The following is a 72,089-nucleotide window of genomic DNA, read 5'->3' as shown; positions in this document are numbered from 1 at the left end:
GATTCTTCTTTTAGGCTACCATTTTGCTAAATATTATGTAGCAGCAAAAGAAGTTGCTGAAGAAGAAATGGAGAAATAAGAAATTGGGGTTTGAAGATTTTTAACTATGGATTTTGTAGTTAATCAACCGAAATGGGGGTTTGAGAAGTTCACTTCAGGGGATATATAATGAATGGGTCAATTTGAGCTAAAGTAATGGGTTGTTTTAGGCTACCTTGGATAAATGGGTTAAGTTGGGCTTAGCCCAAACTTAGCCCATCATCATTGTATATCATGCCCAAGCCCATGAAAATTGGGGCGGGTTGGCCGAGTTAGTTGGGCCTGGGCCGAAATTTCCACCCCTATGATTTAACCATTCTCTTAGATTAAACAGATGAGTAAGAATAAAAAGCTAACATTTAAAGGTAAGAGAGTATCACAGTCAATACCAGCTAATTGATCAACCTTTTGGAGAATTTAGTTTAATTAAGCATATCTTAGCCCAAAAGGGAAAACTCTTACAGCTTAAGCAATTTCATCATGGAGTATTAAACAATTAGAAAATTCAACACTAAAGTTAAAAGGCTTAGCTAAAAGTGGCTTTTCTCTATTAAAAAATGGGTAGTCAAACAGATTAGTATAAAGTTTAAGCATGCATGGGGCGGTTAATGTAAATCATGTGAGGTCTAGTTAAGGTCTATATATAAAGCTTCATAATTCCTAGTTTTGATTAAGTATTAAGCAAACCTATCTTTGACCTTTTACCCTTTCAAGATGGAACATTCCATAATGATGGGGCTTGGTCAAAGAGATTAATAAGCCTATGCTGGGGCTTCTAACGGAAAACATTTTGTCTAATTCATATTTCCGTTCATTTTTATTTTTATTTTTTTTCCATAGCTGCATATGTTCATAAATCAAGAAAGTTTGTTATCAGAAAAACTTATTTTGCCAAGTTGTGGAAAATAACAGCAGTTTGAATACATATTTGTCGTATTGAAGTTTTATAAATTGAATAATGTCAAAATGTGGACGTTGTAACTCAAATTAAAATGAAAACTACACTAAAACAAGAGAGGAAATGCTTAGTGCAATTTTGCTGTACAAGTTCTCTGACCAGGAAATTCTCAAGGACCTACAATTAGACAAATTACTTATAAGCATAGTGAGGGATGCAGGAAAAACCAAAAGTGATATAACATCAAAGAGCTAGGATTTCTTTTAACTGAAAATTTCCATAATAATAAGGAGACACTAAGTAAAGATAAGGATTCATTTCATGGGATTTTATAAGTATTAGCGTGAACTAGCACAGAACATTACTTGTAAAAAGGAAACAACATCTGATTATAGCTTCTTGATAAAAATTACCCAAAACTAGAAAATCCACAAAGAAAGTGCAACAAGTAATGGAGGGGATCATCTTTAAGGATGGATAAAATAAGCATTGGAATCTTCAAATGGCACACGTGGAAAGAAAAATAGTGACGTACGTAGATTTTTTTTTTAAATAAAATGATACAAATATTTGAAGTCACTATAATGACAGGCGATATCATTTTTTATATTTATACCCCATACTTTTATTTTTATCTTATTTATATATACATATCTAATAATTTTTTTCGATGAAAAGATATCCGGTGACACCCACTTGAAGAAAGGAGGAAATAAGATCTTTTGGCCTTTTACAATTTGAATAATGAAAAATGACTTTTTCAGATCTTTTATGTGTTTTTTTTTAGATCTCTTATGTGTAAAAAATAAAAATTTCTTGTAAAAAAGTCATAAATTTTTTTTTTTTTTTTTGCAAAGAGCCAAATAACCATTTCTCAAGGACCGAAGAAAGGTATATTGCTATAGCCTTTACATAAAATTAAAAGGCATAAAACAAAGAGGAAGATGCTTTAATTTAGGGATAAAACATTACTATGGGTACAAATATACTGGTTTAAAATATTCATCTGCTTGTAGAAATGAGGCAAAAAGATTAGTAATCTTTATGTCACATGGTTTTATAGATATACTTAGGAGCTTGGAAATTTACTGTCTTTAGTGTAACCAAATGCTTTCACATAAATATAAAAAGTTGAACATTTTCTGGTTCAGACACTTTTAGTTAAAATTACAGTTGATAGTTATGTGGTCTCGCACTATTTACTCCCCCCCCCCCCCCAACAAAACCCCCCAACTTTTTTTTTACTTTAAATGGAAAAAAACACTGAGTCAAAACTCTCTTGTCAGTGAACCACTTCTTAGTAGAATATTCCCCCAACAAAATTGTAAATTTAAACAATATTCAGAAAATCTTTAATTAGTCATTTCACGCACTCCATCACAAGTATAATAGACAGACAAAACCTTGAGTTTGATATTTTTATCTTATATATTCTTTCTGGTTCTTCTTATTTATCACTTTAGTTAAATAAATTTACTTTAAGATAATTGTCATTTTAAAAAACTAAGTATAACTTTTCATTTTTTTTTTTCAAATCTGTCCAGCTAAATAATTCACGCCGTCAGAGGCGGATGGAGCACTATAACTTGGAGTTCAATTGAACCCCAAACTTTCGATGCGGGGTATAAATATATGTGTAAAAATTTACTAAAATTACAATAAATAATAGGTATGAACGCGTTACTTTATAAATATGATGGTTCAATGCTAAAAAATTTAAAACGTTGAATTTTTAAAGATTAAATCTTAAATCTGCCTCTCCACGCCGTACCGCAAGACGTCTTAAGTCAGAAAGCATTTGAGGAGAGATAATGATTAATGCTACAAATAATTTTCTTAGTGTTGCAGAAACGACAAATAAAAGGATCAAGATCACATTCCGCCCTGAATAGATGGGGAGAAAAGGTAAATAACCACTTTTTAAACACTTTAGGCAGCATTTTAAAACTTATCAAATTTCGCCATTTTTCAATATAAAAATGTTATTCGGGTGATAAATTTGAAGATATGCCGTGCAACTTGAAATACATAAATTATAGGAAATTCTTTGGAGTCAGAATTAACACGGTTCAAACTCTAGAAATATTTTATGGAGTTTGAGTTCATTTTTATAAGATCAAAATCCATGATTTTTATTAAGATGCCAAGACGGCAGTTCGAGTTATGACAATTCAAATTGAAGTACACCAATTCAAACCCTCATGATTTCTTTTACAGTTCGACTGCACATTTGAAACAGTAGAAATTATCCAAATTCCAGCATATGTGATCAGAGTTTCATTTATCAAAACTTCAAACTTTTTCCGTATTTTGTCTTAATTTTATTTTTACCTTACAAAGGAATTATTTTTAATTATATTTTAAATAGTGACTAAATATTAACAAAACAATTCAACAATGGTCAACAACAATAACGTACCTAGTGTAATTCCATAAGCGGGGTCTGAGCATGGGCGGAGCCACCTTCGGCCAAGGGTGGTCAGGTGCACACCCTTCGTCGGAAAATTACGCAGTGTACATAGGTTAAATGTTAGTTACTATGAGTATATATTTAATTTTGCACAACCTTAACACAAGTGAGAAGAAAATTTGCACACTCTTCGCCAAATTCCTGGCTCCGCCACTGGGTTTGAGGAAGGTAAAATATATGCGAACCTTATCTTTACATTTGTGGGATAGAGAAGTCGTTTCTGATAAAACCTCAGTTCAAAAGAAGTGAAACAAAAGCATATTTGAAAGGAAAAGGAAAATAACGATAACAAAATAGCATGATAATTTTACAAATTAATAGCTATCTTTATGTAAGCAGCACTCACACACATACACATAAAGATTTCTAGACAGCCAACGGCCAATAGCTAGGCATTACTTAAGAGAAAAATTAGAGCCGTCTGTCGAGGGATTGTGTGCTGGCTGTCTCCTAACAAGAAAAAAACAAGAGGGAAAAAAAAAAAAAGGCCACCACTTTGGAAAAAGATATATATATCTACAATTACATGGCATTGAAATGAAAGATGAGAGAAAAGTAACTTGACTTGATTCTATCTCCAGCTTCCAGGGGGAGTGAGAGAGATGGAACTATGTGTAAAGTTAGAAAGTGTATTATTTGTGACCATCAAGAATGATCTTCTTATGCACTTTGGAATCTATGGAGAAGCATGTGCATACTATCATGTTGATTCTCAAAGTGGCGGTCCTTGAGAGAGAGAAAGAAGATGTTAAAAGTTATGTAAATTAATAATGTAATAAATATAATACACATAATAGAGTTTATCGGCAAATTCAGAGTCAGAATTTGAAATTTATGAGTATTGAATCTATCATTAAATTCACAATTCATTTTAATTACGTTTTTGGATTCAAATACAAATTTTCTACCTGTTTAATGAAAGTTTTAATACAAGTATTGAATCTAAGCAAAAACTACTATATTCATTCAAATCCATACCTAATATTGTAGTTTTCGTACCTGTTCATCTGATCATTGTAAATTAGTTACCAACTTTATCCAGTCATTAATTAATGTTTATTAATATATTTACTTGTGAGTGATAATATTAATATTTGTCTACGACTTAAAACTCTTCTTTTGTCTTATATTGTTTTTTCACTTTGGAGGACATTAATCTTGAGTGCTCTGGTACTCACTAAAAATCTTTCCTTTTCAAATTTTTATTTCCCCGTGCCAAAATGGTACTGAAGAAAAGTCATTCTCATTCATGCAATTGCATGCATTTTACTTTTGCTCTTTATATGCATGCATAAAAACCTCATCCTCCACTCCCCTCTCCCAAAGATAAAGTGGAAAAATATCGGGTATAAAGTAAATAACTCTAATAGCTGTGCATTTTTGTGTACGTCCACTTGCCAAGGGATTTTTTTGTATTTTTTTCTCTTTTAGTTACTTGTTAACTACACTTCAGTGGAGATAGGGTCTTAATAAAAGAGTAATGCGAACTTGACCCTATCGGCCTATGAATTAAGATTTTGCATCACAGTATATATACATAAAATACTAAAACTAATGAGAGAAGGGAAAAATGGACCATTTGATTTGGGTATGATGATATCTATTAGGTGGGGGTGTGGTGGGGAAGTAAACGGATTTTCAGTTCATATGATGGCAATTGATCACGCCCAAGATGTTAAAGTGAAAGGTAATTTTCATATGGAGATTAAATCATTATTAGAAAATTCAGATTTAGGAGTTAAGATTAGGAGAAATTTTTAAAACATACCGCCCAACACAACACTTTGCATCCACGTAGCCATATTTTTCAGTTTATATCCGTATAACCAATTATATTTCATTTAACAATGTTTGTGCATGACCCTTATACAATATATATACACTAACAAAATAATTGTATTTATCTTGTATAAAAATGTATAACACGTCGCTAGCTATAGCAGCGAACATCTTCTGGGATTTTCAGTTGCAATTCTTGTTCAAAACCTATCTAAATTGTCACTAAAGGACATTAAATTTTGTATTGCTTAAAATATTTTCAACTAGTTTAAATAACACGCAGTACTCAAAAATTTCTCACAATAATAAGATTCAAAATTCAAAATCACTTCTTGAAGTTTGTTACGTTCAACAATGGTAGGTTATCTTTCTAATTCTACGTTAAGTTGTTATGCCCTACTGTTTGATTTTGAATTGTGTAAGTGTACTCTGCAGGATTAACAGGAAAATGTATGCCACGGAGAATATTTGTTGAGTTTAAGGCCTCATTTGTTTTCATTAATATTAAGACGTCTGAATCTGAATGCACATCTGAATGATTAAGATGTTGTCTCTAGATCTGAACATTGAATGATTTAGACTGTTTGTTTTCTCAACATCTGAATGTGCATAATAATATATTTATTTAAACACAATAAATATACAATTCAAATAAAATTGAAACTAAACATTATATAATAAATACAAATTTAATAAAATGAAATATTATTTGATAAAAATGTTTGTAGTGATGGTGGTTTTTTTTTTTGGGGGGGGGGGGGGAGGGGCTGGTAGGTGGGGGTACGGTGGTGGTGGTGGGGTGGGTCTGGGGTTAGGGTGGGTGGTGTTTAGGGGGTGGTTGGGGGTAAGGTAGGTGGGTGGTGAATGTGGTGGGGTGGTGGGGGTGGGTGGGTTTGTGCAGTGGGGGTGGAGGTTGGGGTGGTGTTGGTGGTGAGTAGGGGGTAGGGTTAGGGTATGGGTCCGGTAGTGGAGGGTTGGGGTGGGTGGGTGGGTTGTGGGGTGGGTTATGGTGGGGATGGGTAGGTGGGGTGGTAGTGGTGGTGGGTAAGTAGGGGGTGGGCGGTGGGAGTAGGGGATGGGGGGAGATGGAGCCAGTGGTAAAAATTATCCATACAAAATACCTCTTAATGATATTAAGATTTTGCTCAAAATCTTAATGATTAAGACCTATTCAGACCAATTAAGTGCTTAGATCTTAATGTAAATAAATACACTTAATGGTTTAAAGTCTGAACCATTCAGATACAGACCTCCATTAAGTGCAAACAAATGAGGCCTAAGTGTTATTACCAACCCGAGACATAAGTGTTACGATGATATTGTGTTGACTGATAGCAAGAGCACGCTAGTTTGAGAAATGAAAGTAAGGGTAAAGTGTGGTTTTGATTGAGGATAAGCAAAGATTCAAGTATGAACCAGTGATATTCGGCTAGAAATGTATGTTTTAAACTACATTTCACCTCCAGATTTGATATTTCAATTTTGATGCTTAATGTTTGTATTTTATTGTGTAGGATATGAATTTGTGCAAAAGAAACAAATTGGAGCTAAAACAATGAATTGAGGCTTCAAAGTTTGAGAAGTCCAAGAAATCAACTAAGGTCGAGTTCGGGGCTTGAGGACCAAGTGCACATAAGAAGAGTTGGAGAAAATGAAAATCAATCCTAAAATACCATATCACGCCGTGTGGGACGACGTGGAGAGCAGGTGTTAGTTCAAGTTCAAGGCTGAAATGAGCAGCACAAGCTCTTTGAAAACTAGGCTATGCACGGCGTGACGCGCCTTGCATCTTGGTGGTGCTTTTCCGAGCTGACTGAGAAAACGAAGCATTCTGAAAAAGTCTATTGGCTCGACATGCCATGCAGCGTGGCAAGGCAGGTACTTAGGCCTAGGCCAACCCAATTTTGGTTCTTTAAGAGTATTTGGTCCAAGTTCGTTTATAAACATTACAAATACATAGAAAAAATGATTTTGAATGGACTTTTGACCAACAGAGATTGATAAGACAACTAGAGCATGTTTGGAGAGAGGATTCACCAAGTTCTTTCTTACTTTCATCATTTTGTTTTTGTAATATATGATTGGTACATCCCATATTTTTGTACGTTAAGTTGCATCATAAGTCAATCGACATAAGATTGGAAAACGATGTTGTTCCTAAGGTTATAAGTGTTTAAGACTATGATTAGTATGTGTTGAAAGTATTAGAGGGTAATCAAATCGATATGAACGAATTTCTGCGAAGTTTCCAACATATGGAGCAACATACGGACCATACTTTAGAGGTATGGGTTGCATGCCCCCCATCTGATCAAGGTGAGGAGATTCAGAGAGATTGAGCAACTTACGACCCCACATACGGTGGATATACGTGATAGACTATGAAATAGTCAACGTAAATATTGGCATGTTTCTTTTCATAATTAGCAAATGTATATTAGGCGTGATCTCTTCCTTATGTATAGCTAATTAGGTCCTATAATTTAGCCTAGCATTATGCTGACAGTTACATACCTACTTTGTATATATTGACTATGATACATCAATACAAATCACGGATTGATTTCCTACATGATATCAAGTTAGGTTTCCTTCCTCACCTCCTAAACCTAGCCGTCGTCTTCTTCTTCCCTCACCTCTCTTTAATGGCTGACAAAAATTTCCATTCTGCTTTGACTGTCACGAATGTGAAATCCTTAATACCAATCACCCTTGACATGGAAACCGGCCATTATCACGAATGGGCGACACTCTTCAAGGTTCTAGCCCGCGTCCACTCCGTACTTGGGCACATTATACCACCAACTGACACCACTGAACTTACCGGGTACAACGCAGCGAAGGCGGCTGATCTTCCGCTTTGGAAATGGCTCGATGCGGTGGTTCTCCAATAGATATACGCCACCGTATCCCATGATATTCTTACCTCTGTTCTCGTGGCGGATGATGTTGCGGAGAAGGTTTGGAAACGAGTTGCTTAGAGTTTCCAGGATAACAAGAACTCAAGGGCGGCGTACCTTGAAACAGAATTCACCACAACAAAAATGGCCGACTTCGGATTGGTTATGGCTTATTATAATAAACTGAAGTCCCTCGCCGATCAGCTTGCCAACGTGGGGTCGCCAGTGTCCGACCAACGTATGGTTTTGCGCCTCCTTGCGGGCTTGCCGGAGGCATATGCACACTTTGTCACAACCATCCAGCAGAAGGACGTGCTGCCCTCTTTCTCTGAAGTGTGCTCTAGACTCAAGCTCGAAGACGCCGCTGCCAAGGAACGAGCTTGCGATTCTGGTCCCGCGGCCCTCATTGTTGATAATGATGCTCCCCCACCGCCACCGCCACCTGGTGGTAACAATAATTCAAATAACCGTAATTATCATAATCGTGGCAGGAATTACAACAAGAACAGGGGAAAGGGAAATAACAACACCAACAACCGCGGGAAATCTGGTCGCAGCGGCGGCGGACAGACCAGCCACCACCAGTCGCCGGCGGCCAAGCCACCAGCAGGGGGCTACTACTGGCCTGCCTGGCCACCACAGCAATGGGTACTGCCCCCTGTCCATATCCAACAGGGGCATGGCAGCAGCGTCCCCCGACGCCAAGGCCCAATGGCATTCTTGGTGCAGGCCCACGCCCATCTCACCAGGCCTATTCCATGCATGGTCCATCCTATTCTGGGTATACTCCAACAGACGTAGAGGCCGCCATGCACACTTTGTCCATGCATCAACCGGATGATAATTGGTACATGGACACCGGAACGACTTCCCACATGACTGCCAACACAGATACTCTCACGTCTTATTTTAATTTGAGCAAAAATACTGGAATTGTTGTTGGTAATGGTAGCACTATTCCAATTCGTGGCCATGGTCATACATCCCTAACCCCACCTAATCCCCTATTACATCTCCAAAATGTCTTACATGCTCTAAAACTCATCAAAAACCTTATTTCCGTAAGCAAATTCACTAAGGACAATAATGTTTCTGTTGAGTTTGATCCTCTTGGGTTTTCTGTGAAGGATTTACAGACGGGGAACCTTCTAATAAGATGTGAGAGCACCGGGGAATTGTATCCTATTACTGCCACAAAAAGGACCATTCCACCATCAACCTTCATTGCCGCATCACCTAGCTTATGGCATTCTCGACTCGGGCATCCGGGAAATGCTATCCTTAGTTATCTTCGTAGTAATGCTTTAATTCAATGTAATAAAGCCCGGACTTCTTTTTGTACCTCTTGTCCTTTGGGGAAACACATTAAATTGACATTTCATGATTCATTGTCATTTACTACTATGCCATTTGATATCATTCACAATGATTTATGGACATCTCCCGTTTTGAGTTCTAATGGGCACCGCTATTATGTTTTCTTTCTTGATGATTATAGTAATTTTCTTTGGACTTTTCCGATCTCTAAAAAGTCCCAAGTTTATTCTATTTTCCTATCCTGTAAGGCATTAATACGAACTCAATTCGAAAGAGACATCAAAAACATTCAATGTGATAATGGGCGGGAGTTCGATAATGGGCCTTTTCAATCTTTTTGCACCTCTAATGGGTTGAATTTCAGATTTTCTTGCCCCCATACCTCCCCTCAAAATGATAAGGCGGAAAGAAAAAATAAATCCATTAACAACATAGTGCGCACTCTTTTTGCCCACTCCTCTATGCCCCCTTCTTTTTGGCATCATGCTCTCCAAATGGCCACATATCTCCTTAATGTACTTCCCACCAAGGTCCTTGGGTATAAATCACCAACGCAAATTCTCTATCAACGAACCCCCTCCTATTCTCATCTCCGGGTTTTTGGGTGTCTATGCTATCCTCTTTTCCCATCTACAACTATTAATAAGTTGCAAGCAAGGTCCACCCCGTGTGTATTTTTGGGATATCCGTTGAACCATAGGAGATATAAATGTTATGATTTATCAAGCAAGAAAATCATAATATCAAGGCATGTCATTTTTGAGGAAAATCAATTTCCCTTCTCAAAATTACACAAACTAACCCTAACTTCTTATGGTTTTTTGGACCATGAGATTTCTCCATACACTTTGCACTTTCTGTCACAGCCCAATCCACCAGTTGAGCCCACGGCCCAACCGACAGAATCCCCAACCCACCCGTCCAGTAGCAAGCCAGCTATGGACCAATCACCCCTAGCTCATTCCCCTGCGGTCCAGCCCAACTGGCCAACTCCAGCACCCACTCCAGTGCCTTTGTCCATGCCAAGTCCAGCGTCCCTTCCCCCAGTGCTGGCCCAATGCCATCAGGCCCAATCCCTGCACCTGTTCCCAATGCACAGCAGCCCACCCGCATGGCTACTAGAAGCCAACATGGGATTTATAAGCCCAAACGACCATTTAATTTAAACACTTCCACCACTACTTCCATTTCTCCCATCCCGCGAAATCCGGTGAGTGCTTTAAATGACCCCAATTGGAAAGCTGCCATGGTTGATGAATATGATGCTCTAATTAAAAATAAGACGTGGGAGTTGGTACCCCGTCCCATTGATGTGAATCTTATTCGTTCTATGTGAATTTTTCGTCATAAAAAGATATCTGATAGTTCTTTTGAGAGGCACAAAGCCTGTCTTGTAGGTGATGGCAGGTCTCAACAGGTTGGAGTTGACTGCGACGAGACTTTCAGTCCGGTTGTCAAACCGGCTACTATTCGTGCTGTATTGAGCATTGCACTTGCACACTCTTGGCCCATTCATCAGTTGGATGTCAAGAATGCTTTTCTACACGTTAATCTTAATGAGACTGTTTATATGCATCAGCCTGTTGGATTTAAGGATCCAAAACATCCTCATCATGTTTGTCTCTTGAAGAAATCATTATATGGGCTTAAGCAAGCTCCCCGTGCATGGTACCAACATTTTGCAGACTATGTCTCCACTATTGGCTTTTCACATAGCCGATCTAATCACTCTCTCTTTATTTATTGTCAAGGTTCTGACATTTCTTACATTCTGCTATATGTTGATGATATTATTCTCACAGCTTCTTCAGATGCTCTCAGAAAATCCATCATGTCTCTGCTTAGTGCCGAATTCGCTATGAAGGATTTGGGCCCTTTAAGCTATTTTCTGGGTATTGCTGTTACCCGTACTTCACATGGCATGTTTATTTCTCAGAAAATTTATGTAGCAGATATTATAGAGCGTGCAGGCATGACTGCCTGTAAGCCAAGTCAAACACCGGTCGACACCAAAGCCAAACTTGGCCCCATTGCCGGACCTTCTTGTGATGATCCAACTCAATATCGTAAGTTGGCCGGCGCATTGCAGTACCTTACGTTCACAAGACCAGACATCTCTTATGCAGTTCAACAAATATGCCTTCACATGCACGATCCAAAAGTTGAACATATGAATGCTCTTAAACGCATTGTACGATACATTCAAGGTACTATTGAGTTTGGTCTCCATCTGTATAAATCCTCCATTGCCTCTCTTGTTTCTTATACAGATGCAGATTGGGGTGGATGTCCAGATACTCGCCTATCCACGTCCAGTTACTATGTTTTCCTTGGCGATAATCTACTCTTATGGTCATCCAAATGGCAACCTACTATGTCTACGTCGAGTGCCGAGGCCGAATAGCGTGGTGTGGCTAATGTCGCTTATGAGTCTTGTTGGTTTCGAAACCTTCTTTTGGAGCTCCGTTGTCCCATCCGGAAAGCTACATTGGTTTATTGTGATAATGTCAGTGCCATATACCTATCAGGTAACCCAGTTCAGCACCAACGCATTAAACATATTGAGATGGACATATATTTCGTACGTGAAAAAGTTGCCCGTGGAGAAGTTCGTGTTCTTCACGTCCCGTCCCGTTACCAGATTGCAGATATTTTCACTAAAGGTCTGCCGCGCATACTTTTTGATGATTTCAGGGACAGTCTAAGCGTACGACAACCTCCCGCTTTGACTGCGGGGGTGTGATAGACTATGAAATAGTCAACGTAAATATTGGCATGTTTCTTTTCATAATTAGCAAATGTATATTAGGCGCGATCTCTTCCTTATGTATAGCTAATTAGGTCCTATAATTTAGCCTAGCATTATGCTGACAGTTACATACCTACTTTGTATATATTGACTATGATACATCAATACAAATCACGAATTGATTTCCTACGATACGGACCACATGTTGCCACATATGGACGCAAGTCCACTGTAAGTCGGAGGCGGTGGGAATTTTAAAGCTTTTTATTTAAAGCGGTGACACCTCTTATTTTTCACTCCAAAACAAATCCTAAACACTCCCAAACACTCTCTAAAGGTTCCCTCACTGATTAGACTAGAATATATGAGATTATAACGTGATATCACCCTTGGGAAGTTCATAATGATTGTATAGCTCATCTCTTTCACTTGGTTGCTTATTTGGAAGTTGTATCAAGTTAAAGCAAGCTTGGGTTAAGTGTTGTTCTTGTTTTTTGAGGTATGGTTCCCTTTTTCTATGTGTATTTGATTTTCTCTAAGTCGTGACTAAGTTTTTTGAGTGAGAACTTACGAATCACGATCGAAAGTCAAATATAGATTGTTGTAACTAGGTGGACTGTTTAATTTGATGTTGTTGCTATGATGTCTTAAAGCAGGAAATTGATGGAAAGATTTGGTTATGTTGTTATTATTGTTGTTGTGTGTTTTGAAGGGAGAAAGGGCATATAGAAGATTTGTTTGTTAACTATAAGACGAGCTTGTCGCTTGACGTATCATATTCTAGTTTTCTCTTAGTTTAACGTTAGTTCTACTGTCGTTTTTGTAGATCAAAGTTCTATAAGGACTGAGTACGTCGTTGTTGTCGAATAAGTCAACGAAAGGTATGTAAACGCTATTCCCTATCTCTTGTTGGCATTGAATCTATGTCTAAAATGATATCCGAAAGAAATGCTCAAACGCAAAGTTGTTCATAGCATATCCTAATCATTGCTGTCTACCTTATTTGTATCGTAGTTGCCCCTCAACAGGAGTCCATTTTCAGTTTTGTATTTTTCCCATGTTAGTTGAGTTAGTAGAGAGCATATGTATACAGTTGTACATCATTACTACTACACAATTAGATAGGCCACTGTTGAGCATTAACACCGCGCTTGATATGGCTGGGTAGATGTACACACGAAGCTTTGTTTAGCCGGGTAGATATACACCGTGTCTTGTGTGGTTGGGTAGTTACACTCCGAGCCCTATATATGGTCGGGTAGACTATTATCGTATTACTTATATGGAAAGAATCAGAAGCAAGTAAGTATGCTCTCGGATTATCTTGACTCTCAGTTGTATTTAGTTTTTATATATATCAGTTTAGCTTCAGTTTACAGTTCTTCAGTTGTCTTACATACTCGGTACATTATTTTGTACTGACGTCCCTTTTGTCGGAGGACGCTGCATTCCATGCCAGCAGGTCCTAACAGATAAACCTCATCAGTAAATGTTATCGAGTTCAGCTTAATTGGTAAGCTCCGTGTCATCCAGAGTTTCCGGATCTAGAATTTGAGAGCTTATGCTATATGTCTATATATATATAGACATGATGGGTAAGTCAGGGCCCTGTCCCAGCCACAGTATAGTTGTGTATCTTTCAAGGCTTGTTGAATTGTCTTGTATGTTCAGTTCTTCAGCATGGTAACCTTCTCGACCCTTGGATATGTTTCTTTTGGACTTGCTGGTTGTTGACACTCATGATGGCCTTGTCAGCTGTATACATGTACATATCATTTGGGATGATCTCAGTTTAGTTGATATAGTTGTCATTTATAGATTATCCTGAGTATGGCCTTATCGGCCTAAGATGTTACTGAATGTGATACAGATTGGCCTTGTCGGCCTAGTTGTCTTGCATGTGTCAATATTTCGTAAGTTTCAGGTTGGTACACTCGGTCAAGTGAGGCACTGGGTTCCCGTATTGCCTCCCAGGATTTGAGGCGTGACAATGATCTTGACAACTTGTGATATTATCACTAATAGCATGCGTGACTAATTTTTCTATTTCTAAGGTTACGAGATATTAATGATTTTTGTAGTTGAAGGTTGAATTGATGTTTTTAATTATTATATTAATTAATTTATTTAATTTTTCTACTTAATTATTTGCTTGTCTGATCACCGATTACATACTATCTACGAATTTACAATTGAACTTGGGAAAGAAAATTTTAGATTGCAATAGATTGAACATGACAAGTTCTTGAACTCTCTGGCCTCGAGGAATAGATTCGCATTTAGGATAGGAAAAGACCTACCCTTGATTGGTCATCTTTTTGCGCGGATTGTCCTTCAAACGTACCGGTCTTTAATTTTCGCCCCTCATATTTGTGATCGTTTATTTTTATCTCTGCTACTTATTTAATGAAAATATACAGACTTGTTTCGCAAGACATAATTTCTGCAATATTTTAATCTTCGGAAACTGAACTTTTTCCTCACTTGGCATAAATTATGTAGGAATTAAGTTATGCAACATACGTTTTGTGGTATTTTTCAGATTATGTTGCGTGTTGAAAGTTTTGCCTTGTCCGACATAATTTGTGTGGATGTTATGATGCATATGCCGAAATTAACCATAAACTATGCTGAGCGAAATAAAAAATTATATATGTTGTTTTTCAGATTATGTTGAGTGTTGAAAGTTTTGTCTTGTTCGACATAATTCGTGTGTATGTTATGATATATATGCCAAAGTTAAATGTCAATGCCTTGCGAAATCTAAATTATGTTGCACCAAAAATGCTAAAGGGAAAAATAAAATAAAATTAAAGATCAGAAATTTTAGGTGAAAAAATTATAGATCACCCCGAAATAGGGGCATTTGTGCGAATGACCCTTGATTAGTCACTATATATTCAAGAATTACACATGCATTCTTGACTTCTTGTTATCTCTAATTACATATGAATATACAAAAGCATTAGGTTAACCTGAATATGCTCGTAGGAACTTAGAACATTCGTATGTGCAAAATTAACCTTGTGACTAATAGCAGAAAAATCGGAAGTCAATTTAAGTGAATACTTTACAGGATTGATAATCCACCGGTAACACAAGAATCTCTCATTTCATTGAATTAGTCAGAAGTTGCAAACGTTTTCTTGTGATCTTGAGTCCGGATGCTTAGTTTATAAATTCTACAGTAGTTGCAATAAAAAACTAAAACTTTTGGAAAAACTGTTTGAACTTTGAATAGATAGTTTATAATAGTTCGATCTAAACAATGGCTGATAGCAAATTTTCATGAAAATGATATTCTACTTATCACTTTATTACATGTCGATCGTGTATATTTGTCTACGTATTTAAACCTAACATTTCACCACTAGATCTGCTTAGAATTTAACCGAAAGGCATTCTCATTCTATACCTAGACAAGTTTAACCAGATTAGCTTAAGGCAAAAGATAAGATATATTGATTAGTCCAAGGGGAAATCCTAGTTGTATGTTGGTTGTAATTATTAGCCCAAAATGGAGGATTTGAAGTGGCCCCTCTAGAGATCTAAATAGGTCACAATCCCACAAAGCTCTTGACAAATAAAAGCTAGGATCTTGACATTTTTATCACCCTCTTAACTTTTTCTTGCCTAGTCTTTGTTTAGTAAGTAAATATTACTACTTTAATTTGAAATCAAAAACGTTTTTGTGTTCACATTAATTGGGTTGTTGTCGGTGTACAATTGTTACTCTAACGAGTTTAGTTCTAGTCATTCATTGGCCATTGCTACTACTTTTCCGAGAGACAAATCTAAATGCATATAAGTATTATCCAGTGTTTTAAAAGGCGTTTTTGAGGCGAGCCTCGGGGCGAGCCCCGGGGCGGGGCGTACCAAAAATGCCTCGGGGCGATGGGTCGGGGCGCAAGTCCCCAAAGGCGTACGCCCAGCAATTTGGGGCGTACGCCCAGGCGTTTGGGGCGAGTTTTTTTTTTGTTGGGGCGTAAGCCTAGGCGTTGGGGGCGAGTTTTTTTTTGTTGGGGCGTAAGTCCAGAAAACTTCTTCAAACTAAAACGAAATTTGTTAAATAAGTCCTTAGTATAATGCCCAAATTTTCAAAAGTCAACATGTAATTACTCAAATATTTTAAAAAGGAACTGAAACATTAAATTTAAAAGTCAAGACCTTTTTTTATTGCTAGAATGCCTAATATATGTTCTTTTCCAATTATTTATCTTGTCTTCTACTATCTCAAAAAAGTAACGAGCAGTCACTTATACTTGTAAGTACGTATAATAGATTGTTCTAATTAGTTTTTTTGTGGGGGTGGAGTATGTATATGTGTGTGTGTATATATATATATATATATATATATATATATATATATATATATATATATATATATATATATATATATATATATATATATATATCACTTATTTATTGTTTTCTTCAATTTTTTACGTTATTTAACCAATTTAAAAGTATTTATTATAATTATATCATTTTATAAAATACTAAAAATTAAAGTCCCATGAGGCTTACGCCTCGTGCCTCGGGGCTTACGCCTCGTGCCTCGGGGCTTACGCCTCGCTGAGGCAGACATAAAACGCCTCGCCTTACGCCCCCGCCTTTTAAAACACTGGTATTATCCCATGAGCTAATTGATCCAATTTGAGGCAAATCATTTAAAATGCTTATTTAGTAAATAATGAATATCCAGAGATTTAATTTTAGAGAAGACAAGTTAAAAATATGATATTCTAAACATAAATTAGCATCGGTTTCCTATAAAAACAACACACCACTTTAAAAGAAGGAAGTTGGAATGAAATTAAATTGTATGATATGGAAAATCTTTCCAAAAAGAAAGGAATATAAATCGGAAAAGGCCACGAAGAGTTGTTTTTCAGAAAATAGTAACTTGAATCGGCATGGTAGCTCGTGTGAAAGCAAATTTTGGATAATCCGTATACTTTGGAATAATCCCTCGATGATATTTGAGCGGCTTAAGGGAAGGAACAAATAAAAGAAAGGTACAATTAGATGAAGGAAAACAATCCTACCAAGAAATGTCTTTGTTCCCAATTCTGCATGCAACCCCAGTTTGCTATAATCGGTTTTACAATTTTCTTCTATATAACTTAACTCATTTATCAAATATTTTTCAAATTGGAATTGACTGCAAATCTGGTGAGTTAGTCAAAATAAAATTTTGTTTGCAATTTGTATTCTATAATAACTTGAACAGAATCTGGAAAATAAATGTAAAACATATAATTCGAGCCCATTAAATTCATAAGGAAAATCTGAAAGAATGACCAGATATTTATAGCAAACTGTTTGGGTTTAAACAAAGTGTTGCAACTCTTCCAAGTACCTTTTCGCGAAAAAATGGTTGTTTATGAAAAATGGCTATTTATGCAAAATTTAAAATCGGAAAAATAAAATCAGAGGAAAAATATTATATCGCTTAACGGTCATAAGACATTACGAAAATATTAATATTAACAAAGGAATTTGGTTCAAAAATCTTATCAATTAATTAGAATATATGACCAAATCAAGCCGAGCCAAGCGATGACGACGACAACGCAAGTAGGGAGTCTCTTCTCAAATCTTATGAGATAGAAGAAGCGCTTCTATATATAAGCACATTAATTTTGTTTTTCCCCACCAATGAGGGATAGAGTTCTTTTGTAAAAATAACTTTTCGATTCCCTCCATTTTAAATTCACCTTAACACTTAAACCCAACAAATTTTGAGCTCCATTTCTTTATCCCAACTTAGAACCATAGTTTTTATTCTTCTTGACTTCTGGTCTTCGTAGTTATTTTAGGGTTTTGTGGCGATTTCTATGAACAAATACCACCATAATTAGTTCTCCTAAGTATTGTAGTAGAAAGTGGGTTACAGAGTTTACATTGATTGCTAAAACCTAGCTTTGAAGAGGAGACCTTATTCTTGCGTTCTTGTTGATGATCTAGTAATTTCAAGATGAAATCTTATTATTATATATGTTGTCGAGTAATAATTCAACTTGAATCATGTAAAAATTCACCTTTCAAAACGTCTCCACAAAATCCTAGGTTTAGGTCTTGAAGAACTTCCTGAATCTTTAGTGAAAGAACTAGTATTATTGAATTGATGGATATTAATGGTGTTAATCCAATGTTTTAAACATAAATTAACTATGATGGATTTTATCTTGGGTGGATTGGTGAAACCCTATGTCGTTCTCCCCTTATATCTCTCCAAAAATATAGCCCAATATTGAAAATGACACAAAATCGTGTTTAAGGGGTACATATAGAACCGGGCCAACTGTGGTTAACGATTGAGCAAGTGTGACCCACAGTTGGTCCATTCCCTTTATCCCACAACTAGAATTAGCCATGGTTCAACCGTTGGCCATGGTTAGTGATGTTGGGAATTTTGTATATTTTGTGTGAATTTCCCGATGCTTTTACCGCTCTTTATGAGTAAATTGTGAATTAAAAATGCCTAATGTTGGTACTGGCACATGTATGTTTTGATTATTGACAAAGTGAATGAACAAGGTCTATGGACACATTCCATCTCAATAACAAATGCAAGACAAAGTGAATGAACCAGGTCCATGAACATGTTCCAGCTTAGAGTCCTGCTACGAGTAGAACTTTTGAATTAAGAGGAAAGGATTTGGTGGACAAGTTATAGGATTTCTTGCCATAATTATCCGGGATACAATTCAAACTCCTAAGGGGGGTATTGAAGCTGCATGACATGCAAAAAGCTTAAGCCAACTCAAACCCTAATTCTCCTATTGGTCCTCATTGTGTAGAGTTTGTGTTCACCCGACACACTGCACACTAAAAGCTATATATATCCAAGTCCTTTATTGAAAAATTGCATGCAAGAATTCGAGAGAATAGAGTCAAAACAATATTTGTGAGTTTTGATTCTGAAGTGCGGCCTGATACAAAGAACAAGATTGATCGAAGAACCTTTTTCATTGTGTAATGTTTTATGGTTTTCAAGTCTAGAATCTTGTATTAGGAGTTTTTTATCGAGTTGTACCGTCCCAGCTTTCATAGAAGCAATTGCCGGAGGCATAAACACTTGTAAAATTCAGCTTCAAGTTGAGGGAAACTTGAAGTGGGCTCAATAGTCTAGGGAGATAGTTGAGATAGGAATTAAAGCTAGTTCCTAGGTTACATAGTTTGTAATCTAAATTTATAAAAGTTCACAGTTGTATTCAAGTTTTGGGAAAAATACTGCAGAGGTGTAGGTCGTGGTTTTTTTCACCCTAGTAAGCTGGGTGGTTTCCACATAAAAATATTGTGTCCTTTCTTTTCTGTTCTTTATTATTCCGCAAATGTTAGCTTGGAACAAGTAGAGTAACTTGGTCTATCCTATAGGTGAAAATTTGGTATAACTTAGGATAGAAACTTGGTCGTGCAAACTATCACCTGGCTTAACTAATATGGTGATATTGTGCGAACGGGTGAATTTGATTATTCACAACATATTAGAGCGACAACGAGAACAATAATTCATCAAGTAAAAGAGTGAAGCATTTCAGCGTGTAAGGACTAAATTGTGAAAGAAAATGGGCAGTGACATGTCATATGCATGTTAGGTGCCAAGCTAGCACCTACTGATAGGTGAGCTGAAATTGAAGTGAGGCTGTGAGGCTATGTGCAGGCTTCGCGCCAAAATGACGGGACTACCAATCCCAGAGTGAATTAACCTAGCTCTCACTGCCTAAAGTTGGAAATCATTGACACCATACACACGCCTCGCGCAGGGACAACGCGTCAACGCCAATACTTGGAAATTTTGGGGCGGTTGCACATCAGGAGAGCGCAAAACGCCATTCAGGTCGTCAATAACTAAAGCTACGATATTTATATGCTTTATATAAGCTACATACCAATTTTTGGAGGGGCTTGTGCCTGTTTTAGGCAAGGAACCCACGTGGAGCAAAGGCTATTGAATTCAACGAAGAGTTTTACTTTCTTCCATTCTTTTGTTAGTTTTTTTTTTTTTTTTTTTGAGTTGAACGCTATGTGTATCTAATTTCATTAGTCATAGGGATGTGAAAAATCATGAATATTGATGTTTGTCGATTATTTCTATATTAATAGTATGAATTATCGAGTTTGAATGTTCTTTTAATGTTGTGCATAGTTAATTATTGGGTCCACAGTTAGGTTCTATTTACTATAGAAAAATGTTCTTAGATTAGAGAAGAATTAAAGAGGACTGATCTATACTCTAAAGTTAGGGCGATTATTTGTGGCTAGTAAAGGGATATACCCACTTACCTTGTTCAATTACATAACATAAACTTGGTGCATTCATAATAAATTAATTCCATAGGAATATATGCAGCAATCTATTCTGAATAAGTGAATAGTAATTCGGGAGAATACTACGAGTAATTCTAATCTGGCTAATTAGCAATCATAGTTAATTCGTATTAGGGAGGCCATCCGTTTGGCCACAAATGGAACTGTTTCCACGGTCGGCTCGGGGTCTGACTGCTCTGCCACCCTTCAATAAAAATGTCACAACTTCCTGTGGGGATGTCAAAATGATAAACAGTTTGAATTGTTGGATAATACACTTGAATAGATTTCATTTAATATAGAACTCATAGCTTAGTTCATTATAAACTGGGAGATATGGTCGTTTCAAGAGAGGAAATATGTGGTTAAAGTCCTTTTCATCCCTTAAACAATTCCCATTTATTCCAAACTCCTTAATTCCTTTGCTAAATTTTTGTACTGCCTCTTAAACATAATATTTAGGTGCTATATGCCTTTATAACCTTTCAAATACCCTTGTGGCCATCTTAGAGCTTGAACGAGAACTTAATACTTAACAAAGCTTTTTAGGGCTTTACGCAATCGGACTGGGATCAACTGATACACTTATCATATGTTAACATACTCAGAATCAGTATAAGTTAGAGTCAAATGATATTCTCCAGAAAAGACAAGAAATATGTTTTAGTAAATTCACATGTATTGTTTTGAGCAAAAATGAAAACATTTACCTGTTTGAGTTTTACATATTGTTTTAGAAAAGAAAGAAATAAATATTTTTAGAAGGTTATAAGAATTGTTCTAGCTCAGAGCTTTATTGACTTAAATGCATATGCGTTAAATATACTTTTATAGTATCATATCTTGCATTCTTGTTTCCTTTTAAGTCTCATTTTAGTTATAGTGAGGGAATCTTTGAGACTCATTGAGTACCATTATCAGTGTACTGACATTCTCTTCACGGAACCTACATTTGTTTTTCGATGAAAACGGATAATCAGTTAGAGATTTGTTTTCAAAGGTTAAAAGATAAGTGGGTCATATCCAATCCCAGAAACTCTTCTTTTGGGGTTAATGTTGTGATTACAAGAGTCAGATTGAAAGAGTCGAGCTTAATAAATGATAAAATCAAGCGAGATAAATATGTGTTCCAAGATAATCAGTGTGCCCGAATGTATATTTCTTGAGAGAAAAAAATAAGGGATAGCTTACAAGAGATGAGATGAAGGTGTCTTAGCTTACATGAAAAGATATCTATATAGAAACCAAAATAAGACTTTTAAACCCCAACAGACGACTGATGTACCCCGACGGTACCCCCACGTGCTCCTCTGCCATAGCACACTGATCGAGATTCACTGATACGACTCAAGTAGGTGGAAGTGGGTGCCAGTTGTGGAGGCCTTTTTGGCCTCTTCGAGCTGTCGATTGTAGAAACTGGCCTGGACACGTATTTTACCCAATATAGATAGTCCCCCACTTTCTGGGGGTTACCCTAATTGTGAACCCAGAAAGTAGAAGAGCCCATTGCTTCTAACCTTCATGTAGGGAAATCCTCAAATCGTTGCGGCTTATCTTGTCAGGATTTTGAATTTAATATGCCTCTTCTCCCATTCAGTGGCGTCATTTCCCCTTGCACATGTTCTTTTCCTATCAGATGCTATTGGCCACATGTTCCATTCTCAGACGAGCCTATTCATGGGAGATCACGCATTCACAATGATGACAGAACCCTTCCTTAGAGATATGACTTAACAAGCCCTAAAAAGCATCCCCTACTGCGGGTCGCACCACTTACTCTTTTAACTTTATAAATACCTGCAACTGTACCCCAAAGAATCATTTTCTCTCGAACTTATGTTTTTTCAGAGAAACCTCTTGCAATCTTTCTTCTAGGCTATCATCAGTAAACCTTAATCATCTTTTTGCCCTTCTTTACCATGTTTTCCAATTCATCTATTGTTGGTGGCACCACCACCCGATCTCGAGTGGCCAAAAACAACGATTCTGAGGTCTCCATTCAACAAGTTCCAATTGACAGTCCTCCAGCACATAAGGCACCAAAGAGAAAGGCCTTGGCCTCGAGCACAGCCCCCCAACAAGGAAAAAAGTTTATTCCCGAAAAATGGTCGATCGATAAAGATCAATTTGTGCGCGGTACTTCTACTGCCCCGCATCATGAAAAAGACTAAACGATGTATGTATATCGCACCTCCGTTAGCAGTAATAGCCTCAGTCAGGTCAAGAGGGACTGCGACTGGAAAGATATCGAGGTGCTCCTCCCGACCAAAGAGGAGAACATTACTTCCCATCGACTCGTCCATTATTTCGTTTATACTTAACATTTCTCCTTAAGGATCAGAGACCACATTGATCCCGTGATTTTTGAGTTTTACCAAAAATACCAAGTGTGTTTGGCTCAGGTCGGTCGGTGATCTGGAAGACAGTGGCATGCCTCAAGTACCTTTCTATGCAAGTTCAGGAGGATTTTACTCTCTCTCACCTGATCTATTTTTAATTTTTGAAGATCTTCAGGGCTGGGGTTCTCCTACTAGCTCGGTATGGTCAGAATGCGACAATTATGAGCATTGAAGATGATTTTGATCGGGGATGGATAGAGAGATATGGCATCATTGTTACCGCGAATTTAGTCAAACCCCCGGAGGCTCCCATAGCTGAATAATGGAACCATAAATTTAAGTGCTTTTTAACCCCCTTTATCCTCTCCAATCTACATCTTCATGTTCGATTATTGATTTTATGCTTCTGAATTCTTGCAACCGCCAAGTTGACGCCAAGTCTGATATCGAATCTACCGAGGCTTCTCCTTTCCTAATATTAGGGTATGGAAAGAAATTTCAAACAAGAATAACTGGAGGGGGAAGAACCATGGGCTGCTCAAGGGGTCTGTCGTACATCTTTTGGCCGACGTGTCTGAGGACCCAGCCGTAGTCGTCCAACAAATGCTACAAGTTGCTTCTGCATCTTTCCAAGGGCGAAGGAATGACCTCGTGACCCAAGTGAAGATGGCATATTTGGTTTCCACGTTTTTCTCAAAGAGAAGTAAGCAACTTGATGACAGCCAGGACGGCCTGAGTTCAACTTTGGGGACCCCTGCGACCCTCTAAGTGGCAATAGACTTGGAAGCTAATGCCAGCAAAAAGAAGGAGGACCCGACTGCGAAACTCATCCATAGAAGAAATGCCTCTCAAGAAGTCACCACTGAGGCTCTTTTCGAGGAGATGGAATTAGCTCTGATGGTAGGCTCTGTCTGTCGTCCCCCTTTGTTCCCTTGAATGCCAGAAGTGGAGCCTTGGGCTCAACCCCTGCCTCTTCTTTTCCTTCATCTTCCTAAGGGCCTCCCCTGTCAGTCCCCAGTAGGTCGAATCTTCGACCCCAAGGCTCAACCCGTAAGAGGAGCTCCGACGATACTCGAAGAGCCTCAGAAGGAGGTTTGGGGAATACCTTTCTGACCCTGGTATGCAACCCTTCAGTCTTTCGCCAAGTCACTGTGTCTGTTCCCCAAGAGTGCGACTTGCTTTCCCTACCAGTGGGAGTTGTAAGCTATATGAGGCCTTTTGCCACGCAGAAGGACAAGAGGAAGATGGACGGCATGTCAGCTGACTGCCTTCTGAACACTGGTGCCCATGCGGCCGCCTAGGCATGTAGTGACTTCTCTATTTCCTTCTTTAAAACTTTATTCAGCTTTTAACTCCACCTCATGACTTTAAGTGTGCCATTTTTATTTTTAGGCTAGCCTTTTGATGATAGAAAGCCTTTAGCAAAAACTGATCGAGGAGAAAGGAAGGTTGGGAAGATCCAGAGGCTGCATGAGTGTATTCCCAATTTAGAGGTCAAGTTAGTATCGATCAAGGAGTTAGAGACAAGGATGGCTCGGTTGGAGCAGGAGATAAAAATTCATAGTGAGGACGCCGCTAAGTTTCACCCTAATAACCTGAAGAAGAAATGGGTTGACCACCAGGATCACTTCACGAGCCTTGTTCATAGGGAATCCAGGCTGACGGAGAAAGTTTGGAACCTGAAAGCTGAGTTAAAGAGGAGGGCCTAAGAGAAGGTCAAGGCTGAAAGGACCATAGCCTATCTGGAAGGGAGTTGGAGGCTACAGAGGCCTTTCTCTGTCCAATGCCAATTTACTTGGAACCATTGAAAGACAGCGGTTGAGCCTTGATACGCTCAAATTACACCTCTTAATGGTGTAATGCGGACGTTGTCAAATATAGTAACCCAACAAGGTTGGGGTCGAATCCCACAGGGAATATGGTGTGAAAAGATTACTAAAGTCGTAGATGCTAAGTTCTGGGTCTAATGTCTTAATCCGATAATGTTGGTAAAAGTTGATCTTTTCTATAACTAATTTCTAACTATTTCTTTGGTGGAAATTTATGGTAAAAGAAACTAAGGTTGTGTCCCCGTTAGATAGGGTGTATGCTCATGGGTATTGATCTTGATATACTTCTAATGGATCATTCTATGAATGCACTTAATCACTATGTGAATCTCTACTATTTCCCAATAAATAAAGATTATGTCTTTCTATGATTTTTCCAAATATAAGAAAGTAACTATGAAGAACGATTAATCATGCCAAGTAAATTCATCTTATTCCTGAGTGAATTTATTAAACAAAGGTTAAAGCTTTGAGTTCTTGTTAATTATTCTTACCAACCCTAATTATTTTTCCAAATAAATTTAGGGTTTATGGCTTTAACTAATGTTTGCAACCATTAATTATGAATGAAGAATGAAGAATAACTAAACCCTAAAAATCCATTATGTGTATATCATTCACAATACCCAATTTACAAAACACCCATCATTAGGTTCACAACCCTAGTAAGGGAATTTAGCTACTCATAACAAAGAGCAAGAAATACGAAATTGGAGAATTCATAATAGCTTACTTTGAAATGAAAAAGGATTGAGAATACTTGAATTGATGTTTTAATCTTCACAAGCTAGAGAGTATGTAATGTTCTATCTCAAGAAACATAAAAATACTCAATCCTAGTTAGAAACCCTAAAAAGACTATTTATAAGGTTTGGGAAATACACAAGTTACAGATTTTACACTTTAGTCCCATCATGATAAAATACGGTCCGTAAATCACTTTACGGACCGTAAAAAATGGTTTACGCCCAAGTTGGCTGCTCAGCTGTGCAACTTCCCCTTTTTAAATACGGACCGTAAACTGGTTTACGGTCCGTAAACTGCATGGTCGTATTTCAACATCCTCTGCTTCCACTTTCTGCCAGATGCTCAGCTGGTTAAATACGTGATGGAATACGGACCGTAAACTGAAATACGGTCCGTAAACCTAGCTCGTAAACCACCATCTTCTCAGTTTGACTTTCTGGTTCTGTTATCCTTAAACACGGCCATGGAATACGGCCCGTATTGTGGAATACGGTCCGTAAACTTCAATTTACGACCATGATCTGCACTTCAACTGTGATCTTGCCAAATCTGTTCCTTTTCCTGAAAACACTAAAAACCACGTAAAATCACATAGGCTTGCTTAAAAACAAGTAAAACTTAGAGTTAAAAAGCATCAATTGTGGCGTAAAATCACGCCACTTCAAGCCTTACTAAGAAAGATGCCCAGACGCAGGATCTGAGGACAGCGGTCCGCGCTCACAGGCTTACACTTGAAGAGGTTTGGGACGGGTCGATGACATTATGACTAAAATTGTTGCTGCCTTGTCTGTCGAAGAGATTGCAGTCGGTGCATTGCCTGCTCAACCTGCAGCCGATAATGCAGATCAAGCATCTGGTGGTGAGGGGTGGTCTTCAAATGATTGGGATAAGGAAGAGGCACCAGAAGAAGCTGGAGAGCAGACCCCAGGAGATCTTGCATAAGCTAGCCCGAAGGGACCCAAGGATGTTCCTATAGTTGAAGGCCCTTCTACTCCTAATAGTACTTCTTCCGATCCCGCACCCTCTGCTCCCAAGGATTCTGTCAAGGCAGGCCCTTAGTCTGACGCCAATAAGCTCTAATCCGGTTGCTTCCCCCCTGCTAGGCCATGTTTGTTATGTTTTCTTTTGAATTTTCTTTGTAAATACTTACCGATGTTTGGATGATGAACGTATTTATTCCATTCCTTTTTTGCCTTATGTCATCTATCCTTGCTTGTGTTCCAATCTTTAAATTATCTCTGTCGGATCGGGCATTGTTGCATTTAAATTTGCTTGAATTCATTTTTATTGGTATTAATTGTGGTCCGGATGTCACGTTTATCCATCCCTTTGAAGGGGAGCATCTCCATTGTAAGGATCCATCCGTCATGAGATCCTTCTATTGGAAACATGATCTATTGTTATTTCGAACGCATGTGTTTAGGAGTTTTAATTGCTTTATTTTATGGGTTGGTATTTGCGTGCAATTTCTTTTCCTAATCCGGGAATGCTACCTCCGGGTGTTATGATTGGGTGTTATTCGTCTGATTCATAATAAAAGGAAGGGCCTCTATTATTTTTGACACCGATGAGGCAAATGCCTCGACCTCATCTTTTTGGCACAAGGTTTATGATTCCTTCACACTCGGAGACCGCAGGCCGTGTCGTGTGTTCGTGGGGAATGTATTTGAATCCAGGGAGATTCGTTTGTACTAACAAATTCAAAGCGTGACCGCATTGGTTTAAATTTCTTTCATTCATAAAAATGAGGTGCGTGGCCAGTTTGCATTTACATTGTTGATCAAAGGAAAGAGTTAAAGGCTTCACGCCATACGGACCAAACTCTTGTCATGACAAAAGGAAAATCTCAATTGTGTTAGGGGCCAGGGCGTTCTATCGCTGACCATAGTCCACGACTTCGACTAAGGTGGAAGGAGCTTCTGGGTTGTGATCTCTGAAGCTCGTCCATGTCTTCAAGAGTAATACGCTTTCGGTTGTTGTCTCATTAAAAACCTTGTCGGTAAAAAACCCTACTGGGAAAAACTCGATCAAGGAAAATAGTGCAACACGTATTTTCTGATTCCTATGTATTTTGACCGGGGTCGATCTCTATTTAGATCAGTCCCAGTCCTGTAAAAATAAGATTAAAAGGAAAAGAAATAAGGAGGGTGTAGATTAAGGGTTCATACCTGGGGTCATTTGGGCAGTACGTCCGTGATGAAATCATTTTCGAATCAAAAAAGGGCCAAAATTACCCCAGAACTTTGAGAAATAGTTTATACATACCCTTCGTGATACTATTGGGCCAATTATGCCCTAACAGTTATACGATGGTCCAAATTTATCCCTAATCTAAACGGACGGCCACGTGTCCTAATCCTAGACGCCCAACCCATTTCCCCTTATAATTTCATTGGGATCAAATTATTATCCGATCATACCCGTTAAATTAATTCACCCAACCCAATTTTGCTTAATTCAAACCCCAATAGTACATTTCAACCCTACATTTTCTCTCTCTCTCTCTCTCTCTACACTAATTGCGTCAAATTAATCTCTCCACATTTCAACCGGTCATTTGTTTCCAATACCTGAATGAAGTGCTTGTGCATTGACATTAGCAGTAATAAATTAGCACTGGGCTAAGACAGGTACATTAATATAGTGAAGATGGTCCTTGTAAAAGAAAGTCCCACTTCTATTGCTTAGTCCACCATTTTCAAAGGCCATTGATAGGTGCGACAGAAGTTTAGCAGGAATAGTGCCTGCATAAAATGTGACCATGTGATACTCCATGAATAATAACAGTAAAAGTGAAATAGTGTTTTTTCTTATTTACTTTTTCGGTGGAGAGTGTTAGGCAGTTTGGAGGATGCAAAATTTTAATCTATTGAAGCTTTAAGATAGATGTTAGGTATGCAAAGTATCATGTCAGCAATCGACCACAACTGCCTGGAACTGAAACATATTTGTTGCATTCATGAAGCTTATTGTATCACATAAACTATTCTTGGCAAAAATGTGGGATTTGAAATTAATGGAATTAAGTAAAAGCAAGGAGATAGAACAAGTATTGGCTAAGGACAATACTTTGGTGTAGAGAGAGAGAGAGAGTAGGGTTGAGATGTATTATTTGGGTTTCAAATAAGAAAAACCGGGTTAGGTGAATTAATTTGACTTGTCGGATCCGGAGAATAATTTGATCCAGATGAAATTATAAGGGGAAATGGGTCGGGCGTCTAGGATTATGACACCTGGCAGTCTATTTAGATTAGGGGTAAATTTGGACCATAGTATAACGGTAAGGGCATAATTGGCCCAATAGTATAATGAAGGGTATGGATAAACTATTTCTTAAAGTCTAGGGGTAATTTTGGCCTTTTTTCATTTTAAAATTTGGATAATCTTTGCGTGCTCATGGTCGAGCGAGATTGATATGCCAAGTTGTATTCACTTATTTCCACTGGCCACTTAGATAGTTGACTTGTGAGATTTTCACTTTATAAGGTGGCCTGCAGCAGGGCTGTGGTAATTTCTGTAACTGGATGACATTGAAAGTATGGGCACAACTTTCGAAGGGCCGTAACCAGTGCCAAGATCAACTTCTCGGAGGCCGAATACCAAGATTCCGCCCCCGTCAAAGTTTTGTTGGCGTAATAGATAGGGAGCTGGCTTTCCCCATCTCTTTGTACCACCGCCATACTAATCGAGACTGATGAAACCGCCAAATACACGAACAAGCGCTCCCCTTTTTTCGGCTTAGCCATTATGTGGGAGCTGGATAGATATTCTGTGAGATCTTTCAAGCTTTGGATGCACTTCAAAGTCCACTCAAATCCATAGCCCTTCTTCATTATATTGAAAAACTTATAGCACTGATCCGAGGATCGGGAGATGAATCTCCCCAGCACTGCGACCTTCCCGATCAATCCCTGTACAGCTTTGACGTTTCCCAATTCCTCCAGCATTTCCTGAATGGCCTTGACCTTATCTGGGTTCATGTTGATACCCGAGCCGAAAACCAAATAGCCTAAGAATTTCCCCGACCTACCCCGAAGGCTCACTTCTCTGGGTTTAGCTTCATGACGTACTTACGAAGTATGTCGAAGGTCTCCTATAAGGCTGACAGATGAGTGCCCGCCATTTCGGACCTGACCAGCATGTCATCGATGTAAACTTCCATAGTCTTGCAGATATGTTCTTCAAATATTTTTTTCACCAGCCTTTGATACGTTGCTGTTACACCTCGAAAAATTTCCCGTTGGTACGCAAGTAATGAACTAATGATGTGTGCGAGGAGTGAGAGTGTATAATGTTTCATGGGAAATGTATGAAAAGGGATGTGGATGATTAGAATGAAAAGTCGAGAAATGAGAAAAATTAAAAGTTGGCAAAACTGCCCAGTGGTCGTATATTGCAAAATACGGACCGTAAAGTGCAATACGGTCCGTAAACTGGCAGTCGTAAACTGCCATGCAAAAGCTTCAGCTTTCTGCCAGTGGTCGTAAAGTACAAATACGGACCGTAAACTGGTATACGGTCTGTAAACTGGCATGCCAAACTTCAACTTTCTGCCAGCCGAGGAAATGGGTAAATACGACCTGGTGGACGGACCGTAAAGTGATTTACGGCCCGTAAACCATGGTCGTAAACCACCATGAAGGCAGCCCAGCTTCTGGTTCTTGAAATGGCTAAATACGCCCATGGAGGACGAGCCGTATAGTGGAATACTGTCCGTAAACCTCCATGGACGACCACTGTTCACCCGGCACAGATTTTCCAATTCATTAAATATGAGGATCAAGACTTATTTTATTTCATTACAACATTACACCACTTCTCTCTAGAACTTCTCTCTACATTTATTATATGAGTTTTCAAGGATTATAAGCCATCAATAACATTAAGACAAGTGAATCAAGGATAGAGGAATCATCAAGGATCATCCAAGTCAAGAAATCCAAATGGAGAAAAACTAGGGTTTTGCTCAAAGAAGAGTATTATCCACCAAAGCTTGTTCCTACAACTTCTAAGGTAAGATTCATGATTTTTACAAGATGTTTAAGGTATTGGAGAATTAAAATACATGGATTGTAGAAAATGTGGTCAACTAGGTCATGAATGATGAATAGTGACATTTTGAGAAATAGTTTGAATTGAGTTATGAATGTTGTTGTGTTGTGATATGAATGTGTTATAAATGGTATTAAGATCATGAACTAAACACTTTAGACGAATGGACGAAGATGGGTGTCATAATCATGAATGTGGGTGAATTAGAGGCAAGTTGAGGAATCTAGATAATGTGGATAATGTGAATGACTAATGGCCATTGTTATGATATTAATGAAGGTATAAACGCTAGCATTGGAAGAGAACGTGCAAGTGTAGAATAGTTCGACGGAAAGGTATGTAAGGCTAACCCTTCTTTCATAAGGCATGGTTCTTGGCCAAATTCCTAATTCCTCCATATGAGTATGTTGTCTTCACATGGTTGACATTCCGAGCTCATAAGCTCACGACCCTTGATATGTACTATGATTATACTATGTTCCTCGTATGACGAGTAAGTCCATAATGTAGATGTAACGATAACGATGAGAATAGTAATGATAATGATATAAAAAATGATGAAAAAGGTGCCTACGAGCTATTATACTTATATGTGCCTATGAAGGGCTATAATGAACCCCGAGCTTATAACGCCGGGTAGAATATATGTATATGAATATGTATGAAGTATGTATACGATTACGAAACGCGCGCGCACGTCTGCAGATGGTACGGATAACCCTGAAGACTTGGTAGGGCCAGGTAGAAATAACATTGAGCCTTGGTTGGCCAAGTACGTATGAAACACCGAACCTTATGGTCGGGTACGCTATGTATGTATATAAGTGTATGGCTATGTATATAATATGAATATGAATGTGATAAGACTATGTATAAGAATACGAATAAGGACATGTATACGAATATGAGCACAAGTATGGTACGAGTATTATTATGGGATACGAACGACGATGTATGCAAGTAAGCGACATGATGATGATGATATTACTGTCTCCCCTCCTATGCTATCTTCATATGATATCTATTATGCTTCTATATTAATGTTGATCATGCTTTACATACTCAGTACATTCTTCGTACTGACGTCCTTTTGTTTGTGGACGCTGTGTCATGCCCGCAGGTGTACAGGGAGACAGACGTGATCCATAACTGCTTATTCAGAGATTGCATAGCAGAGCTCCATTTCTTTCGGAGCCGTAGCTTTTGGGTACTTATTCTTTTGTGTATATAATTATGGGCATAGCGGGGTCCTGTCCCGCTCATACGATATGTCATACTCTTAGAGGCTCGTAGTCATGTGTATGTGGGTAGAGATGTTCGGCCATGCCGGCCCATGTTGTGTATATCTTTTGTTAGCCACGTCGGCCTTGTACTTATGGTGTGGCCTAGATGCCTATGATATGTTAAATGATGATGGTCGTCTAATGGGATCAATATGATTAACGATAATAAAAGCACGAATTGACTTATGGTTCACCTAGATGTTATGTTATGTACGATAAGGGGGTGCTCGGGTGGGGTAGCACCGGGTGCTCGTCGCGGCCCCCTAGCCGGGTCGTGACAGTTGCCCCTGCATTCTTGAGACCAAAAGGCATGACGTTACAACCGAAATTAATGTGATTGGTCATGAAAGATGTTTTCTCCTGATCCTCTGGATGCAAGTTGATCTAGTTGTAATCAGAATATGCGTCCAAAAATAGAGCAATTCGTGTCCTGTCGTTGCATCGATTGTCTGATCGATGTGTAGTAGCGAGAAAGAATCTTTTGGGAAAGCCCCATTCAAATCCTTGAAGTCCATACATATCTTGAATTTGTTGAGCTTCTTGGGGACCACTACCACATTTGCTAGCCAATCTGGGTATCCACCCTTCGGACTGACCCTATGTTAAGTAATCATGTTATTTCTTCTCGGAGGAACTTGCCCCTTACAGATGATATTGGTGACTTCCTCTGTCTTAAAGGAGGGTGACGCGGATCGGAACTCAACCGATGTGTGGCCACTTCCGGGGGAATCTCTATTATATGCAGTTGTGACCAAGCAAAGCAATTGGCATTACTTTTTAAATAAGTTAAAATATTATTCATGCGCTCGGGCAGAAGCTTAGATCCCAGGTGTACCTGCTTTTCGGGATTGTCGTCGAAAAATGTCGTGCGTTCTAACTCCTCCACTGTTGAGTCTACGAGGTTTTTGCCAACCGGGATAACCAATCCTTTAGGGACGGGCTGATCTCGATACCCTCCCCCGCATATTGCTCTTTTCTTTCCTTCGCTTCGTCATTTGATCTCGATACCTATAGTTGCTATTTGGAGATTCTGTCCTTCTTAGCTGTCGTTACCGCCATTGTTTTCACTCCACGGATTGTGCCCTGGTCTCCCATGATTTCCTCCATCCCCTAGGGAGTAGGGAACTTGACCTTTTGATGAAAAGTGAAAGGGACCGCCCGCATTGAATGGATGAATGACCTTCCTAATATAGCATTATAAGACATGCCACTGCTTATGATGTCGAATGTCGTGTGTTGTTCTATCCCATAGGCATGAACCGATAGCTCAATCTCCCTCCTAGTCACTTCACTTGCCATATTAAACCCGACCAGCATTTTGGTCATAGGGATTGTTGACACCCAATTTTGGCCCTCCTTTCTCGTTTAATTAATTTCACTATGCTTCTCAGTCATGAAAATTCCCCAGAAATTGAGTTTGGAAATATTTTCACTAATTACTACACTATTTTAAGATATTATTTTTCTAAAACTAAGAAAGATTTCTATCGTTTCTTAAAAAATCACCAAAACATCATTATTTTTTTTATATATGTAATTAAAAAAAAATTAAATACCAAACATCATGTTTTACAATTAAATCACTCAAAAATAGTGTTGATATTCCTATATCAATATTGGCGTTGGCATTTTTCCTTTGATCCTATTTATTATTATGTTAATCGTCGTTTATTCTATTTTAAACTAAATACGTATATTAAATTACTTGTATTATAATTTTCATATGTACACGTTTTTGGGAATTAATTAGGACAAAGAAGCATGTTTTTATTAATTGATTGGAAAATAATTCATCTACCAAACATCGGGCCAATTCCCTTCTACTCCAAATTAAATCCCCTTAACCCAACACCTCTAGCCCAATTCCTACCGACCCGAACCGCCCCAGCCCAAGACCCCACTGACCTGACCCAAATCTGCCTAAACTAAACAACCCCTAAGTCTCTAAGTCAGTAACCAAACACCCCCCCCCCCCCCCCCCCCCCCCGCTTCTCTTCTTCAACTAACAGACCTAACCAAACCGTCCCTTCCACCTCGCCGCCACCCCCCTTTACCCATCGGACCGACGGCGAAAGCCGATTTCGGCGTCACTGACGCCACCTCCCATCAACCCCTGTCCCTTTCTCCCCTTTTCTTCAAGTGACAGAGCTTCGAATAGCTCGTCCAAGTCAATCATCCCCCAAATCGAAAAGCATGCAAGGATCTTTAGGTTTCTAGGCAGATCTTCCAACAATCCGTGGGGTAAGGGCTCGTTCCAATCCGTTGGAGCCCAAAACCATGGAAAAAACCATTAGATTCGGCTCTTCTCCTCTCAAATCGAACTGAAAAGGTGAGATTTTTCACCCCTTTTTTCTTGATATTATTCATCAAAAATCTTGTTTTTTCAGACTTCCCATAAAAAAAAAACGTCACCTTTCCCCCCTCTTTTTTTTTGAATTCCGAATTTTTTTAGCCTCTTGGGGAAGCTGATGAAATCCCCTAAGACTTTGGCTATAAATACCAGCCTCAATGGGCTGTTTTAGGCAGAGGAGAACGACAGAAAAAAAAAAAAAGAACTCTCTTTTGTTTTGTTTTCATAAGTTTTTCCCTCGTATAAAATTGCTATTGCTTTAGAAATTGGATTCTGAGAAAATTCCATTTTTTAACTCTAATTTTTTGGTTATCGAAATCTCCTTTCAAGTTCTCGACTGAGCAAGGACTGTTTGGAGCGGATTCGGAGACCCGACGACGACATTAGCCTCAGTTCGCTGTCACAGAGAAGGTAACCACACTCGTCCTCTCTTCGTCTTTCATTTTTATAAGAAGTAGAAATGTAGTTGTTCAAGTAGTTCTCATCGTTTGCTTGGTTTGGTTGGCTGGAATGCGTTCTCTCCTAGTTTGGTGTAAATTAGTGTAAGGCGACTAATTTCGTCGAATATGTGTTCAACCCCGTTCATTGCTCGACAAAAAAGATATTTTTCTTTCTCGTCTTACCATTGTTCTTCAATTATGTATATTTCCAGTTTTAGGTAGATTAGATTAGCTTTAGTCCTATTTAAGTAAGATGTTTAGTTTCCTCTTAAAATATTTCTTATTTTGCGATTCTGTTTAGCGTCATGTAATTCAGTTTAGTTTCAATCTCGTTAAGTTAGATAACTAAGCTTTCTTATAACTAAGCTTTCTTTCCCTAAACTCTCCGGAAGGTGCAAAACATGAATTCATACTCCTTTGGTTAAAATCATGATTTTCCCTTAGATAATATGATCTATAGAGTAGACTTGTAGCCATGTGTCTTTAATATTAATAAATGCATTGTTAATTTTGGGTATTCATGAGAATTAAGTTACTTTCAACTTTGTTTGATTTAGGTTCCACAGAATTGTTTATACTTTGTGTAGATTGGTTAGGTTTTCAATTCTAGTTAAACTAAAATGCTAGCCTTTCTTTTCAAGTTCTTTGTGTATTCCAAGTGTTGACTAGTTGTTTGATTCTGTGTTGGTTCCATATGGATCAAGTAGGAGCTTTCTTCTTCTTAAATGGTTATCCTCAAGCTAGATAAGCTAACCTGTTCTTTCCTAACTTCATGATATGTTTTCCTCTTTGGAATCAATATGAGAATGAGTAAAAGAATTGCTAATGCTGGTCCTTTTAAATGCTTCTGTTAATGTACCTCCTTAAGATGCTAAAGAACAAATTATTATTGATCCCCTAACTTCCCATCTTTGGCATGCTAAAGGATTTCATAAATGCTATGTAGTAATCTTCCCTGTTGTAATTAGTATCCTGTCACTGTTTATCCTGTTAAGGAGTGAGAACATGCTTTAACAAAAAGAACTAAAGAAATATACTTTATCTCCACTTAACTTGGACTTGCCTAACCACTAATGTGTGCTTAGCAGTGGCAAGTCAATAGTCTGCTATTTTTTTTTTAATTTTTTTTGGAAAAAATAATTAACTTATTTTGTCTTTCTAAACATTCTGTATGTTACTTGAGTTTGGTTGAAATTATTTGGAAGATTTGGTCTTACTTCAGAAGTAGATTTGTTCCAAGAATTGGCTTTTACTTGACTCTGTTAACTGTGTTTCCAAATTTTTTAAGAGGTTAACTGAAAACTAGCTGAAGAACTTCCAACATCAAATGTTACTTGTTTTCCTCTCTTTTTGGCTGTAAATTCACTGGATGTTGTTTGAGTTTCAAAATCCTTAGAGGTATCAGTTCCTATCTGAAAACATGAATTTCTCTTTTAGGGTAGACCCATTTTTGTTTAAGTTTGATTAAAGAGTTGTAAATTGATAGCTAAATTACTATGTGATTTTCTTTCTTGTTTAGAAGAAACCTTCAGACTTATTATGATGTAAGCTTGAGTATGTGGAAAATATTGTGTCTGCGATGCTAATTCTTAAACATTGACATTGGTTTAATCTTTCTAGAAAGTCCAAATCTTCTTAAAATAAGGCTGATGCTGTACTTAAACTGATGTATGATTAGGGGCTTAAAAAGGAATATGTCCTCCCAAGTACTTAGTATTAATTTCTGTCTATAATGGTTTGTCTTTTAAAAGATCCAATGTCCTTTTGTCCAGCTCATGAAATATGTTGACATCTTTGAGTGTTTGTTTGTATCCCTTTCTTGAGAGATGGATAAATTTGAGTGTGGGAGATTGTCTTGATTATCTGGTAGGACAGATCAACAGTATGCAGTAGTCTCTATTTGAACCTTTTCTAGCTAATATTCTCTTAAAAGTGGTCTAAGGTTCTAGTTAGTTAACTGAAGATCTGGATATATCCTTTCTATTCTCTTTAAAAGATAAGTTTAAACTACACTAACAAAAGAGTTTGAAAGAACTCCATGCATTTAACACAGTGATAATTGCTAGTCCAGTTACTTTATCCATTTATAGTAAGATGTGCAATCCATGAACCTTTGCAATCTTGGCCATTTTGTTGCCATACGCTGATATATATTGTTGCTACATTTAGCTTGATATTGCTTCATTATTGATACTGCATTTGGCCATATGTCACGACCCAACCCCGTAGGCCGTGACTAGTGCCCGAGATGGACACTCGTACATATTTACTAGCCGAAATCTACTCGCGTTTAGCATATTAAGGACTTTCATACGTGCAAGACAATATATCATTTAAATCGTTACTTATAATATCGCACACAAACCGGTCAGGTTATCGTAGTGTAGGGAAATGCCAAACGTAAACCATATTAATATAACTGGACAATAACGACCCATGACCCACATACATGTCTACAGGCCTCTAAGAGTAACAACAATAACATATGGCGGGACAGGGCCCCACCGTACCCTAATTAGACATATATATGTATATATATATATATATATACAATAGAGGAACTGTACCAAAAGTGGAGGCTCCGGAACGAGGGAGCACTTCAAAGTAGCAGGATGGATGTCCTAAGCTGGCGGGTCACCACAACGAGATTCTGTACCAGCGGGCATGAAACACAGCCCCTGAAGAGCGGGGGTCAGTACGGAATATGTACTGAGTACGTAAGGCATAAAATACAGTAAATAGAGCCATAATCGGACAAGAAATACAAAAAGGTAAGTACATTATCCAGAATATCAAAATGCTTACTCTTAAAACACAAATTATGCATGTCGACGGAATATGTCACATCCGGCCCATTATGGGGCTCGGTGGACAAAACATGGTCGCCACCCCGTCACTGGCGCCATAACACATCATACTCCAGTATAGGGAATTACTCTGTAACACATCATACTCCAGAACACATCATACTCCAGAATATATACACATATAACGTATCCCGGCCCTCTAATGAGGGACTCGGTGAACAATGCAGAGGAGTGCGCAAGATAACATATCCTGGCCTGGGCTCAGTAAAGGACATATTGAGGCATCCACGAGCAGAGTAGTGAGAAACTATATGCACAAAAATCAATTTTTAAGACTCAATAGATAAGTACACAAAACGACACTTGAAGGATCGTAACCACGTTTCAGGTCAATCCGAGTTTGCATAATAAAGTTATGACCATCATTTACTACAGAACCCTCTACGAACATTTTAAAGCAATCCGAGACCGTCTACGAAAGTTAGGGACATTAATACTAATAGAACTCTTTTAAAAACAAGAACTCTTTATGCTTTGCTCGTTATTCAATCATGCAATAAGCTCGACTATACTAAGTATACTCATATCAAGAAGTGAATAAGAATCGTAAACAAGCTCGGAATTAAAGAGTAGAGTTACCCCAAGGTGCGTGTCATACCTTACTTAGCTCTAGGACATGCCAAAAGAAAGAAAGGGTAAGCCTTACATACCTTGCCCGCTTCCTAAGCTAATCCGAACTTAAGTCTCGGCTTTCGCAAGATCTACAACAATATTAGTAGATACCAAACATTAGCTATAGATACTTAAGAGTCCAATCCTAAACTAACACTTCATTTACAGAAATTTCGGCAGCATTTCCCCTGTAATTACAACCAACCCCGAGAATTTAACTCGGCCAAATCATCAGCAACAATACCAACAATCATATTTCCAACTTCAACAATTGATTCAGAATGCATTCTAACGTTGGTAACCATTTCTACACAATTCGACGACATTTCATTTATGTTCAAATTAACCACAACAACACAATCCGAAATCTTCCAAACTCAATAAGAACAACAACGACAACAACACATTCCTTTCTTCCAAATTCATGAACTACACCAACAATCTACACATTAGCAACTTCATTCTCATAATTATAAGAAACCATATTAAAATCACATTAACTCCTACAACAACCCACAAACAATTACAATGCCAACTTGAACCATTAAACCTTCATTTGCATCATAGAATCCACAACAACAACAACTAAAATACTAAGTAAAATTAATTCATCCCTTCTACGCAACACCAACACCTACACAGCTACAACACAACACACATTATTTCATGAATTTCATTCATTTCTACACACTACAACATGTACAAATCACCCATAACACATGTAAAAGAAGATTAAACCTTACCTTCCCACTCAACTTCTTAGCTTGGCTAGGGTTGTAGGTTGCGAAAATATGAGTGGTTTGTTTGCTCCAACAACTACTCCAATAAGGATCTTCCAATTGGTTGAATTGCTAGGAGAAAATTATTTTTTGATCAATTTTTTTCTAGGTTCTTGTTCGGCTAGCTATGGCCGAATATGGCTCTCCCCGCCCGCCCCCCCCCCCCCCCCCCCCCCTTTTTTTTTTCTTCTCCAAGCTTCTAAATTTAAGGGATGAATATGTCTTGCTTGTTGTCACTTATTTATATATATATATATATATATATATATATATAGTTCCCACAAATACAAGGCATACACATGCCCTACTCATGGCTTGAAGCAATTGGCCAAGCCATGAGTGGGGTCCACACAAGCCACACGGCCATATGTGGTTTTCATGACCAATTTGTTCCTTTTATTTTCCCTTTTTATCCCTAACCTTTCCTCAATATTACCATGAACCATTTTGTGAATTTCCCTTTTTACCCCCTAGCCTTCCTTAATATTTCCATACCAATAATATCCCTAAATAACTTGTGTGTTAAACAAGATAAAAAATATAGCCTTACCTTTAACTTATCGCGATTTTTCTCGAAATGTCCGATTGTACAAAATATGGGATATAACACCATAGATAGTTGCCTATTTGCAAGGCCACTGCAATTGAATGTTTCTGCTGCATTTTGGCCATTTGCTGCCGCATTTTTGACCATTTCGCTGATGTATTTTGTGCCATGAATTGCTGCGTCCTCGGTTGCCTACCGCTGCTGAATTTTCGGGCTAGCATAATTTTCTGGTTCAACTTGAAATAAAATATGTTAGCGTCTTGGAAGCTCCATTTGTTTAAAAATATGACTACAAGATTCTAGGTCGGGATGAACAGTGGTTACTCTAAATCATTGGCTGCATATCCAGTTGAATTATCATTTTTATTTCTTAGTTTGGTTCGTATAAATGTCCTCTACAATTAGTTGGATGTTATGCCTAAGTTATGAAGTACTTCTACCTCATTATAGATGCTGCGTTTTTTTCTCTTTCTTTTCTCATATTTTGCCGCTTATTTGTCTCGTCCTCGTCCATGTCTCGAGTCTCCGTCCTTCTTCCTTATTCAAAATTCTAAGCCTCCATATTATTTGATACATGCTATTTATATTATTTGACTAACACTCTTGTGAATTTGTATTTTTTGTAGTTTTTGTTTTGAACTCGTAACTTGACTTAAGTATATTAGTAAGTTTAGTCATTATCGCTATTTTTTTTAGATATTAAACTTAGTGTATTTATTCGGATTAGGCGTATTAGAGTAGTCACATAAATGATGTCAACTTTTTTCAGGAAGTAAGAAAATTGGATTTTTTCTAAAAGGTGAAACTGTAGACTTCTTTCGAAATGAAGAATTTGCTAACAATGCTTTTTTTTTCAAGTGTTTCAAGCAAGAGCTACGCATATTCTATGCAATGGCCCACACATGGATTTTTAGAAATAAGAAAAACGCCAGTTTTGGAGGATTAAAAAATAAGAATTTTAGTGGCCCAAAACATCTTGCTATTTTCAGAATTTGTTCTTTTGCACTAACGTCAAGCAAGCTTTATCTTCCAAGTTGAAAACAAGAAAAAAAATCATATTAGGCTTATGTATAGTGGCCAAGATATTTTACAAGAACTACAAGGTACGTACTTATTTTAATACACATATACTATCTTATTTTTCAATCAATCTTTTCATTATGCGTGTACTTATCTATATCACGGTACTTATACATATTATTATATTTTTCATGGCTATTTCTAAAAGTATTCCTTTTTATATACTATTTTTTTTATATATGATAAACATACTCCATGTATATATTGTTTTCTCATAAAAAAAAAATATGTATTTTCATACTCTATATTATATATACTGTCCTTATATAAATTGGCCATATTTATACCTAATCTTCGAAAAATACACATGTACTCTTTTTGTAAACAATATACATCCCTAGTACATATAATTTTACAACTCATATTAATTACTTTCCTTTACAATGAGTATGCCTACATACTATTTTTAACACGTAGTATACATACACTATCTTATTTCCATTAATTCCCTTGGTCGTTTTTACATTATATGCATTTATATAGTACTATCACGCCATCAATAACTATTTTTAGTCGCCGGTGATATACATATCACATAGATACATTATTGTTTTATAAAAAATATACATATGCTTATTCTACATTAAACATACTATCCTAAACGTCATATATATTTTCCTCACTCACACATTAGCATTAACTACTTCCTTTAAATATGCGCATTTACTCACATAGTTACAATTACCTTAAAACCCCCTTTTTATACAAATGGTTTTTTGAGAAAGTAGTTTCTTTCCCGCAATTCTTTAAATAGGTAATAATAATTAAATAATCCCCCTCTAGTGTTAATTAAACTAAGTTTAAAGACTGTCTTCGGATAGGCCCTGAGGGATGCTTAACACCTTCCCCTCGGGGTAAATAAAACCCTCACCTAGAATTTCACAGGTTTCAAAGACTAAAATGGAGTTTACTTTTTTAAAATGGTTTCCTAAAATTTCCTAAAATTAGGTGGCGACTCTGAAAATTTGCAAAACCAGAGGAAACATAGTCATAAGTTATGAACTAGTTTTAATCCGTTAAAAATAGGGCATGACAAGGATGATTGCATCGTCTACCCCCATCTCCCTCAAGACGCATTGCTGGATAATATTTGCTGAACTTTCTGGATCAATCAAAACACGCTTAATGATTTTTTTTTAATTTGAATTGATATTACTAGAGCATCATTGTGAAAAAGGAATAAGTCTCGTGCGGTCACTGTCGGTAAAGGATATGCTCTCGCTCTTGGTGAGGTTCCAGTTGTGACTCTTAGTTGTAAATAAAAATTTGGATTTTCGGAGTGTTATGTAAGTTATCTTATTCACCGTCCCCCCCCCCCCCCAACCCCCCCAAAGATCATGTTGATTGTGTGAATAGGATGGGGTGTCCCATCCGACTTCTGCCCACGGTTCTTGCTTAAGTTGAGTTTGGCCCGGTCATTGATATACTTCTTGAGATGCTTTGTTCGCAGGAGCTGGGCCACCTAGACCCTCAGGTTTGCGCAATCCTTAGTGGCATGACCGTGGGTGCTATAGAAGTGGCACCATAATAGATGTTCCTTTTGTCCTGGTTGGTCTAGATCTCCTCTGGGAACCTAGCCTCCATTATTGTTCTCATTACTGCAAAAAGCTCCATAGTGTTTATGCTGAAATTATTACCTGAGATCCTTTGGAGTCCGGCCCATTTTGACGTCGATCCCGAAGCTTCGGTTAAGAAGGACCGACCATTCCCGCTGCTTTTCTTGTTCGAATTCTGCCTTGAAAGACAACGGGCTTCATACGGCTCAAACCATTCTCGGTGACTTGCGACGTTTACTTCAAAGCTCGGGCCCAATCTCTTTCCAAGGCGGCTGCCTACTTATATCGGAATCGTCGCCCTCTGATCATTCTCAATGCGCATTTTACTGTATATCTGAGGTTTATTTCGCTCCACGTTTTGGCCGGGAATTCCCTCAAACCTTCTTTTAATTTCCTAGATGCATATGAGCTTCTTGAGTTCAAACCATCCACGAAGGTGGCCGCGGCCCAGTCTTCCGGGATAGCTGGCAACAACATTCTCTCACTTTGAAACCTGTGAACACTCGGAGCAGCTCATCCTCTTGCTGTTTTATAGCAAACACGTCCTGCTTGTGCGTTTCGACCCTTCAAGCCCCCGCGTGGGCTTTGACGAAAGCATCTGCAAGAGCGACAAAAGAGTCAATAAATTTTTTAGCTAAATGAGTATACTGGGACAGCACTCCCTTTATGAGCGTCTGATTAAATTTTTCAGCATGACTGATTCGATCTCATGTTTCTTGAGGTTTTGTCCCGTGACGACTCCTTCAAACATCGTTATATACTCTTCAGGATCAGTGGTACCGTCGTATTTGGGTAGATCCGACATTTTGAATTTTCTGGGAATGGGCCCGCAGCTGTGCTTTCCGGCTACGGAAGTATACCATACTTTCTGGCTCTCGCGCCTTTCATCATGGATGGGGCTCCTGGGATTTGGTTCATTCGTTCATTCATTTCCCTTTTGACCCTGATTAACTCCTCGGTAAATACATCCAATCGTTCTTTCACTGGATCAGAATTTTTAGTTTGTGAGGTCGTAAGGATTTTATTTGCGCTCTGATTTGATGCCAGAGTCCCTGACCTAGAGTGTTTAGCCATGGTAGTCATGGCCCTTTCTATGAGTTGCATAATCTCATCCATTGCCTTGAGCGTGGCCATCAGTACTTCACTCATCAAGGAACCCATTTTTTGAGCAGGTTTTTGCCCGTCAGGTTGAGCTTGCGCTCGATTCATTCTTCCGTACACGCGTTTGTGCAGTTGCTCTGCTTCAGCATTTGGGACGCCTCTATTTCGCTCCTCGCTAGGTTGTCTGTGTGATGTCCCACCTCCACTGCTCCCATGCCCCCTAATGGGTTCCTCACCATGCTCCAACACCTGTACCTCCACCAGGTCCTTCATACCCCTCACCAGACTTTACTAGAATTCTTGGAAGGAGAATTTCTGGGCCAAACTATTTTCCGGTGAAAACGAATAATCAGTTAGAGATTTTTATTTCAAGGGTTTAAAGACAAGTGCGTCGTATTCAATCCCAGAAACTCTTCTTTTAGGGTTAATGTTAGTGATTGCAAGAGTCAGATTGAAAGAACCGAGCTTAAGAAATGATAAAATAAAGTGAGATAAATATGTATTCCAAGATAATCAGTGTGCCTAGATGTATATTTCTTGAGAGGAAAAATATGGGAAAGGTTACAAGAGATGTAATGAAGGTGCCTTAGCTTACATGATAAACTATCTATATAGAAACCAAAACAAGACTTTTCAACCCTAACGGATGACTGATGTGACCCAACGGTACCCCCACGTGCTTCTCTGCCACAGCACACTGATCGAGATTCATTGATATGACCCGAGTAGGTGGAAGTGGGTGCTAGCTGTGGAGACCCTTCCGGCCTCTCCGAGCTCCCGGTTGTAGAAACTGACCCATACACGGAGTTTACCCAATACAACATTAACCTATGTCAATGTAGGTTTTGCAGACGATCAGACTACAAGCTAGGTCATTTCCTCGCTCCATAAAATATTTTTGTGTGCTCGATCGTCTACAAGCTAGGCCATTTCCTCGCTCCATAAAATATTTTTGTGTGCTCTGATCTTGCTACCGGGAAGACCCATTATTTGTTCATTTTAGTTTGTCTTCTATTTTATGTATCTTGAGGATTAGCCGAAAAGTTCATGTTATGTGTAGTCCGCTCATCTCTTTCAGTATGAGCCTTCATGGAGAGGTTTATAACTTCGGGTATGAATTTCAATCATTTGTATACAGATGTCATTACATTGAATAAGTTTCTTTTGCAAATAGTTTTCAATTATCAAAATATGATGAAATACAATTCAATATTTTTCAAGAAATAAATTGGAGTACAAATTTAAATATGAAGTTACGAGTTTTATGTTAAATTGTATTTTAATTGCATAGTCCATTAAGAATACATAAGGGATAAAAAAAAAAGTCAAGAAGGTTTGCTCGGTCAAGTTAAGACACCATGTGTGGATCACGACTTTATAATTAGAAACTGAATCATGTTATGAGAGACTGTATGATGATCCTCGTTTAGTTGAGCTTCGGGATTGTGCTTTTATAAGAAAGGTTCGCTGATTTTACCATTGATAATGATTGGGTTGTTCCCGGTGATGGTCGACTTTATATTCCTGGGCGCTTGTTACTTGATGAGGTGCACAGTTTAAGGTACTCACCACATTCGGGCTCTAAAAAGATGTACCAAGACCTGTAGAAGTTGTATTGCTGGAAAGGGATGAAAAAAGAGGCAGCAATGTTTATATTGCTTTGGTGGTTGACTTTATATTCCAAATTTTATAACTCATTTTGGCAGTCGGTAAGCATGGTGGAGATTGGCACAATGTTTCATTCAAAAAATGATAGATATTCCGGTCAGATTCGACATGTTGAGAGCAGGTGTCATTGACTTTGGAGGTCATTAACATGATTTTGTGCCTACGGCAGAGTTACGTACTTACGTATAATAAAAATTACCGGTCCAGCATTTTATATGGCTCCATTTAAGTCTTTATTTGGCCAACTATGTCGTTATCCAGTCGGTTAATTTTGAACCTGGTAAGACTCAACATTTGAGTCAGGAGTTGGTGCAACAGGCCTTTGGAAAAGGATAAAGGTGATTTAGGAGTGGCTTCAGACAGCTCAGAGTAAGCAATAGTTTTATACAGACACACAGATGCATGATTTGGTACTTATGGTTGGAGATTATGTGTGGTCTAAAGTATCGCTTATCAGAAGTATGATAAGGTTTCGGAAGAAAGGGAAGTCAAATCCGAGTTAATTGGGGCATATGAGATATTAGAGCGGTTTGACGTAGTTGCTAACAGACTTGTCTTAGCCCCCTGAAAATTAGTTGCTTAGGTTTCAATTTGTATTTCGTTCTTTTCATTAATAATATATACCAATACGATCGTAATTACATTTGGAAAGATCGCGAGGCATAAATCCTTTGCCCAACATGACTATATGACCGTGATAGAATTGCCAAATTTGAATTTGAATCATGGTGTGTGTGTGTTTTACCAATCAACCCAAAAATAAGGCATATTCTGACAGCAACTAATTAGCAATTATATGTTGCTTTGTTCTCTATTCTTTATCAAAAGGTCTTCTACTTAAGAAGGGGGACCATTTGGATTTGACTTGAGGATTGCAAAAGGTCCATTATATTGTTTATTACTTGGTATATCTCAAAAGAAAATACATGTGACTTGTAAGAATGTTTAGAAAATTTCAACAAGGGAGGGGAAAAAAAGAGGGAAAAGATAATTATTTTTTCATGATTATGGCACATTATTATATTTATTAAAAATATAGTTTTTTTTTTCCTGAACGAGTGATAAAACATTTTAATCACCTCGATTCCAAGTGGCATGTACTATAGTAAGTCTTGACGTTTCAAGGAATTTTTCATCAGTATTCTGAATGATACATTTATTTCAATCTTCTTCTTTTTTTTTCATATCTTTTTTGACTGATTTTGTAGAAGCAGGTCAATCAATTAAACCAAGTGGTCCTAAATACTACTTGGAGTATTGAAATCCTATCAACACACCAGAATTGGCAGAAACTCATAAAGATAGTGCACAGGTCTCTGATCATTGGGAATTTTGGTACGTAAATTTCTCCATCATATTTAATTATATACTCCCTCGACATTTCTCTCATGCAGTCCTCTCCATACAACACCATAATCCTACTTGGGAAATCACCAACCTCACAATTCTGCCAATCACAATAAAAGGGGGAAAATGACTAAAAATACAAAATTTGAAAGAAATAAAGAAAAATGTTCCTTTTTTTGTTGTGTTGTCAAAAACCCAAAAACCCCATGTGAATATTAGCAACCTAACACCCATATAACCAAACTCAGAAAAACGAAAAAAAGCCTAACTCTACTTTTTCCCCCTAAGAATGTCATACCTAATAATAATAATAAGAGAAAATTTGCCAAAAAAAAATGTACAAGATGTGTATACACTAGCTAGATTTTGATGATGATGAATCCCCACAAAAATCTGGCTGTTTCTTCTTTTTCAAGTTGATGTATGAGCATATTCTTGATCTTCTCTTTCTCTTTCACCTTTTTGTTTGTTCCACCTCTTTCTTCATTTTTAGGATCAAAACTTCTTTTGGTACCAACACTTTTTTTTTTTCTCCTTTCTCCCAACTTTTCTTTTTGAGGGGGTTAATGGTATACCATCAAAATTTCAGCAAAATCATACCTATATTTCCATTTTACATTGAAAATATTGATAAATGTCCTCTGCAATTTTCTTGGCATCCATGGAAGCACCAAGCAAGCCACGTTTGGTGAACCCCACGGCATAAAGCCCACATTCTCCTTTCCACCCATTGGGAAAGGCCCTTTTTGGTAGACCATCTTTCTCTGAAAACATCTCTTTTTCCTGGCAACCAAATAAAACCTAAATTATATCCCTTTTTCATTCTACATTTTTTTTTTCCATTGAGTTCTTTGAACACATCTTTAAGAATCAAGAAACTAGCTAAAGGGTGGGAAAGTGAGTACCTTTAGCCACGAGGGTACATTGCTTTTGTAACCAGTTGCTAAGATTATTGCATCAAATTCTTTCTTTTGCCCATTCGTAAATTCCACCGTGTGATGCTTTAATAATCTCTTAATTCCAGGACATACCTACACATATACCAACTAAAATTACTCATTCTTGACAAGAAAACTTTAATAACTTAACATAATGAATGGTGTTAATTAAAGTCCAATTAGAACAGGAATTATGCCTTTTCTTGATTAATTGATAAGGGGTTAAGTGGTTTTCAACTTTGAAATGATGCTAGTAGAATCAGTGAACGTTGGGACAAATTAAACTGAAGAGATTTTGTCACACTGTGTATGGTATATTTGCAATGATTGAAGATGAGGAAAGGTCATGTTGATGGATGCCAACAAACATTAAAAAAGCTAAGGTAACACAAATTAAAAGAAAGATATCAAGAAAGGTGATTTGATACATAAGTCCATGATTTTTTTTTCTTTAGCAAATAGTAGTAATAAGGTACTACGTACCTCAATGTCACCACTTTTAATCTTAGCAAGTGTCCCAACGTCGAGCACTGGGGTTTTTCCTGACAAGTTTTTTAGCTCTAGTGGCCCAATTTCAGGCCGATCCAAGCCGAGTCGAGCTGTGTCACCAAGCAATAACCGAGAAGTAAGTAACAGAAATCGATCGACAAGTCGAATGGGCAACCACTTTAGTAAACACATGGATAGCCCAAAAGTTGATTTCCCCAGCATCTCTCGTGGTAGGACGTGCACCTAAAAAAAATTCAAACAGAAAAAGTCAAAACTAATTTGTTGTACTAAAGTTAATTTTTTTTAAAAAGGTTAATTAAAAGATGAATGAATTGATGGGAAGTTCAACTTGTTAGTGCTATTGCCAATCTGGAGGAAATGGCCAATATCTGGACTTTCACTTTTTAGGTTGCTAAGAAAAGCTTATTGTGCCAGTGATGAATTTACTGGAGTCAATTATTATTATTTTTAGTAATGAAAACAAAAATCCCCATGCTTCCACCAATATTGCGCATGCTTGGCAGTTCCAAGAAAGTGAAAATACACAACCAAGATTTTATCTTTTAATTAGCTGGATACTTTTTAATTAAATTACAAATCAATTTTGTGGGAACTTGAAGTCACTTCAAACTTTTTAACTTTCAGGACTGGCAACAGATCACTTTGGAGGGGAAATTAAACTCCAACAAAATACTACCACTAAACTAGGGTTTCTTATTGTTTCCACAAAAATAGGAAGTTTCTCAGGAAACAGAAGATTAAAACTTAAAACATGTAGAAGTAGTACCCCTAGACTTTTCCATGTGTCTGTCTAAAATGGAGAAAATTTCAAAAGTAAAAGATTCGGAAGAAAAACAAAGAAAATCCCAGTTTAGCTTTTTCTTCAAATGAAATTGACAAAAAGTTGAAAAACGGAAAACCATGTTTCCCCTTACTTTGCATCAACATTTTCCAAAGGGTTCATGAGACAAAAAAACATAAACAAACATTTGTAATCGATTTGCTTTAAAATGTTCCAAGAAAACCCAAAAATAAAAAAAGTAGACTTTGTTGTTTCTCTTTCTCTTTTTCATCTTTTCTCTTTTTTTATTGTTTCCCTTTTAGAGAGTGCTAATGAAAAGAAAAACAAAAAGGAAAGGAAGATTAATATTAAGAGTATGATGAGTGTGTTCTTACAGTATCTCTGACCACGAGTGAAGGGTTTGCATTATGATTACACAGATCCAAACACACCTCCATTCCTGAATTTCCACATCCAACTACCAACACTTTTTTCCCTCTAAAAACCTCACCACTTTTATACAAGCTTGTATGCATTATACTTCCACCAAATTCCTCCATCCCTTCAATTCCAGGTACCACTGCCTCCGCATTCTCCCCCGTTGCCACAATCAACCACCGTGTAACATACTCTGTTGTCACCGTTATTGTTGTCGTTGTTGTGGTGGTTGTTGTCTCCGTCCTCACCCTCCAGAGCCCGAGACTCCGGTCATAATTAGAACATACGACCGTTTGATTGAAAACAGGCCTAATATCAAACGTCATGGCATATGTCTCCAAGTACTTAATAAATTGTTGCTTCGTAGGGTAAGTTGGGAAATCATCAGGGAATGACATGAGTGGTAGTTCACAAAATTGCTTAGGCAAATGAAGGCGAAGACGATCATAAGTCTTGAGTTGCCATAAAGAAGCTATGCAATTAGATCTCTCTAATACCAAACTTGGAACACCTTTTTGGTTCAAACATGCTGCAACCGCTAGGCCTGATGGCCCGGCTCCAACGATCACTGGCCCGTTAAGAAATACACATCTTTTCGTCATCATCTTCTTGTTGTTGTTGAAATAAGGATCATGAGATCTTTTGCCTTCTATTTCTCTCAAGTATGTGAAGTCCATCAAACACTAGGGGACAATAGCAGTTAAATTAACTAAAGGAAAGAGGGGGTGATGGATTTTGAATGAGTAACTATATCTTGGTTTCTTGGTTTTTTCCTTTTATCTATTTCAAGAACTGTTGAATATAGGGTAAAGAGCAAAAATTAAGGAAACTCATTGGTCAATATTGTTCTGAAAAAGGGATTTGAGAGCTAAAAACAATTAGAGCTAGAGACTAAGTCACAAATATTATCCAGAAGAAATAGGAGAGTGATAAGCCCCTAAAGAAGTGGAGCTAATTAAGAGATCCTTCTTATCCACTTTTGTGAGATTGAATCTAACGTTAAATGAAACTTATAACTGGCCGGAGGTTGGGGCGATGGCTGCGGGACTAAAAATAAAATCAGCATTCATTCAAACAAATAGACACACCACACAAAGAAAGGGAATTAAAAAGGGTAGATAGATATAGATGTGGTGTTATATGTGTCTACACATTCCTTTTGTTCATAGAAAGAGAAGGAAGGAGAAGAAGGTATTAAATGAATGAATGAACTGAATTGAATTCAACAGAATTCATTCTATATATACCGGACACAATGAAAGTTTGAGCAGTATTAATGGAAGTGGGGCATCTAGATATATATATATAGTGTATGTGTGTGTATCGTTATATACTTGCTGTGTGTGTGTGGAGACGAATAACAACATTAATTATTTATCTCTATTAGTTTTTACTCTACTCAGTGTTCGTTATGGTATTGAGGTCCCAGTTAATCCAAACACGTCGCATAAGGTCTATTAAAGAGAGAAACACTCCTAATCAGGATTTATTTTTTATATACAGGGCTCGGGAAAAAAATCTCTAATTAAGGTTGGAGAAACTCTATCTATCTTGTGATTAATTTGAATCTGGCTAAGAAAGAGAAGAAAAATATTTAAAATAATTCAAAGCTTATGTCCAATATTAAACACGTCACTATATGTGTCATACTAGAGAGATATGGAGGCTTATTGGATGTTTGATTTGTTAGGTGTGGAATTGGTCAAACAAGTCAATTCTTTTGTTCACATAGTCGTGATGTAAGCGCTTACCTCATAATAGTCGTGATGTAAGCGCTTACCTCATCATAGGAAATTCATTCCTATAAATAGGCAGCTTATGGTTCATTTGTAAAATATCAAGATCATTTGCTAAACACATCCCAAAGAGAGAAAACAAAAATCTAAGAGAAATACTCTTAGTGAAAGACCTAAGTAAGAGAGGCCTAAGTAAGAGAAGGTCTTTGAGAGAATTTTCTGTGATAAAATTCTTGAGTAGAATTGGGATTGGGGTTGTGAGGTTGAGTGTTGTAAACACTTGTAATATTTCTTCTTTAATAAGATCTGTAGCAGCAACGTGAATGTAGCTCTCACATTGAGGGTGAACCACTATAAATCTGTGTGTGCTATTTATTCTTCGCTTACATCACAGCGTAAGTAGGTTCTGTCTAAGGAGGTTGGTATTTAAGTGGTCCAGCTGTGACCCTCCAATCTTTCCTGGGAACCTGCTTACAAAGGTCGGATTTGGGATTCAAATCCTAACATGATTAATATTTAAATCCTTAAGGGAGTTGATCTCTTTAGCAAAATCCGATAACAGTCTTGATTTTTGGATGAGTTAAAAATTCCTTGGGTTTTGTTTAATAGAAAAAATTTATCTTCATTAGGAGTTCACTAAATAGAATATGTAGTTTGGGTGAGATTCTCAATTGTTGAAAGTAGTTATGGTTGGCACTGGGTTGGACTGTGCCTTATTGGGCCGGGTGGAACAAGAGAACTACACTCCACTTACAAGTTAAAACCACTACTACTAAAATATCCCCTGCACCAAAAGGCGCTGCATATATCATACTTATATGTCTTACGGAAATATTGGTTTAAATGGAATACTACTCAAACCAATATTACTTTGTGGATGATATCATTATTTCTCCAACTTTCTTTATTTTCTTTGCATTATCTTTGTTTCTTTTGGTTGAAATGGAGAATTGGAAATTGAAATAATGGTTTGAGCAATATTTTAAATAAAATATTAATTTTCACGCACAAATTTTCAACTTTCACAAACCATTTTTTTTTAATAAAAGTTCGTGTTTAAATACAATTCAACTTTCAAATACTATTTTACAATTTTAACTTCAAATACTTTTTTTTCCGACTCCAATCAAATTAATTACCATTATCCAAATACCTACCTCATTACGCCTGATTCATTTAAGGTTTCTAGAACTAAAATTCGCCAACTTGCTACATAATATGAATATCACATGATAAAGTAGCATGAAGTTACATTTGATGAGATATTAGAGATTATGAGTATCGATTATGTACAACTCGTTGGTTATGGTTATGGTGGGTCATATTTGTCCTATGAGGGACAAGCCATTAGTCAAAGGCAGTAGTAGTACTACTCAACTTTGGAGGTGATTACTCCCTATTTCAATTTGTTTGTCTTACATTTCTTTTTAATCCGTTTTAAAATGAATACAGCTTTTTTTTTTGACAGCTCTTTAATTTCAATTTCTCACATAACATATTTAATACCACAAGATTAAAGGTATTTTGGTACATTCTACATATCTTTAGTTAACACCGCGAGATTCAAAAGTCTTTTTTACTTATTTTGTGTCAAGTCAAAATCACACAAATAAATAAAACAGAGGGAATAGTACTAACTTAGCAGTATTAGTGGTAAAAAAAATGAAAATAATTAAGGAGGTCACAATATTAATTACAAATGGGACGGCCAAGGTACGTACAAAGCCTGTTAAACGGTTGAACCGAAACCGGTTCAGGACCGGTTGGCTAACCGACCGGTTACGGGGTTCCGAACCGACAAACAGTACCGGTACCGGTTAGCCGGTCGGTTTGGCTCTAACCGGTAGTCTTTGTAAAAACCGGTAACCAGTTAGCCAAAAACTTTTTTTTTTTTTGCTTCATTATGTATTTTACACACTTTTTTTTTGCCTCCCTATCATGGTGGGGGTAAGGTCTGCGTACATTTAACCCTCCCCAGACCCCACACCGTGGGATTCAACTGGGTATGTTGTTGTTGTACACATATTTATATATTTTATGTTATGTTTGTATTATTAAAAATTAACACTATAGTTTATATATGTGTGTGTGTGTGTGTTTAAGTTATATGGATTACTTAAGTTTATATATTTACTAACAAGTAACAACTTATGAGTATTATAAAATTCATGATTGTTTTTTTTTTCTAAGTATATAACTTTCTATGTTATAACTTAAGTATATGTATATTATAAGTATGTTCTAAGTATATTGTAGGTATATATGTTTAAGTTATACGTATTACTTCAATTTTATATTTACTAATAACTCATGAGTATTATAAAATTCAAGATTGTATATTTATAAATATATATAGCTATAACTTTCTATTTTTAATTTAAGTAGATGTATATTATAAGTATATTGTAGGTATTTTCTTAACTTGACATAAGTAAGAATATGAACACAAGTAAATAGAAGAAAGCTCAATGAGCTATAATTTTTATTCATTAATGGATAACATTTATTTGCAAGTTATAATTTTTTTTAACTTGCAAATAATACATGAGTTGTACAAGAATAAAATTACATTGTAAGCACCATTTCGCTAAGTTCTTCTATATTATATTCATCCGTTGGGATATCTTCCATGTCTTCAAATTGGTCCCCTTCAGTTGCTATTAAAAATTCAATCTCTTCCTTTTCGCCTTGCTTCGCCTCTAGCCTTTGGTTGCGCCGCTCCGATCGAATCCAATTTCGAATGCAAACTAGTACTTGCAAGCTAAATCCGGACAAGGAGTATCTATGATCTCCAACTTGTTGTCTTCCTTGGCTAAATGCACTTTCCGAGGCCACGGTTGATATTTGAACATTAAGTATATCCCGAGCCATTCTTGCAAGTACCAGATAATTCGCTTTGTATTTCTTCCACAATCCTAAGACGTCCACTTCGAGCATGGTCATTATCACCAATGGCAGCGTCAAATAAAAGTTAAGTTCATCAAAGTTTGCAGTAGTTTGAGTAGTAGAAGAAGACATTCTCCGAAAAACACCTAAACTTGATATGCCTTTTCCTTTATTTTGAGAAGTAGAAGTAATACGTTGTGGAGGTTGGAGTAACACTTTCTTCCGACTTAGAATAATATTCAAAAACTTTTCTAAGCTCAATATCTATGGCTCTCTAGGCCTCAAATTGTGATGGTTCCTCGGTGGTAATTTCTAAATATTCATAAATTTGTTTAACCAATTTAGAGGTATAAGAAATTTTAAGACAAAGATTTAAAATAGAACCCAATATGTATAACATTGGTATCGAAAAATAATACTTCTTAAATTTTTCCTTCATAGAATGAATAGCCGCTTGGTAACCCGGTTTTTCCTTATACGCATAAAACTCTAGCTATTTCGGTCAAGTATGCTAAAATTCAGGTAACCGCGGGATAATATTGTCTAGAAAAAACAAGAGTAGCATTATAAAAATGTTCTAAAAGTTCTTTACATTCCAAAACATCTTCCCAATAGCTATCAAATAACCACTCCGAAACTTCTTTATTGTGATTGTTGTGAGTATTTTGTATGGCAATCCTATATTTATATGTTTGTTGCAACATAATGTAAGTGTAGTTCCACCTAGTATCAATTTCAACTTGAATTTTCCTAGGTCTAAGACCAAGACTCTCACATTGATTTCTAAAATCTCTCATTTTAGCCTTACTTGAATTACAAAAAAGAAAAGCAACCGCATCTCTAACCTTTTGAATAGAATCATCAAATAAGGAAAGACCATCTTTAACAATCAAGTTTAAAATGTGACAACTACATCTTACATGAAAAATATCCGCTAGTGGAGGTTTTAATTCCCTTTTTATAAGGCCAACCGCTCTTGTGTTGTTAGTAGCATTATCTAAAGCAATACAAAGTGTTTTTTTTTGTAAATTTGAAAAAAAATCATAATAGTTGTCATTCCATCCGAAAAATTTATCGTCATGACGACCCTTACCTTCATCGTATAAATAAGCTATAATTCTTTTTTGCATGACCCAATTATCATCTATCCAATGACGTGTAATAGCAAAAAAATCTAACTTATTAAGACTAAGAACAATATCGGCGGTAAGGGAAACATTACAATTTAAAGAATTAAGTGCATGACGCAAATAAAATCTATATTTTTTATATCGGATTATAACTACGTTGAATATAAGTAACAAAACCCGGCCCTGAAGGAAAGGAAAATGGTAAACAATCATAAGCTACCATTTTAGCTATCTCTATACGGTCTTTCTTTTTGTTGTAACTAAAAGATTTTCCCGTATGTGGTCTATTGTTCGTTGAGTACCCCCTACGGAACCCGTTCCCTCTACCCAAACGTCCAGATGTGTAGTCAATAAATGAGTCCTTAGTGAACCCGTTCCCCCAGACTTACTGTTGTGTCTGTGATTGTTGTGGTTGTTGTGTATCACTATCTCCTATCAGATTTTTTCGGTGATTGTGTTTCATCATCGTCATCATCAACAATTTCATTATAGGGTGGGCCAAATCGGTGTTCTAATGCTTCATGTTCTAAAATTGGATTATTTTGAGTAATGTCAACTTGACCTATCATATACGCTTTCGTTTCAGGCACAAATGTTTCCTCCATATTCCCCCCCCCCCCCCCCCCCCCGGACCACTACCGCCTTTTCTAACTCTCTTAGACATAATTAAATTGCAATCAAATAAATTGCAAAAATTAAAAATAGAGTTAGAAAGTACCAAATTGTCGAAATAAATTCCGCCAAAAAAATGTTGAAATGAAGGCGGCCAGACTTGCAAATCCACCAACTCCACGAACACTTTGTTTTTGTATAGTTGCAAAATATAAAATAGCTAATAATTGAAAATTTGAAAGAACTTGTAATTTTAAAGTAGCTAATAATTGAGAGAATTTGAGATTTGAGAAGAGAAAATTGGTGTGGACGTAAATAAAATGGAGAGGGATTTATATAGGAGTGGGAAAGGGGTTAAAGTGTTAAAAATAAAAGTTTGGGGGGTTAGGGGGGGAGAACGACCAAAAATGAGTTTTTAGGCCGTTGCCAACGACCAAAAATAAATTTGGATCATTGGGCAACGGCCCAATAACGGTCAGATCAGCCCACTTTAAAAAGAAAAATTGCCTGTTACCGGTACATTAAAAAAACCGTAACTGGCCCGGTGTACCACAGTTTTCGCAACCGCTAAACCAGTATACCGGGGACGGCTCCGGTGCCGGTTACCAGTTAACCGGTTTTAAAGGACTGTTTAACGGGCTTAGTACGTACTGCTTGTGTTTCCTTGTGCCTTTCAGTACTGGAGTTGACACTGCCGGTGACACTTCTAAGTTCCAGCCACACAATTCTTGTTAATCAGAAGACAGAGAAGAAAAAATGATTGCACAATTAATTAACGAGCTTATCTTGGATGCATGTACGTTGACAGGAAAGTCGATAGGATTAGTGGATACCTTAAAAAGAAGAAAAGTTAATATTGCATGTCTACGAGAAACTAATTAAGGAAAGGGCTAGAGAGATAGGCAACACTGATAAGTCATGCTACCTTGTGTTTGGTGTTTTGAAGACTTGACAAACCTACTCAAGGAATCAGTTACGATGATAGAAAGACCAGGTCTTCTGAAGTTTCGTACAGTTAATTCTACAGCTGTAAAGCTGCTGCCACTGTAGCAGTACAACAAAACAGCATACAGTAGCAAAGTTTCTTTTTGGGCTGTCACCTTCACTCTTCCTCTACATATTCAAACATCATGCCAAAATGAAGATTTAATTCTTGAAAAATCTAGAAATTGTTTAGATCCAAAAATGCAAGTCTCCACACCTCTTGAGGTGCTCTCAAGAATAAAGCTTCAACAAATCCAAGGACCTGTTCTTCTACAACTAAAGTTGTGTTGAGTCCTAGGAGTGTTAAGGTTCTGTTCGTTTGTTCTTAAACTTGTAAACCTACTCTTCTCAAAAGGAAGCTATTGTAGGTACTTTGAATTCTTAGTAGTTTTCTGTAGGTAGTTTACCTTCATTCTATTGAGTGGTACCCTTGGCTAGAGTTAGTCAAGGTGTATTAGTGTGTTTTGCTGGAGGTAGTCAAACAGTGTTGAACTCTCAAAGATTGCTTGTAGGAAGTGAATCTTCACAAGCGTTTGAGTGGTACACTAGGCTAGGGTTAGTCTAGGTGTATTAGTGGCTTGGCTAGAGGTAGTCAAGAGTCCTTGCAGTAGAGGTACTATAAGGGTAGAGGGATTATGGGAGTTAATTCCTAGATTGCAAGAGTTGTAATCTGAAGTTTCTTAGTGTAGTGAAGTTGAAATCCTACGTGGTAGGTCGTGGTTTTTAATCCTTTGAGAAAGGAGTTTTCCACGGTAATATCCTGTGTTATCTACTTACTGCACTGCATCAAGAAAATGGTAAACAACCAAGTCCCTCATATATTATTTGGTGGACACATAGCTTTTATCAACTGGTATCAGAGCGGGTTCTTTCTAAAAGGTTGACACCTAGAAAGAACCGTTCACACGGCTGCTCTACCAAACAAAGAAGAGAAGAGAAAGAATCTAAATGTTGAAGGAAGAAGTGAGTCATGTGATGATGACGAACTAGAAATAGCATATCTCACTCACAGATTCCAAAGAATAGTTCGAAGAAGTGTTGAATCCCTGAAAGAGAAAAGTCACAGCGAAAATCTCAAGGACAATTCCAATAAGACACCTACAAGAAATCTGGTGCTGGATAAAAGGCTCAAAAGAAAGGGGGAAGCTAAAATCTTGATGAGGCAGGCTCTTACAGTATGGAGAGACTCGATGAGGGAATCTGAAGATGAAGCAGACTCAAGTGATGCACCCAAGTCTGGAGCTAATAATGAATCTTCAACTAGTGATTCGAATCCCAGTCTCTTAAAGATCTTGCGCTAAAAATAAAACCAAAGAAAGGGTAAAAGACCCTATTGATGAACAAACCAAGCTAGAAGGTCACTCCCACAAAAGTCTAATCTCCTTGGTAAAAGATCTGATAAATGAGCTTCGTGAGCTCACTAAAGAAAAGGATGAGCTAGCTGAGAAACTTGACTATGCAGAACAAGAAAGGGATGATGTAACACCCTATAAATTTGAGTTAGGTGTGAATGTGTAAGAACTAGTATTAACATAATTTTTTATCTATATGAATCCATTCGGGATGAATTCGGGTGGTAGGTAGTTGTTTGTAACTCCTCGTACCTCTAAGCTAAGCCACGTCCATAATTCGAGAGTATGTTGATTCCTATGGTGGATATGGAGTTCGTACTAAGGATTTTGCATGCATAGGAATTCATGAAGGAAGCTTGCCCCGGCTCGTCTTCAAGTGTTTCCAAGTACGAACCTTAGCGAGCCAGACCAGTTGGTAGACTTCCAGGCTCATTTCTAGGTCTTGCTGTGCGAGAAATGGGGTGAGCTAGGCTTATTTTGAGTGCCACAAACCAGTAAAGTGAGGAAAAGGTGAGAAATCGAGGTGAGAGTGATTTTTCTCAGCTCGCCCAAGTCCGTACCTAGCGAGGATGGTGGCGAGACAGGAAAAATCAGCTTTCAGCTTTTCTCGTCCATTTTCGTGCCAAGCACGGGCCCTGTCGGGCTAGGATTTATATAAATGTGTCCCTTAACTCAAAAAATCAGATTTCCCTCATTCTCTAAACCCTAGAACAACGTGTTATTCTTCTATCAACCTCCCACAACTAGGGTTTGCAACATAATTCTTCCTAAAGTGATTCAAGCTAGGGTTTTGGGTGTTTTTCATTAGAGAATTGAATTGTTAAACTTCGTTTAACATATTAAGGTATGTCTCTCTTTTGAACACTTATTTTGAATGAAAGTCACTTTTTGAAACTATTGTTGGAAGTATAAATTTCATTCAAGGTTCTTTAATGAATAAAAAGAAAAGTAATCTTTTCATGTTTCTTGAACTCTAATTCATGTCTAAATGATGGTTAATGTGTGTAAGGGGACAAACCCACATTAAACTTTGATTGTAACAAACCCTATTTATATATATATATATATATATATATATATATATATATATATATATATATATATATATATATGATATTATGAACGTTTTCCTCTATAAGAGATGCTTAATAATGATGGTTAAGGGTTGGTAATGATATTCTCATTGATTAATTAGGACATGGAAATCTTTTGTAAAGAAGTGAAACGTTTTCAAAACATTGATTGAAGTGGCTTAGTCTTTCAATATGGCATAATGAACCTTAATGACAATTGATGATGTGACTACATTACAAATGAATTATGAATTGGCTTCTATGCTATGAAAACTGGTTGTTGTGTTTTGCCTAGCTGCTTGGGAGGAAGGGTAGCCACTATGGATCCTAGTGTGATAATGCCTAGCCATTCGGGAGGAAGAGTGGACACTTCCGGGTTCGCTACCTGGGGTGTGATTATGCCTAGATATTCAGGAGGAAGGATAGCCACCGTTGAATTTCATATTCCGGTGTGATGCGCTGCTATAATTAGGGAACCTCAAAGGTTATCCCTTAGTTATGATTGATTTTTTGGCTATATTGGCAAGTGTGATATTTCTATCTTTCAACGGGACTGTTGTTAATAATCATGATCAACTTAAACGGCATATTTGGAGGTTGGAACTTGACAAGGACTTTATAACCTGTTTTGATAATTGTCTTTCATTGAGATAAACAAGCTGAATAACTGTTTCCATATTGTGTCACACTATCCTGAGAACTGATTTCTTTATATGTTATTACACTTTATTTTCATATCACTTGTTGTCCCCGAGGCCTTCACTGAGTAGAAGTACTCAGACATACCATTGTTCTTTTGATGGTATGTTAGGTAATGAAGAAGAGCAGGTTCGTCATTCAGAACATTTAAGAGAACTTGTTGATGCTGCTGATTTAGTGAGCCCACATGCTTGCTCGTGGGACACCCCATTTATTGATTCCGTTTATTTATATTAGTCTTCGGGCTGCGTCCCGATGAGTTAGACGTTTATTCCTTATTCTTAGAAGCTCCTTAGTATACATTCGAATGTGGGTAGAAGAAGAGTTGTTGTTTAACTCTTTTGGGCACACTATCATGTTTTGGTTGAATTATTTAAATTATAAAGACTTTCGCTGATTTTATTATTACATCATGACTTGTTTAAATTTATTTTATAAACTGTTGGAGGTGATTATTGAACCTGGCGGGTTCAAGTTTCATTGTGCTTCTTTTAGGTTCTTCCGATATTGTTCATGACGTCGGATGCTAGTCACGTCTAGAGTGAGTTTTGGGGCGTGACAGATGATATGGTCGTTTGCATCATAGATCTACAAGAGCAAGTTGAGAAAGTTACTAAAGAAAACCTTCTTCAAAATAGTTGTATCAAAGAACTGATTAATACACCTTTTGAGGGAAAGTAGGTAGCAGTCAAAGCTCAGAATGAACATGAGAACTATTCTGAACAAACCAAAGAGGATCCTATAGCTGAGATAAAGAGATATGAGGACACCGCTAACAGAAGACAAGAAAGGAGGGACAAAACCTGCTTGAATGGAAAAGAAGAAGCCTAGTTCATCATATTCACCACTCCAAGGGACCTAATTTCGTACGGGTTCCCGATTGGAGTTAGTAGTCCAGCCAGAAGACTTGAGTGAGTAAAGGACAGTCAAAAGGAAATACATGGAACTTTGACCATCCTTTGATAAATAACGAAATCATCTCACTCAAGGTTTCTTAAGGGAAGTATGTGTGCTTGAATGACACCTTCCCATGTTTTTTAAAATGGCAACTATTGAAGAAGATATGTAATCAAAGATGTCCGTTGAAATGAACATGATCCTTCCTGTCTCTCAAGAAAGTGTGATATACCTAAGCACAGTTGCCGAGTGCATGAACTTATTCAACAAAGCAGGCATTCCATGCAGTATGAAGGACCAGGTTGCTAACATTGATCAGACAGCAGTTCTAGAAGAAACTCCTTCGTTTCTACAATGGCAGTGATAAGAGGAGATAGTGTTTGCCCTGACTTCTAAGAGACCCAGTCTCTACAACTCAGGTTAGTAGTCTCTTCAGCACCTGTATGAAATTAAAATTGTTTTTTTAGTGCCAAGTCATCAGATTAAAAAAAAAACTCCTCAAAAGCGTTACACCTCTTCTAAAGCGTTTCGATCAAACAGCTCGCAACTCGACCCAATAGTCACTCTACCAAGTCAAATACCCTTAAATACAAAAATTCCACTTTCCCTTCCGTACTTGGAATCAAAATCTCAATTCATTCCATACTTCTTCTTCCCAAACCACAAACCTGTTCTCCCTTCTTCTTTCTCAGAACCTTTTTCATCCTCTCCAATCAAATCTTATAATGTCTAACGAAGAAGTCACAACTCAAGCCCCTATTGAAACAAACTCGCCATCCAAAGCCAGAAATTCACCTGAATGGAACTAGCCTACTTCTTTCCCAAAATCCCAATCTCTCTCAGATCAAAATCCCATTATTATTTCCTTTGAGTCTCCTATCAGAAGTTGCAACCCCAAAATATCAGTACCTCAATCAAAGATGTCAGTCCTTATTGAAAAACCTTACTCTATCAGTTGTGAGCATACCGCTTCTATCTCAAAATACTTCGAGAATACTGATGAGATGGAAGGACAAGATAGTGGAGTAGAAGTTACCAGTCAATCCATTGAGAAAACAGAAAAGTCGAGTCAAAGAAATGAAGACTTGGTCTCTCAAGTCATGCATGAGAAAGAGACTGTGAGTGAAAACGGGGAGCAATCAGCGAAAATCAACAAAGAAACTGAAGAAGCCAATAATGTATAAAAAGGTAAATATCCTTCCTCTGAGTGTAATAAACAGGTAGAAAGAATCTGCCATAAAAGTAGATTGCACCATTTCTAGGATAGGTCAGAGTCGATATAGTGAGTTGGATAGGGATGCCGCTCTTATGGCATGTTTTGCAAACACTTCGAGTGAGTTGAGGAATATAAGGCCTTCCGAGGAAATAAAGGGGACACGTGTTCCTTCAACACAAGAAGGGTCTGAATTCGAATTCAGGACAACTTCTATGAAGGACAAGATACAAGGTTCTTCCAGTGCAAACTTAGACTTGGTCATTAGCTCTCAACCTGTATCCTATGATGTTGTACCCTTGGCCGAAATTTCCCCTGAAAAAGATCATGGTCATAATGCTTATAAAAATGAATCTGATGAAGACGAGGTACCTCTTGCTTTTGGGATGAGAAAATGATATAGGAGTAAATCTGCATCCACAGTAAAGAATTCATCCGCTCAAACATCTCCTAGAACCAGACTTAGGAAGAAGGCTGAAAAAGTAGCTCTAGAATCAGATTTTAAGGCAAATAAAGCAAAGGGAACCAAAAGGACCTCAAGTGCTCTGGTAAAAATTCATTTGATCGATGAAGTAGAGCCGATAGATGTGGAAGCTGAATCTGCAAATGACGGTGATGAAGATTTAGAGGAAGAAAGGGACGATGCTGCTATTGGGAGGAAAACTGTTAAAAGAGAAAAAAGAGTAAAAAGGGAGTCACTATGGTTGAGGGTGACAAACCGATTGAGGAATCAAAACTTTCAAAAAGAAGAAGAAGAAACAAAAACAATGAGGAGTCATGATCCTCAAAGAAGCAAAGGGTGGATAAAGCTGTAACTCAAAGTGAAAAGAAAATGAGAGAAAATCTGAAGAAACAAAATTTGTGTCTAGGCAGGGTGTTTGATCCGAAGATCGCTGACAACTTTGGAATGAGAGGACTGCTTGAAATCAATGAGTTTCAGAAATGGGTTCATCTGTTTGTCCCACCAGTTCCAAGTGTCTACGAAGCACAAGTGGCTGAGTTCTTCGAAAAACTCTACTACTCATACGACTATGGCACTCTCTTTTCGTCGGTTAGCGAAAATAGACTCGAGTTGACTGAAGAGGTACTTGGAGCAATTCTGGAAGTTCCTACAGAAGGAATGAGAGCTATTGAAGGCAAAATGGAAGCTTCAAGCAACTTCAAAATCATGATTTCCAAAAAGGAAGTAAAAGATTGAGGTGCAAAGGCAAGACTCAACAAGAAAGAGCAAAACCATAGTACCAACTTTTGTTTGAATTAGTCAACAAAGTACTGCTTCCTACGATTGAGGGTCGCACCATTGCCTCTATTGCAGACCTGATGTTTATATAGGCATTTGGCAATTTCCAATCTATAAACCTTCCTGCAATCATGATTAAGCACATAATCAAAGTGGTGAATACACCAGACAGAAAATATAGGCTTCCCTACAGATTCTTCCTGACCAAAGTGTTTGCACAGTTCAAGTTTAAGACTAACAAAGCTACAAAGGGATCCAAGAAGCATATGTTATCCATAGCCACCTTAGAAGAATGTGATTGTGTACCTAGGAAAGATGGCATTGGAAGTACTTCCACAATCTCAACTCTGCTTGAGGAACATGAGAGGATCATTGCTGAATTGCAAAAAATCAAGGCCGAGAATTCTCTTCTTCAGGTATAACTAGCTAAGAAAGAGAAAGCCACTGGCTCTCAAAGTTCTTTAGAAGCTGCAAGAAGTGAGATTGAGAAGCTCAAAGAAGAAAATGAGAAATTGACGCAGAAAGTAGATGAGCTCAAGTAGTAGATGCTCCAGCACCAGCGTGTCCATAGCGAACGTGTGGATAAACTTCTGACAACCTGACTCAACGCTTCTAATATCTCCAGCTTCCCTAGTTTCCTTATGTCAACATCTCTCCTCCCCCTCCTCCCTGTTTTAAGTTTGTTTTGATTTGACAATTGGCACCTATGACTGTTGACACCTAATTTTTGACCTGCCATAATTCATTTTAATTATCCAGAGTCCTTGGATATCAAGCGGAGTAAAATGTGTATTTTACAAGTCAAAATGATTTTATAAAATTATTTAGATAATATTTTGCCATTTCATTTGGCAGAATAACTTCGATAATATTATAAATCATTTAGAAATCAATATACACTTTTATAATTAATGTGGAGCATTTGTCAAATATTAATCAAAAAAGATAATTCAAAACAATCATTTAATTAATTATTAAAATTATTGGAGGTTTAGTTAAGAAGCAGTTTACTCCGTTTAATTCAAGAAATGTGATTAATTAAATGAATTAGTCATTTTCCTCTCAAATCTCAATTTTGCATAAGTAATTTACATTTGTGCAAATTTTAGATTAATCCTAATTAATTATGAACTTAATTGTGGTTAATTTCATAAATTGCTTATGGTTAATTGGGGCCACAATTGAAATAATCAATTATAGGAGTCAATTGAGGCCATATTTGCAATTTAAGTCTTTTATGTATTAACCATATCCATTAGTTTGGCTAATTGTTTAATTAAGTTATGTTTGGCTGCTAATTGAATGGTTAAATTCACTAACTTCCTTAATTATGGTTATTTGTTTAATTGGGTATCTAAGTCATTCCATATATATACACACACATATATACGGATATACATGTATATCACGTATATGTACATGTATATAATTTCCCCTCCTCCTTCTCTTTTAAAAAATCGTCCAGGCCCAGTCCGATATGGACTTGACCCGGCCCAACTGTCCAATAAAGGGGTAATACCCCTATCATTCCTCATTCTTGATCAACCAAACAAACCCTATGAGTTTCCTATCTCAAGGGTTACAAACCCAAATGCTGCCACCCCTCCCCACACCCTGTCTCCTATGTCACGTTGCTGGATATGGCAAAGATAAGGGCTCATATGGCTTTTCCAGTTGTGAACCTGATCAAGAATGGCAAGAGAATTAAATGCTCTGCCATTTCTCAATCAATACTACCAAAACTCAGCCAAAACACGGTATTACCACCTCTTTTTCACTTTGCTTTTGCTTTACAACGGTTGATTGATTGAGTTTTCTTAATGGTTTTTGTTGTTATTCGATTTTGAACTCTCGATCCTCATTGGTTCATGAGGAATCAAGTAGATCAATCAAAGAAGGCTTAAATCTAGCCCTTTATTTGTTGTTTGTGCCTAATCTGAGCCGCATGATGTTGATTGTGAGGAACAAGTCCAAAAATCTTAACTTGTCCCACATCGGTGAGATTAGGGTTTTGTTGAAATTTTTGGGTTCAATAAATAGAACCCCCCCCCCCCTCTCTGCCCCCAAATCCCATTGAGATAGACCTGAACATCGAATATACTGTATATTCACAAAAACTCGAAATACTTAAGTTTTTGGCAATTTTGCTTTGAACTTTGACTGTACGAGTTAAGTTAAAAACTTTAAATAATTTCTTTGTTCTTGTGTGGGTTTGGCTTAAGCATTCGTATTTGAGGAATCAAAAATCTTTCAAGTTCAAGTCTCGACAAACGGCTGCACTCACAAAAGGTAACCTTCTTATTCTCTTTTACTTTAGTCTTTTGAGCTATTTTAAATGGTAGTGTATATTCAGTTTGCAGTAACTAGTAGGTTATCTTGTTATGTTTATAGTTATCATGTGTTGGTTAATCATGTTTAGCTTAACGTATTATAGTTAGTTTGTATGTGATTAAGTGTATCTTAGCATGTCATCTTGTTTTAGGTATACCCTTATTAGATTTAAGTTTCCTGTGTTAAGTTTGATTATGTAGGTTGTTAATGGCATTTCTAGCCTAGTTTATTTGCATATATGTTAAAATACTAGTCCTGTTGTGATTTGTATGTTTCACTTAAGATGTTTGATCATGTCTAAAGGTGTTTTAATCACTGTTTATGTGTCACTAGTTGGTTCAAGCTCTTCTTTGGTCTAAGACTCAGCATGTTAAAAGGTTATTATGCTTGCTTTAGACTTGGTTTAACATGTTAATTACCCTAAACCCTGTATAGTCACTATATGCTTAATGAATCAGTCCTTATCATGTCAGAATGTAATAATTATAGTTTCAGAATCATATTCTGCTAATATGTTGCCTGCTTAAATTCTATTTACCTTGTCAAATGCATGACCACAAGTTGTGTGGCATTCCTAGAGATTGATAACAGTATATACATGGATGATAACTTGTGTGGGATGCATCAATATTGATTAAAAGAGGGATGTGAGTCATCATGTGACCAAATTATGGTCTATCTCTCTGCTGTGAGGTTCATTTGATTAGAAGAAGTGAATTATGTGCTTTTGTTTAGTTTGAACTCTATTAAGTTGACAGTGATATATAGCATGCTAAACTGAGAATGGGATCCTATATGCTCCTATGTTGACAGATTTTAAATCACCTAAAGTTAGTCTAAATGCCACTCTATATGTTGTTTTAAATATATGTATTAACCAAGAGAGGTCATGTTTAGTATCTTGTACGTTGTTTCAAGTCTGATCTAGATACCTCAGTATGTGCACTCTGCCTATGTCTGACTGATAAGCCGGTATATGTGTCTAGAAACCTATGATTTATGAAGCCTGATGATTTATTAAATGATCCAATATTAGCATTTGAGTCTATTGTCCTGTTTTCCATTAGATATATACTCATGATTCCATGCTAAATGTCATGCTTTATGGTTGTCTGAAACTTGATGGCACCTCTGTTCGTCTTCCAACTATCTTCATTGCATCTGGTGGTACAGTATGATTATTGTGAGATTTAAATTGAGACTTAGAGATGCATATAGGAGTTGATTCATAAGAAACTTGTTTATATGTTTTAATGAGGTAGTTTCCTAAAAGCTCATGCATACTTTGTCTACTTATTGCCATCCACAGCATGTTTATTGTTCTCTGTATCTTGTGTCCTTCTAAGGTCTAACTTATTTTGAGAAATTTACCCTAGAGTTTGGTCACTTATTGTGTAAAGAATGACTTACCTAGGGCTAAGAAGGAGTGATGAGGCTTTGAGTTACAAGTCTAACTCAGCCCAATCATTTTGAATTTGGGTTGCTGGGGTTCTTCATGTGAACCTACTCATTGTGTGACCTTTTAAGATTAATTAAAAGGGTTTGTGTACGCCAGTCATGCAAAGTATGAGTAACCTTAGGCTCATAGTGAGGGTATAACATGATAGATAAACTGGGATTTGCCTGTTCATGTGGTTTTGAGCACTCTATGTCTGTATATTGGAGGTATAATGAGGTATATCATCTCTGCCATGACTCTTGAATTGCCTTAATGTTCCTTTTAGATGACTTATGCCATGATTAAATCTTTCATAAGCAAGTATAATAGTCATTTTGAGTATAATGACTGTATACACTAGGGCATATCTAAAATATGCTAAGTACACCTAAAATTCTATACACCTCAAGTGTATATGAGTTTGTATACTTAGTATATATAGTGTATATCCTCTATTTCGACTGACCTATATCCTATGGTTGTTTGAATGCTAAGTATATGTGTAATCTTGTATTGGGCTCTAATGAGATTGAGCCTATTATTTTTTATTTTTTTTCCCTGATAGCATGTGGGCTCTCTATTCGACCCAGTTGGGCTATTTGTGCTTCTATGTCTTGGGCCAGTCCCTATCCTATTTCTGAGAATTGTATGTGTGTGTATATATATATATATATATATATATAATTATGCATACAAACCTTAAGCATGTCCTAATCCTTATCTTTTTATGTGTTTCATGTGTCACCTTCCTGCATTTCAAACCTGTTGGGCCTGAGGCCCAACCACTCTTCTTTGATCGAGTCCGATAAATGAAAGGGAAGCAAATATGATGAAGGCCCATTCATGGATTAAAATGGAGGCTGGTGGGTTTGGTAGGCTCATCAGGTTAATTTTCTTTCTTTTTAATTCAGTTTATATATCCCATATGTATATGTATTGTATATGTAAACAATTATAAAAAATATTGAAACCCCTTATGTATGTATAGAACTTAGGAAACACTTAGTATTTTAGAAAGTTGCTTAAAACACTTTCAAAACTCGGTTAATTCTAACTCTGCATGAAAAATGGTACTCAGTCTGATTTTGCTAAGGTTTAAAACTTGGCTCCACGTTTCAAATAAATTAAACGGTTTCAGAAAAAGGTTAAGTAGTAAAATGATTTGAGCCTTCTGCCTCTTTGAGGAATTTGGATAATTAAAATGGAGGATACTTAAACTGTTTGGGCCTCAAGCCCACTGATGGAACCAAGAACTGCTTTTGCTGAGATTTTAAATTTGAAGCAAGAATGAAGAACTGAAATTGCCTCCACAGTCTACTGATGGCTCACCTCAACTGGAAAGACGGGATACAAGCTTGAGTCACTGGTCAGCAGTTGGCCCTACCTATTACACCTGCACAGACGAAAAAATTGACAGTCCAAAATAACACATCAACATTGTCATCGACTCACTCCCTAGCCTACCACTGGGGCGAGTCCTTAGAAATTGTTGGTGGTGTATACAATGTAACAAAACAATAGTAAAGGTATATATATGAAATACAAGTAATGTGATTGAGCTGGAATCATGAATACAAATAATATATGTAGACGTGATATACACTCTGCTATAACTGCTAGATCCACTATGTTGCCTTTCTAGCCGTGCGGAACGGTGCATCAACCCCATATGTTACCAATCTTTGGTGCATCTGACCTGTCTAATGTTGTGCATCAACCTCATGTCTTACCAGTTACCATTTACAACAGGTATCAAGACCTATGACATTATCGTGCCTGAACCTCTAGCTTTATCATATGAATAACATAATGAAAAGAAAAATAGAATCCTACTAAGGTTGTCTTTTCGTAAAAATAATCGGACACGTAATACAAATCATAGATAGTCAATCCATAGCCCGAAATTAACATCAAATCATGAAGCGTTAAGATCTAAGTACAACTTAATTGAGCGACAACTCGAAAAATAAAAGAAATAGACTATAATGAAATGACTGGAGCTGAAGTCGCCTCCACGATTGACTGATGGCTCACCTCAACTGGAAAGACGGGATACAAGCTTGAGTCACTGGTCAGCAGTTGGCCCGCCTACTACACCTGCGCCAACGCAAAAATTGAGATTAAAAAAAAACACAGTAACATCGTCATCAACTCAGTCCGCCAGCCTACCATTGGGGAAAGTCCTTAGAAATAGTTGGTAGTGCAATAATTGCAAGAAAACAGCAATAAAGGTATATATACGAAATACAAGTAATGCGACTGAGCTGGAATCATGAATAAAAATAATATATGTAGATGTGATATAAACTCTACTATGTCTGCTAGATCCACTACGTAGCTGTCTGGAGCGGTGCATCAACCATATATCTTACCTATCTTTGGTGCGTCTAACTTGTCTAGTACAGTGCATCAACCTCATGGCTTACTTGTGTCACGCCCATTTGGAATAAGTCGTGCGGGCACTTATCTTTCTCACCTCAGTAAGTGAACCCTCAACCTAACGACAGTAAAGACATACATAAATAAATCAATTAAGCAGAGAAGAGTAATTCACGTAAGTCTTACGATAATAATATAGAAGAAAATGCGAAAATAAGAAATACACCCAGGGTCTGGTCTAATCCATACATCAAATCTGTCTATGTCTCAAAATGGAAAAATAAGACATAATAAGAGGAGTCTTCAAGGCAGCGGACGTCTCGTGCACACCCTGGAAACTCGTAGTTGTACCGACGGCAACTATCAGCCACGGGAGATGGAAGCAGACCCAACCTGGAACTGTGGATTCATAGACGAATGCAGCAAGTGCAGGTCAGTACAAAACCACAGTACTGGTAGATATCATCGGCCGACTAAGTATAGCTAACATAATTCAGACAAAAAAGCAGGATAGGCAGATAAATCAGCAAGGATAAGTCAAACACAATCAGAAACAAGCATCCGTCATCACCTAGGTTGAAGCATCTAAACCCAAGTATGCCAAGTCTCAATATATATCCAATCTGAAATCAACAACATAAGTAAAACACTGAATCATCATAATATAAGCCAATATACAATGCAATGAAATGATGTAAGAATGACAATGCAATGCAATGCAGTGTACACATGTACTTCGGACGGAAGTATAGACGTCCCGATAGCACAACCCATAGGGGACCCGCGAAGTCTATATACTCACTCATCCACAATTCCGGGATAATCATCGGACATTGAACTCTCACATCACACAATCCATGATTCCGAGACAACCATCGGACATCGGACTACTCACATCACTCGCACAAAATCCACGATTCCGGGACAACTATCGGATATCGTACTACTCACATCACTCTCATGCAGACTGAGCTCAGCTCATCACAATGTTTCATCAAATATCAGCAATATATCATGAGACATGTGAATGAGTGCGATGTATGAGTCAACATGTATAATCAGATCAATAAAACAAGTACCAAACATGGGTACGCCAACAATATCATGAAAGACTACACAAGTCATATAAAGACACTATCCCCTAAATCAAATGCCAACAAGTGGGGCACCACAATATCATAAATAAGATATCACAATAATCTCCAATATCCATTATCACTATGCGGCATCAAGCCCACAACAATGGGACAACTCAATCACAACACAACAGGGTGACTAGCCCCAATCACACAACATGGCACAACCTAATACAATATCCAACCCAACTTTATACCCGAAGGTTTACATGCTTTCTCCGACAATATAATCTAAATATATGTTTCTCTACACGAAGTCTCACCAAAGATAAGCCATAACCAACCTCTATGGCCAAACAGTAAAACACTAACAATCACTCCTTCGCTTTCCCTTTCCGCTGAGCCTCAAGATCAAGAAAGTCAAGGCATATTTGAAATCTAGACTAGAAATCATGAAAATCGATACCTATATTGCTATCATTCAATTTAGGTCAAAACCAATTCTAGAATTTGGGGAAACGGGGACCACAAGGTCAAAATGGAAAATTCGGGAGTAAAATATCAAATTAAGCACTAGGTGATCAAAACCCAGCAACTAATTGCTAAATTAACTCAAGGATTCACCTAATTTCGAATTTCAAGTAAAACCCCCAATTTTGGGTATAAACTCTAACTCTTAGATTCAAGAATCCAACACTAATAATGGAAGATATATGATTAACAACCTTAGATAAATCATAATCTAGCATAAACCCAATCAATTTCATCATTAATAAGCCTAGATAGAAAATCCATCAAAACTCACTTTTAATCCTCCATTACTAAAGGACTAACAAATAAAGAGGAATTCTAAGACGATTAGGAACAATGAAATAGCAAGAGGGTTAGGAGAACTTACCACTAAGAATCTTTACCAATAATCCCCAAAAATAGTTCCCAAGAGCTCAAATTTCGGAATGGTATTAAATGATAGACTAAGGGCATTTAACACTTCATTTAATGAACTCACTGCCCGTCACCCGCTTCCGTGACACTAAGGCCGCTCCAGTGGTGCCATGACCGCCACAGCGGTCATGCCCAATTGGCAAGGATCACTCCAGCAGCAGGGTGACTGCTTCAGCGGTGCTGGTGCCGCCAAAGCGGGCACCAGACACCAGAAAGTCTCCAAGTTTTCACACTTCAACTCGAATTTCGGACTCATTCCAGAGGCCATCTGCTCGCAAACCACATACACAGGCACACATAAAAATACGGTACGAACGCGCTCGTGAACTCAGAATTCCCAAAGGAGGTCTCGTTGACCGAGTCAACCCCCGATAGTTCAATTCCAAATTCCCAACCCAAGTCCCAAAATGCATCCGAGTGCATTGGGAACCGAACCATACATACACACAAGTTCTAAATGACCATCCGGACCTCTCGAAATTGACGGATTTTTCAAAAAGGTCCGTTTACCCAAAAGTCAACTTTGAGTTAACTCTTTTTTGCTTAAAGCCCATATTTCACAAAAAGTCGCCCGAATCAAGTCTAAACACCTCGAAAAGCATGTCAACGGTCCCCTCAATTCAAAAGTGAGCTAACCAAGCTCAAAAAAGGGCGAAAATTCCGAAAAGACTATAACGACCAAACGGGTCGTTACAACCTAATACCATTTACAACCGCTATCAGGACCTATGACATCATTGTGCCCAAGCTATACGTGCTAAATAAAATGTATTAATGCATTCTAAACAGCTAACAGGTATCACAAAGAAATATAATCGTCTTCTAGAATTAACTGGGAGATAAGGATGCTGATCAGCATAACAACATCACAATGATCAAAGAAATCTACTAGAAGCATTAAAATTGTAAAAACACAACTTGGGCCGATCTAGATACTTTCAAAGTAGCGAATTAGTCCATGTTCCCCGACTCACATGAATTAGATGGTTTAAATGCATACAAGTAAACATATATCGCACTTTTGAGAAAGAGTGACCAAACTAAGGGAAACTAAGGGTGTATTCGGTATGGAGGAAAATGTTTTTCTGGGAATTGTGTTCTTAGAAAATAAGTGAATTTTTACTTATTTTCTCATGTTCGTTTGCATAGTGGAAAAAAAGTGAATTTCTTACTTATTTTCTCATGTTCATTTGGTTGGTAGAAAATATTTTCCAAAAAATATCTACCCAAGCCCCAGCAACTCCACCCCAACCCCACCTCCCTACACCCATCCACCACCCCCCCTCCCCCTCAATGATTTTTTTTTTCTTTTTTTGAAGTTTTTAATTTTTTTTCTGGATTTTTAATACCACCCCACCCCCACCCCCGTGTAGACCTATACCACACT

The 72,089-nt window shown here is 37.4% G+C and overlaps 1 protein-coding gene across 1 annotated transcript; it reads right to left on the bottom strand.

Annotated features, from left to right (window-relative positions):
- Positions 1-46,156: 46,156 nt before the first annotated feature.
- On the bottom strand, positions 46,157-49,994 carry LOC132635670 (indole-3-pyruvate monooxygenase YUCCA6-like). The gene is made up of 4 exons (XM_060352151.1): positions 48,669-49,994; positions 47,487-47,735; positions 46,971-47,096; positions 46,157-46,848 (listed from the first exon to the last, which is right to left on the bottom strand). Exons 1-4 carry the CDS (start codon positions 49,386-49,388, stop codon positions 46,666-46,668), a joined length of 1,278 nt encoding a protein of 425 aa, XP_060208134.1. The 5' UTR covers positions 49,389-49,994; the 3' UTR covers positions 46,157-46,665.
- Between the last annotated feature and the right edge of the window lie 22,095 nt (positions 49,995-72,089).

This window comes from Lycium barbarum, chromosome 4 (assembly GCF_019175385.1).
Source record: "Lycium barbarum isolate Lr01 chromosome 4, ASM1917538v2, whole genome shotgun sequence".
In the NCBI taxonomy this organism is placed as follows: domain Eukaryota; kingdom Viridiplantae; phylum Streptophyta; class Magnoliopsida; order Solanales; family Solanaceae; genus Lycium; species Lycium barbarum.
The sequence above is the reverse complement of the archived record's forward strand: the minus strand, read 5'-3'. Positions and strand labels throughout refer to the sequence as shown.

What these genes read in the sequence shown, in the direction of transcription:
- LOC132635670 (XM_060352151.1), bottom strand. Translation starts at nt 49,388, where the DNA reads ATGGACTTCACATACTTGAGAGAAATAGAAGGCAAAAGATCTCATGAT. An exon ending in CACTCGTGGTCAGAGATACT is followed by an intron (nt 47,736 to 48,668) that starts GTAAGAACACAC and finishes AATTTTTTTTAG; the next exon opens with GTGCACGTCCTACCACGAGA. An exon ending in ATGTACCCTCGTGGCTAAAG is followed by an intron (nt 46,849 to 46,970) that starts GTACTCACTTTC and finishes TTTGGTTGCCAG; the next exon opens with GAAAAAGAGATGTTTTCAGA.